The following is a 72,089-nucleotide window of genomic DNA, read 5'->3' as shown; positions in this document are numbered from 1 at the left end:
TTAATTCTTTTTATAAAAAAACCACCTCTCAATGCACTTCCCTGCAAGCCACAATGTAATCCCAACCACTGGCTATTGCAAGAGTCGGTTTGCTGCTCCAGCCATGGTGAGTAAGGCCACAAGGCATGGGCGAGAGGTCTTGTGCTGCAGCTTCTGTGAAGACATCCTTGGGATCACTGGTTGCAACTTCAGGAAAAAAACCTTTCCCACAGCAACCTGGATGGTGCTTGAGGACAGGCACCAGTGCAAAGCCCCCCAAATAGTTTGTTTTTTTACAAAAGTGGCACAGGGTTGGGGAAAGGGAGACAAACAGGAAGCCCCCCCTACTTTTTTAAAATGTTGGCTGCAATACAAGGTGACCCCTTCCAACCACAACCATGGCATGCTTGGGAAAGTGTGGTTGTGTGACCCAGATTTCATCAAACAGGGGCGGATTATTTGTTGAATTGCTTGCGATTTAAGGGCTAACATTTAAAACTTCCCCCATTTCCCCTAGATGACCACATACGATATCATCACTCTCCTGAGGGTAACAGAGGCAATAAGGGAGCAGATGCTGCAAGTGTCTGGGTACAGACCTGATCCTTATGCTGCACTGCTGTGAGCCTCAAGCATGCCAGAAGAGTTAATACTGGAGTGGCGTGGGAAAGTGTCTTATCGTGGTGGATGAAATAAGGCAGCCCTTCCCAGAAACCTTCTGCAAAGGACTGCAGAGTACCTCCAGGAGAGCTTCCTAGAGATCTCCATAGAGGATTCCAGGGGCATCCCCGTGCACATAAACAGTCTTTTTTGGAGAGCACCCTCTGCATAGCCACCCATGACACCTACTTTTTTTCAGATTAAACCTTAAAAATAATAGCATGTAACCCCTACAGTTTGACTGGCAATGTGTACTCACCAGAGGTGCTGCCCCCGGCATCATGCTCCGCCATCAACTGGTTCTGTGAGGGGATGGGCTCCAGGATTAAAAACAGTTCTTGGCTGTCAGGGAGAATGGATCCTCCTCTTGCCTGCCTCGCATTCTCCTCCCCCTCCACTTCAACAATGTCCTCCTCGTTGTTGCTCAAGGTTGCCTGGGGCTCCTGGAAGGTATCCATGGAGCATTTTGGGTTAGTGGTGGGGTCACCGCTGAGAATCGCATGCAGCTTCTCATAAAAGCTGCATGTCTCTGGGGCAGAACCAGAATGACTGTTCGCCTCCCTTGTCTTCTGGTACTCTTACCAAAGCTCCTTTATTTTCCCTGGTGTAGCCCTTCTCCCCCATGCCCTGCGCGATTCTGGCATAGATGTCAGTGTTTCTTCTGCTGGATCAGAGCTCTGCCTGCACACACTCTTCTCCCCACTCAGAAGTAAGATCCAGTACCTCCTGTGTACTCCATGCTGGAGCGGGTTTGTGGCCTTGTCTCCCTACTGATGATCTCTCCATGCTTGTGTACTCCATGCTGACGAGCTCTCCACGCTGATCAAACAGGAAGTGAAAATTCAAACATTCCTGGGGCTTTAACAGTAGAGCGGCTGTTTCCTGTGTACCTGGCTGACTTGCAGTGGAGTTGAAAGTGCTCTCCAGAGTGGTCACAGCAGAACACTGTGGGACATCTACTGAAAGCCAATTCATTCGAATTACACAACGCAGTGTCTACACTATCCCATGTCGACCTGTGGATGTCAAATCAAGCGCTATGCCTCTCACGGAGGTGGAGTACAGAAGGTCTACTTTACAGGCCACTTACGTCGGTGGAAGGGACTTGGTAGTGTAGACACATACATTATTAAATCGACCTAATGCCGCTTATGTTGACCTAACTGTGTAGTGTAAACCAGGCCTAACTAACTTTTCTGGTAACCTTTTATTTGAAAAGCTCTGTTGAAATTTGGCTGTGACGTTGCTTTTGTGTCAAGGATGTGCTGTGCCTTTTGCCATCCTCGTGAAAATCTGCCCAAATTGTAAGCCTTTAAACAAATCAGTTTGCATATGTTCAACAGAGGCGTTTTAGAACATCACAACTATGCTTCCTGAAGATTTCATCTGCACAGGGCATGCTGCCCCCTGATGCCGAGCTTTGGGCTACTGCAGGCTGTGCCAGGTCTGGGCACCTGAACTCAGTGCAGGGAGACTGTTTCCCATGTGTTCTCAGTGAACCTACCGCTGGCACCCAGGCAGCTGTCTGGTTCAAATGCAGAGATAACAAGAGCCAAACTGGCGGGAGGACAGGAGGAGTAAACTGAGACAAGGCGCCTTGGGGGAGTAGGGTGACTATCCGTCCAGTTTTTAAAGGGACAATCCCGTTTTTTGGGACTTTTTCTTCTATAGGCGCCTATTACCCCCCACCCTCCATCCCGTTTTTTCGCAGTTGCTATCTGGTAACCCTATGGGGGAGGAGACTGGGGCGGGAGAGTTTTGCAGGTGACAGGAAAGGGAAGTTAGAACTGGTAACTAGGAGAAACTGGGACTGTCTTGGCAAGGACACTAGAACTTGCTGGAGGATACTAGGACTGGTGACGTTGTGCAGTCTACATGGTTTTGTAAAAACTTGATAAGTCAATATAATGTAACTGGGATAGTTTTAGAGAAAATATGGTAATAAGTGAATGTAACGTAACTGGGATATGCTTCATGCAAAAGGTCTCTTGTAAGGTATCATTACAAAGCTTATAATCTACTGAGTATGATCATCTGATTTGTATAAATGTACCACTCTTGTATCTAAAACTAGAAATATAAAATGTAACTCTGAGGGCCTATTGTAATTATGTAAAGTGTGGGCCATTAATGATGGTTTGGAATCTTGATGACTCCCATTGTCTGCAGATGGCTGTTTACCTGTGAGTCTCCCTGTATATGTGTGTGCTGGCAAGTGAGTAATGAAGTCTTGCAGTGACATGTGATCATGTCACCTGAACTGGAATCCATCTTTAACCTGGTGCTTTTCCAGTAAGGGGGGGGGGGGAGGTGGAAACCCAGAGGGACAAAGGGTTCCCGCCTTATGCAAAAGATATATAAAGGGGTGGAACAGAAGAGAGAGAGAGAGGAGCCATCATGAAGAATCCCGTAGCTATCACCTGAGCTGGAACGAGAGCTGTACCGGGGGAAAGAATTGTGCCCAGGCCTGGAAGGTGTCCAGCCTGAGAAAAAACTTACTGAAGCATCTCTGAGGGTGAGATTATCTGTATTCAGTTTGATTAGACATAGATTTGCGCATTTTATTTTATTTTGCTTGTGACTTACTTTGTTCTATCTGTTACTACTTGGAACCACTTAAATCCTACTGTCTGTATTTAATAAAATCATTTTTTATTTAATAATTTACTCAGAGTATGTATTAATACCTGAGGGAGCAAACAACTGTGCATATCTCTCTATCAGTGTTATAGAGGGCGAACAATTTATGAGTTTGCCCTGCATAAGCTATATGCAGGGTAAAACGGATTTATCTGGGTTTAGACCCCATTGGGAGTTGGGCATCTGAGTGCTAAAGACAAGCACACTACTGTGAGATGTTTTCAGGTAAACTTGCAGCTTTGGGACAAGTGATTCAGACCCTGGGTCTGTGTTGGAGCCAGACAGGAGCGTCTGACTCAGCAAGACAGGGTGCTGGAGTCCTGAGCTGGCAGGGAAAACAGGAGCAGGGGTAGTCTTTGCACATCTGGTGGCAGCTCCCAAGGGGGTTTCTGTGATCCAACCCATCACAACTAGGACTGGAAGTCAGGGAGGGAATAGGGGGGTGGAATTAGACGCCAGTGAGTCAGGGGAGACTGAGATTAAATGAGGAGCTGCAGGAAAATGGATTGGTTGGGCAAGGAGACTGGGAACCAAGGGGGTAGGGGGAAAAAGATGGGAGGAGAGTAGACGGATCAGATTAGGAGCCAGGAAGGGGGAAACTGGGTTTGGAATGGATTTGATTATTGAAATAGAACATTTTTGAATAGCAAATTATACAAAAAATATTTTTGTGGTCCAGCATCACATTTTTATCAGTAGACCTGAAAGACATACCTTGTGGAAGGTACTCTTGGCCATTCTCTCATCTTCACATCCTCTTAGGTTAAGGGATTACCTTTTTAAAACACAGACCACCAGAATTGACAAAGTCTTTATGGTCACAGTTGCTCATCCCTGTACTTACCATAGCTTTCCAAAGTAGGAATTTTCAAAAGATCCACAAGCTAACAATGATCTTCCTAATTGATGGCTTTTGGGGACTAGAATATGGCTTTCTATGGCACTGCAAATGTTTGTTTCTCCTCCACTTCTCCTATCAAATGGGACAAACTTTCTCTTTCAGCGTATAAAGTACACTTTGTGCTTAGCTGAATGTGCACGAGCCTTTCTCCTGTTGTTGCTTTTCAGTATTGCTGGGAAACAGTAATGACTCTATAAACATTATTAAAATATGAGATTGAGTGCTATTTGTTAAAATGACTTTCTCTGAATTATATGGATCTTCCATTTGAGACGCCTGACCAAATTCAGCTCTGGGAATTTCATCATCTCTTCTTTTTTCTAAAGCCCGAGATTTTAAAATTTTCATCTCACAAATGTTCTTGTATGATGACATAACACAGGACTCAGTAACAGAAAAGAGAGGGGTAGGAGATAGTGCTCAGCTTTGCACTGCTTAATTCTATATGTTTGTTTTCACTTGTCACCTATCTTTTCTTCTTTTTAAAATATGCCTTAAAAAATATATATAAAAATAGTGTTGTAGTGCAAATGACAAATACACACATAAAGCTCCCCACAAGGACTTTGTACACTGCAGTGTGGCTCTTCCATACACACTAAGGATTTTATCCTATATGCCTCAGTAATGCAAAAAGGTTGGAAACCACTAGTCTGTAATAAAGAACCTACATTTAATAAGTCACCCATTCATTCTTTCTCTGGCACTTTCATTCATTGTAATTGTGCCTGAATTACCAGTTCTATGCTTATTGTCATGAGGGATTTTCCACAAATAAAGAGTGGATTAGGGTACTAATTCTTTGTGTTTACTTAGTAATCCTCAACCTTTTTCTCCAAATACCTTGCTTAACTGCTTGATAAACAGCAGACAAGGCTGAGTCTAGGCTTGCTAGGATATTTTTATCATGAGTCACTGAATGAATGGAATTCTGAATAATGGAAGCTTTATGCTGCTCCCACTGAAGTCAGTAGGAAAAAACCTCAATGATCTCAATGGGAGCAAGATCAGGTGCTCTTTCCATTAAACTAATTTTAATGATGATCCAGGAACTAAACTGTGTAGGGTATAAAATGATAATATCTCCTAACAAATATTATACCAGATGAAGTTTTGTGTCAGCCCAGCCAATTGTTATAGTACTCTTATTTACGGAGAAAATGTTAAATAACTAAATTAAACAGAAGCAGCTGATCAGAAACTAAAACCTGAAATATAGAACAACAGCTAACATTACCCTACTTAGAATGGAGTTTTTCTATAACGGTTAGCAAGCTTTAAATGGACTGATTTAGGACTGATCTAGGGACAGATATTACTTGTGGGAGCCAGAAGGTGTCCGCCCATGCAACCTTCATTGACCCTCCTTGGATATGCATTATGATACAGTCTTTAATTACATGAACACAAACTATTTTTTCCACAGGACCCCCACCTTATTTAGTGCAAAGGATGGAGCTGTTCTGGGCATAAATCAAGATTGTGTAGTAAAGAAGACTCTTAGCAGTAAGATCCCCTGCTTCATTTGTTGCAGAAGTTAGAAGGTGTATAGTAAATGAGAGAGGGGATGGTCTCTTGGTTAAGGAGGTTAAATGATTCTACCCCTGCCTCTGCCAGAGTCCCTGTGTGATGCTAAACAAATTACTTAAAACAAACTTTTCACGGGTGGTCACTAATTTTTGTTCCTCATTTTCTGGGATCCTGACTTGAGACCCTGGGATCTGATTTGCAGCAGTGCTGAGTGCTCACAGCTGCAACTGAAGTCAATGAGAGCTGTGCTACAAACATATAAAGTGCTACATAATGCTCCTCCTCCTCTAGTATACAGACATCACAGTTCAATGTCCAGGTTCCATAACCAAAGGTAAGCCTCTGTATCAAGGGATGCTAGGCATTGCAAATCGCCCTCCACCATATGAGTTTCTATCAGCAGCACAGCTCCACAGCCACAACGTGGGGAGGAAACCAGGCCAAATTGGTGCACAGTGTTGCTGGACAAGCCAGAGAGCAGGGGTCGGCAACCTTTCAGAAGTGATGTGCCGAGTCTTCATTTATTCACTCTAATTTAAGGTTTCGTGTGCCAGTAATACATTTTAATGTTTGTAGAAGGTCTCTTTCTATAAGTCTATAATATATAACTAAACTATTGTTGTATGTAAAGTAAATAAGGTTTTTAAAATGTTTAAGAAGCTTCATTTAAAATTAAATTAAAATGCAGAGCCCCCCAGACTGGTGGCCAGGACCCGGGCAGTGTGAGTGCCACTGAAAATCAGCTCGCGTGCCATAGGTTGCCTACCCCTGGAGTAGCTTATTGAGTCTTGTCCAGGATCTATGATCACGTGACAAGGAGGCAGGTGCAGTGATGGACTCCTGAATTTCCTTAATGTGTTTGACTCTTTTACTACTGATGTTCCACTCTGTCAGAATAAAGTTGAATGGCTCTTTAACAGTTTCAGTGTTGTGCTAATAGGGCTGGCAGGCTTTTTCACTTTTAAGTTACTAGATCCCCTCTGGAGTAAGAGTCACCAGGCTGCAGCAACCAGCTGCAGGAGCCTGCAGGAAAGGTCAGAACAGAGGTAGGAAGAGCCGGAAGGGTGGACACTGAGACCTAGTTGTGCCCCAAATTTTCAGGTGCCCTATGCAGACGCGTATGCTATGTATGCCTAAGGACAGCCCTGAATGACAGTAACCATCCTTCTACATGGATTGAGTAGCAAGACAATTCTTTAGATGGAAAGTTGCTGCTGTCTTGGTTACACTGAGAATTAGTCTCCATTGGTGGAAGTAAGTGGTCAAAATATCCATATCTTGGTTGAGATTCCCTTCAGTACTGTGGAAATTATTTCCAATGTCCATAATACACAGCACGAGCACAAACATAGAGTAGATTTGCTTATTAGCAACCCCTCAGTGGACAGCCAAAGTTGTCATTAAACAGCAGATGACAACAAGCAAAAGACAGGTTTGCAGGGCTGCGGCCAGGGAAATAAGCACGTATGCAGCATTGCAAACCTGCCTGTGGCTGATGCTCGACATATCCAGCACTTCATTCCTGGGCTGCAGCCCTGCAAACCTGCTATCTGTAATAAATCTGATGTTAATGTTATTGCTAATGATTGTAACTAACTTGTTGCTGATACCAAAAACTGTAAAAATGTACAATGTGCATGGTCTTTTGGAAAAGCCCTTGAACATGTTAAGAGTGGAACATAATAGAAATCCTTATGATTATGCTGTTTGGTTCAACAAGAACACACTTTGTGTTAAAAAGCCTAATAATGTTAAGGTTTCACAGCTAATGCATGGTCACATTTCTAAAACTTTCCACAGCAGAAAAACCACGAGCTTGAACTGCTGTGCAAAAGGGGAAATGGTACACCTCCCAGCCTTCATGGCTGAATGCCAGAGTAAGTGCTCTCTGAAGAACATTAATGGCTATGTTAAGTTAACACATAGACCAAACCCTAGAATCACTAAAGTGTTTCACGAAGTATTAACTTCGGCCAAAGCATGCACCAATAATTTGGCCTCACAAAGAATTCAATGTAAACACAGCTCATAACAATGCTGGAAGGTCCTTAAGATGTAACCAGGAGCTCTAATTTTGCCCTTCCCCCCATCCCATGCCCTGTCCCCACTGCCTCTTCCCCCCCGCCCCTACTTCCCCTGCCCCCTTCTCTTCCCCATCCCCACCGCTCCATCTCCTCCCCATCCCACTCCCTTCCTTCCCCACTGCCTCTTTCCCCCTAGCCCCAGCCTGAACCTGCCCTTCCCCACCATAGGCACTCACTGTTGTACAGAAAACAGGATGGCTCCCAGCACACAGAATGGGAGCTCAACCAGCACTAGGACCCAGAAAGTGGCATCTTCTGAGCAGCACCCTCTTTTTTCAGCCAGGCAGCTCTGCACTTGCAGAAAGGGGGAGGCAGTGGCATGTGACTCTGTGTACCCCCACGCCTCACCTCTGTTTGGGGGCAATGCCCCCCAAACTAAGCCCACGGGCGTTCTCAGCTGCCACCCCCCTCCCTTCGCTTCTTGGTCACTTTTAAAGGGAAGCAAAGAAAACTGCAGGGGATCTGTTTTCATTCCCCCAGGAGTACCCCCCACAGAACCCCCAGTGCCCCCCCACAGACCCACTCCCCCACTCCCTTCCTGCCCCCCAGCCACACTCACCGGCCTGCTGGCAGTGACTATGTCCATGCATGGGCTGAGCCTGCAGCACTTCTGGGGCTGGTCAGGGATCCCTCTGGCCCCTCAGAAGCGGCACAACCAGCCAGGACAAAGCGGGAGCCCGGCCTGCCCCGACCAGGCTCACTCAGAACCCACATGCCTGAAGGGGTCCAGCAGGGCCATCCCTAGACATTGTGGTGCCCTATGCAGCCCCTCCATGGGGGGGAGGCTGCACTCAAGGTATGTGGGCTGCAGGAGCAGGCTTAGGGGGCAGTGGGGAACCGCCCCCTAGCACGAGCCAGCGGAGCGGGTTGGGGTTGGATCGCTCCACTTCCCGCTGCCCGGTGATTGCAGGACAGGCCCGACCCCTCACTCACGGGGCGGTGGGAAGTGGAGTGACCCGGCCCCAGCCCACTCCACTCTACTCTGCTCCCCTGGCTCCCAGCTTTGGGACTTTGGGGCAAGGGTGAACCGCCCCCCAGCACTCACCGGCAGCGCGGCTGGGAGCCGGCGGAGCGGAGCGGGCTGGGGCCAGGTTGCTCCACTTCCCGCCGCCCGGTGAGTGCGAGGTACGCCTGACCCCTGCTGCAGTCCCCCGGGATGTATTTCAGGGGAAGGGGTGGAGTGGGGGCGGGGCTGGGGCGGGAGCAGGGGCTTTGGGGAAGGGGTGGAGTGGGGGCGGCTTTCCTGGACGGCTCAGCCGGCCGGGGGATCAGGCTGGTGGCTGGAGCAGCATGCAGCTGCATAGGGCACCAGGAAATTTGGTGCAATTTGGTGCCCCAAATTTCCTGGTGCCCTATGCACCTGCGTAGTTTGCGTATGGGTAAGAACGGCCCTGCGGCCCAGCTCACCACTCCGCCCTAGGGGTTAGGCCGGAGAGGGGGGGTGAAGAAGAGTGAGCGGTGGGTGGGGCCTTGTCCAGGCAGAACCCAGGCAGAGTGGGTTGGAGAGGTGGGGCCATAGTCCAGACACTGGGGCCCCTTCTGAGTGTGGGCCCAGCACAATGGAGCCACTGGAACCATGGTAAACCCGGTACTGACAACAGGAACTGTATCATCCTGGAAAGCCAGCTCCTCTTAGCAACAAAGATGGGGATAGAATCTCTTCAGTTTATAACAATATTGGTATGTTGTTTGATTCTAAGCAGTTGTCTGTGTGTAACCAAGTTTACTCCAACTCTGCCACTTTTTATGTAAATGCTTTTACTGTGAGCTCAGGTGAAGGTAACCCCATAACTTATACAGAGAATGTGAAAGTCAATAGTAAGAGCTGTTTAGGGCAAATTACAGCTTCTAACATCACTCTTGTTAAAGCAGATCTTGTCAAAGAGGAAGATTATTTACCAAATCAGAGTGTGAATATTGTAATCCTCTGTGAGTTTACTGTAAGTGTGCATTTAGCCAGAATCCATCTTGAATGGAATGATGTTAAACATGAAGTTATAGCTGGTGTATGAAAGTTATTGCCTAAGGATCTTTTGATTGGGGATGATATTAAAGCTTTGTTCAGTCAGGTTAACCAATCACAGGAAAGAAGTAATCCTGAACCCGTGTCTATTAGGGGCAAGGATTTGCCTATGGAGGGTTTCTCCAAATGTTTGTCTGAGGAAGATGGTTGTTTGTCTGTGCAAAGCAGCAGTACATATGTGGAAAAAAGTCCTAAGTGTCTGTCTGGTATCTCAGAAGTGAATCTGGCATCAGATAGGGCTCAGGGAAATGTTTCTCTAAAGCAGATTAAAGTTGGTGATCAGGTTAAAGCCCTAACTGAGGAAACGGTAGTCTTGGCCAGGTTAGTTAATACAGATTGTTGGCCAGGTTACTGGAACATGAGTATCCCTATACCTTACTTGTTACAGTGTGGAGAATTGTGACAGTGAAGGAAATGTTCTGTGTCTGTTAGGGGTAATGACTTGCCCATGAAGGGAGCTACCCCAATCTCCAAGCAATTGTCTGTGAACAACTATGTATGCTGGGATATGCATCCGAAGAAGTGGGTTGTAGCCCACGAAAGCTTATGCTCTAATAAATTTTTTAGTCTCTAAGGTGCCACAAGTACTCCTGTTATTTTTTATGTATGCTGGGACAAGGGAAATGATATCCCAAGCTGTTTGTCTGTTAAAGGGGAGTGTTTCTCCAGCTCTTTTCTGTCTGTAGAGCAGACAGAAGAAGCCTGTCAGCCTATGATGGTTGAAAATTTATCAGTTGACCCAAAGTTGGTTCTGGATACAATTAAAGCCAAGGAAGGAAGTGGTCCTAAATTTGTGTCTGCTAGGGATGATGACATTGCAACTAGGTTGCATCCAGTTGTCATAAATTGCTCCCAGAGACCAAGCGATTCTAGTGCTTCTATTTTGCCTATTGCTAGTGTGTTGCTGGGTAAAGATATGACAACCTTGTCTAATCAGGGTGATATCATAGCCAGGGCACAAGGAAAGCATGGAGGTAATTTGACTATGTTACCTACTGACAGTGGGAAACCTGTAACAAGGAAGAGAATGCTTCTAATCTTTTGACTATGAAGTCTAGCAGTTTACCTGAAAGGGGGTTGTGTGAAAATCCTCCTGATGGGCCAGAGGTGATTCTGGATGTATGTGAAACTCAGAAGGAGTTTGGTGATTTGTTTGTTGTGCCAAAGTCAGTTCTGGACATAAATAAAGCTCAGAAAGAATCTGTTGCAGTGCATAGTATTGCAAATCAAAAGGAATTTCTTGGTGAAGTCTTTGAAGTCTGTGAAAAGGAATTGTTTCCCCATTGACTCTTAATGGGCCATTTTTGATAGTAAACAGTCTCTCTTCTGAGGAAAGTGTGTTGGTGCCTAATGGCCAAAGTCTTTCAAATGTGTATAAATCCACTGGCCTTGCTTCAGAAAGACCCAGTGTGGATAGCTTTGAAAAGATTTCAGATGAAATAAAAATTGTTAGGGGGTTTAAGCGTCCCTATGAGCTTAACCAGCTTGTTGGGGAGACATTGTTGTTGGAACCTGAATATCTCCATGTTGATTCTTTAAGTAAGCAGTCTGTGACTCAGGTACTGAGGAAAGATCGGGTTACTGGTTTTTCAGAGCAGACCAGCCTTATAACTGAACCCACAAGGATGCAGGGGAGAACAGGCAAACTCTCATCTTTAGATATTTTGGATATGACTTGTAGTCTCTTAGTGGACTTGACATCTGATTCCATGTGGAAGCAGAGGTTGGTAACGGAAGGACAAAAGAACCTTGAGTCTAACATGCTAGTGAAAATGGATGGTATCTCTTTAAGACAGAGTCCAGCCTTGGAATTGGTAGAGCTTGAGGATCTGAAAACTAGTAAACAAGCTAGTGTCTGTGCTGAGGCAAATTACATGACTGACTGTGGGGAGAAAGACTTGCCTGCAGCTGTTAGCAAAAAGAACTCACCCAGCCAGCCAATGAATTCTGTTAAGCAAAAGAGCTCAGATTTTGACCCTCTGGAACAGAGAGAAAGGGGAAAAGTTTATCATGCGATGAAAGCCATAGGTTAACCCTAAAATGCTCAAACCCCAATGGTATTGAGCCAAAGGCGTGGCATAACAAAAATGATTGTGAATGTACACTTGTAATAAATATAATGTTGTTATTGCTAATGATTGTAACTAACTTGTTGCTGATACCAAAAACTGTAAAAATGTACAATGTGCATGGTCTTTTGGAAAAGCCCTTGAGCATATTAAGAGTGGAACATAATAGAAATCCTTATGATTATGCTGTTCGGGTTCAACAAGAACACACTTTGTTAAAAAGCCTAATAATGTCAAGGTTTCACAGCTAATGCATAGACACATTTTTAAAACTTTCCACAGCAGAAAAATCACTACGAGCTTGAACTGCTGTGCAAAAGGGGAAATGGTACACCTCCCAGCCTTCATGGCTGAATGCCAGAGTAAGTACTCTCTGAAGAACATTAATGGCTATATTAAGTTAACACATAGACCAAACCCTGGAATCACTGAAGTGTTTCACAAAGTATTAACTAAGTTTTTAACTTCGGCCAAAGCGTGCATCAATAATTTGGCCTCACAAAGAATTCAATGTAAACACAGCTCATAACAATGCTGGAAGGTCCTTAAGGTATATCCAGGAGCTCTAATTTTGCCCTTCCACACCAGCCTCACGTTGGAGGTGTGACGCATGGCTAGAAAGGGTTAAACATCCTGCAAAATAAATAACCCTCATAAGACATGTAGGGAGATAATGTTTGTGGTTTTGTGTATTTACATATGTATGAGTAGGGTCACTGATGTAATCAACAGTCCCTGTCTATGCTGTATTCTGATAATTCAGAGGTCAAAAGAACATCCTAGCATTTAAATGAACTGTAAACACGGGATATCTCGGTATTCATCTCTCTTTGAAATGTACTGTGAATGGTGGAGGAACAAGCAAATGGCCTTATGTTAATTCTATAGCTAAGTAACGGTGATGGACCTCCTTCAAAGTCATGCTAATTACCTTTTGAACTCCAACTTGTCAAAAGACATGAAATTGTACAAAAGATCCTTGGGTCCCGATTCTGTCATCTCAGATCTGCTTAGGCTTCATCAGAGGAAGTTTGAGTCACAAGACTGAGGTCCCAGTTATGCTGGTATGCCTTGAATATGATATTTGGACACTGAACTATAACCTATGAACTATTTCTAAAAGAACTCTTTGCAACTACAAAGCACACCATCTCTGCTATGGATCTGAATTTTAAGAACTGAACTCATGTCTGTATGTATATTGATCTTTTAACCATACTCTCTCTCTTTTTTGTTTTTTTAATAAATTTTAGTTTAGTTAATAAGAATTGGCTGTAGCATGTATTTGGGTAAGCTCTGAAACTTTCAATAGCCTGGGCGGTAATGTGTCCGGTCCTTTGGGATTGGTAGAACCTTTTCCTTTATATGATGAAATAAGATTTTCAGAAATCACCATATTTAACTTAGGTACCTGGATGTAGGCCTGAGGCTGGATCACTTTAAGGGAACTATTGTTGTTTGGACTTCTGAGTAACCAGTAAGGTAATAAAGAAGTTGTTTTATACTGGCTTGGTAAATCTAAGTATTAGAATATGCACCAGCTTTTTGGGGATTGTCTGCTCCATTTTTTGCAGTTCACCCTAATTGAATGACCGCAGATGGCTCCCCACTTAGTCCCCGGTCACAGATGGGTAGGACTCTCTTGTAGATGGTGCCCCCCGTGCGGCATGACCTCACTCACATTATGTATATGAGGTCATGCTAGGGGGGGTGTAAGGTTCTATGGTTATTTGCTGTCATTTTGAAAATTTTTCTGTCATCACCATTTTGAATCTGTATATGTTGTTGTTTGGGAACCATACTGGAGTTCCTTCTTGTTAAACGTTTTGGTGCTCTTTTCAATTGTGTTGGGAAAAGACTGAGCACGTGACCTGGCTAATCTGCCTAGATACCGCTGGGTATATAAACCCTGCGTGCCAGTCACTGAGTGTTGTCCGCCCGAGGCAGCTCTTGTTAGTTGTGTTTGCGCGGTCTTCGAGAGACAAGTCCAGCATCACCAGCGCTTACCTGAGGGCCAACTTACCTGAAAGATCATTCCAGCTGATCCGAGTTCCTCCTGTTTTCATCCATCACACAGCTGAAGGTCCGGATCCACCTCCTCAGCAGCTGTGGCAGACCGGACGGATGCGGCTGCCTTCTTTGTTCCGATTGTCATATCATCTGTAAAGTATTAATCTTGTTGTTAGTCCATAGCCTGTACTGGGGATTAGTGGGGCCTGGGCTTCAAGCCCACTGTTTCTCAAACCACCGAGTTATTATTGTTGCTTTATCCTTGTTTACCTACCAGTGTTATGTTAATAAACCCTCTATTGGAGGGGTGGGCAAACTACGGCCCGCGGGCTGGATCCGGCCCCTCGGGGCTTTGGATCCGGCCCGCAGGACTGCCCCCCATGGCGCCACGGGCCCCACGCCATCTCCAGAAGCGGCCAGCACCACGGCTCTGGGCGGTGCTCTTGCCTCCAGGCACGGCCCCCGGCAGCTCCCATTGGCCGGGAACAGGGAACCGCAGCCAATGGGAGCTTCGGGGGAGGTACCTGGAGGCGCAGCAAGGGCAGCACACACAGAGCCCTCTGCCCCCTCTCCCCCAGGGGCCGCAGCGCTTCCTGGAGCGGCGTGGGGCCGGGGACAGGGCGGGCAGGCAGGCAGGGAGCCTGCCCTGGCCCCAATGCGCACCGCTGCCAGCCCGGAGCCCGAAGCCCTCCTGCACTCCGCCCCCCAACTTCCTGCCCTAAGCCCCCTGCCTGCACCTCTCACCCCTCCCGCACCCCAACTCCCTGCCCTGAGCCCCCTCGTACATCCCGTACCCCTCCTACACGCCAACCCCCACCCTGAGCCCCCTGCTGCACCCTGCACCCCTGCACATCCCAACCCCCTGCTCTGAGCCCCCTCATACACCTCGCAACCCTCCTCTGCCCCAATCCCTTGCCCTGAGCCCCTTCCTGCACACCACACCCCCTCCCACACCCTACAGTTCCTCCCGCACCCCAACCCCCTGCCCTCCATACAATTTCCCCACCCAGATGTGGCCCTTGGCCCAAAAAGTTTGCCCACCCCTGCTCTATTGGCTCACCTTTAATTCTAGTAAAGTGTCATTGTTGCTGCGTCCATAGGTGATAGACCCTAACTCAGGGAACCAGAACACTACCTTTAGCAGGGGTCTTTTATATCCCTCCTATTTCCCCTTTTCCCATAACAGGGGGGTAGGGTTGTGCTGGTGGGGGCGGGCCCACGCTGTACCCAAAAGTACATAGATGTCTGATATTCCGAGAATGTATGAGTGGCCACCCTACTGGATGCAGGAAGGTTTACAGGGCTGAGGCCAAGTCAAAAAGCACTAGGGCTGCAGGGTACCTCTCCCCGAGCTCTCTGGGCTGTGTCCTTCCCTGGCACTGGGCTCCCAAGTTTGGCAGGTCCCACTGCTTCCTTGCTTGCCAGCTGCCCAGAAAACCTGCCTGTGGCCATGGCTTTCCACAGGGAGCAGGGGTGCTGGGATATGCCAAACCTGGGCTCCTGGTGCCAGGGCAGGACACAGCCCGGTGAACGCTGTAGCCAGATTCTTTAATGATTAATAAGTATATTATTATATACTTGCCAAACTTGGGAGCCCAGTCACAGCACCCCTGCTCCCTGTGGAAAGCCATGGCCACAGGCAGGTTTTCTGGGCTGCTGGCAAGCAAGGAAGCAGTGGGACCTGCCGGTGAACACTGTAGCCAGATTCTTTAATGATTAATAAGTATATTGGTTGCCATTTGAGAGGTATGGTGCAGTCCCACAGAACCTCCACCCCATGTGGAAAGCCCTGGCACCTGAACAGCAGCTCCTCTTCCCATTGCTGCCCTGCCACAGCCAACCCTGGGCCCATGGCTCAACATGTCCTGGTGCTTTCATCCCTGGCTGCAGCCCTAGAAACCTCTCCATGGATCAGGCTTTCCACAAAAAAAAGTCAACAGCCAACATGCCTGTTGCCAACATAGGTGCCGACTCCATGGGTGCTCCAGGGCTGGAGCACCCAAGGGGAAAAATTGGTGGGTGCTCTGCACCCACCGGCATCTCCCTGACCCGCCCCAACTCACCTCCGCCCTGCCTCCTCCCCTGAGCGCACCACATCCTGCTTCTCCCCCCTCCCTCCCAGCGCTTGCGCCGCGAAACAGCTGTTTTGTGCGGCAAGCCTGGAAGGGAGGGGGAACGCGGCGCACTTGGGGGAGGAGGCGGGGCTGGGATGGGGATTTGGGGAGAGGTCCAACAGGGGCAGGGAGGGGTGGAGTTAGGGCAGGGACTTTGGGGCAGGGGTGGAGTCGGGGCGGGGGCGGGGCTGAGAGCGCAAGCACCCACCGGTGCAGAAAAAAGTTGGCGCCGGTGGTTGCCAATATCTGGACCAATTAACGTTATACTTAATTGGATGGTATTTCCAGGAAGAATGTTTCCATTAACAGAAAGTTGTTATTAACAGGGTTGCTTCTCAGCTTGCATTTCAGGAAGGTTGTATGTGTATATACTGAGCCAAAACTGACCATTATGGAAGGCCATGGGGAGCGTGTGCACTGCCTCCATGTGCCCCCTTCCCAGCCCCCATCAGTAGCAAAAAGTGATGCTAAAGTAGACTAAACACAAAATTGGATCTCAAGGTCTTGTTTATAATGCTAAGTACCCTGAAAAATAATGTCCTAGGTATCTTATATTGGGCATCCAAAATTAGTGGGTACTTTTGACCTTAATCTCTTTGAGTGTCAGTTCCCCCTCTGTAACATGGGGACCCCCCCATCTCAGATGATTTTGGAAGATAAATGAATTAATATTTGTGAAGCACTCAGATACTATAGCGAAAAGCACCATAGAAAAGCTCATGAGGAAATTACAATTCTGTCTTCAAAGCAGGGTTTGAATAGTTTGCAATAAATAAGATCTAAGACCACACATTTAATAGTGAAGATAAAACAAAATATTGAATAGCTGCTCATTAAGTGAACACTGACCATTCTGTCCACTTAATGAGGCAGGGGACTGGTTGACAAAATTAGTTGATCTTATAATTAAAGACTGTATCATAATGCATACACACAAAGGGGCTAAATTAAGGTTGTATAAGCAACCTTCATTCTGGGATTTCCTAAATTTTGTGTGCTTGAGTTTGCAACCTTAATAATGTTCTTTTAACATACATTTGTGTAATATTATATAGTCCTTTAATTTTATATCCAGGCACTATGTTTTATGTCACTGTTCCCCTCCATTATATTTATCCTTGAATTAGTACTTACAGGAGTGAAATACTTACAACAAGTAGTTGATGGTGCCCATTAGATTAGAGGCTAGCCAATCAGGGAAAATACCTATTTGTTACTGAATTAATAAATCATTTATATAGTGCCATAAATACATACAGTGCTTAACAATCATAGATAAAGACACGTTTCTCAACCCTAAAGCATAACTAAGACCAAAAAAAAAAAAAAAAAACCAAGCACAAGACAAACACAAAGTAACACTTTATGAGTGGAAGCAGGAGCACCTTATGGCTCAAGTGGCTCAGTGAATATGACCACAGAGGGGTCACAGAGGCCCTTTCCTCACTAGTATTACTGTCCCCAGGATTAGTTGGCTTACTGTGGAACCAGGTGACTATATTCAAATGACTGCACTATGTATTTTATTCCAGTGTCCAAATATACAATTACTCAAATAAATCACTGTTTACTTGAGTGTGATCTCACACATTCAAATGCTATTTGAATATACACTTAAACTAATTTTTTCTTATAAAAAACCATGGTAATTAATGTAATTTTTTAAATTAATGTATACTATGGTTGGGATTTTCTGATATTTGTGTATGTAAAATCTCAAATGCAATGCTATACTATAGTGTGTATTATGCATTTAATCTAGCACCATACTAAAGCAGGGCACCAAATCAAAGCAGCATTGCCTAATGACTAAGCATGGGACTGGGATGTATGAACTGCTAGTACGCTCTTGAACAAGTCAACAATGCCAAAATTTTCAAGAGTGGTCACTGATTTTGTTAAGTGTGATGTTTTCCAGGGGTGTGAGGCACCTGTGAGTCTTATCTGAGCCTGCTGTGGATCAGCTCCATGAAACCACCAGCTTCTGGAAACACAAGCAATATCTTCTAGGCCTCTGCAGACTTTGCTCTCTTTGTACAAGTTAGCAATAGGCACACATCAACCCCAGGTCCACCGAGCATCCCTCTGGAACACCCAGGCCTTTGAACCTTCACAGAACACTCAAATTTGCTACTCCCAAAGGAATACTACACACACCAGTTTGTAAGATTCAACTCAGGATCCCCACTCTCCTTAACATACAATGTTTATATAGTGAAAACAAGAATAAGTTTATTAAAAAATGAGAATACTGGAAACAAATGGTTACATATGAAATAAAATTATAACATGCTTTCTAGAGAGCCTAAACTTACTCGCAAGGCATTCCCCATCTACAATCAGATAGCTCACCCCAAGTCATTTTCCCAGTGTTTTCAATCAGTTTGGCTGACATCCTTTCTCCTAAGATCAAGCCTGCTGGCAACTTGTACTCACAGACTGAAGGAATAACGGGGTTTAGCTGCACCCCAGATATAGTTTATGGCCTGGTCTACACTACGAGTTTAGGTCGAATTTAGCAGCATTAAATCGAATTAAGCCTGGACACGTCCACACGACGAAGCCCTTTTTTTCTACTTAAAGGGCCCTTTAAACCGATTTCTTTACTCCACCTCCGACGAGGGGATTAGCGCTGAAATCGGCCTTTGTGGGTCGGATTTGGGGTAGTGTGGACGGAATTTGACGTTATTGGCCTCCAGGAGCTATCCCACAGTGCTTCATTGTGACCGCTCTGGACAGCACTCTCAATTCAGATGCACTGACCAGGTAGACAGGAAAAGCCCCGCGAACTTTTGAATTTCATTTCCTGTTTGCCCAGCGTGGAGAGCACAGGTGACCATGCAGAGCTCATCAGCACAGGTAACGATGATGGAGTCCCAGGATCGCAAAAGAGCTCCAGCATGGACCGAACGGGAGGTACAGGATCTGCTCGCCATATGGGGAGACGAATCAGTGCTAGCTGAACTCTGTTGCAGTAAACGAAATGCCAAAACATTAGAAAAAGTCTCAAAGGGCATGAAGGACAGAGGCCATAACAGGGATGCACAGAAGTGCCGCGTGAAAATTAAGGAGCTAAGGCAAGCCTACCACAAAGCCAGAGAGGCAAACGGAAGGTCGGGGCAGAGCCGCAGACATGCCGCTTCTACGCGGAGCTGCATGCCATGCTAGGGGGTGCAGCCACCACTACCCCAACCCTGTGCTTTGACTCCGTCAATGGAGAATCACGCAACATGGAAGCGGGTTTGGGGGATGAGGAAAATGATGATGAAGACAATGAAGATAGCTCACAGCAAGGAAGCGGAGAAACTGGTTTCCCCAACAGCCAGGATATGTTTATCACCCTGGACCTGGAACCAGTAACCTCTGAACTCACCCAAGGCGTGCTCCCAGACCCTGAGGGCACACAAGGGACCTCTGGTGAGTGTACCTTTGTAAATATTACACATGGTTTAAAAGCAAGCGTGTTTAATGATTAATGATTAATTTGCCCTGGCAATCGTGGCCAGTACAGCTACTGGAAAAGTCTGTTAACGTGTATGGGGATGGAGCGGAAATCCTCCAGGGACATCTCCAGAAAGCTCTCCTTCATGTACTCCCAAAGCCTTTGCAAAAGGTTTCTGGGGAGGGCTGCCTTATCCCGTCCACCATGGTAGGACACTTTACCATGCCAGGCCCGTAGCACGTAGTCTGGAATCATTGCATAACAAAGCATGGCAGCGTATGGTCCCGGTGTTTGCTGGCATGCAGACAACATCCATTCGTTATCTCTCTTTGTTATCCTCAGGAGAGTGATATCATTCACGGTCACCTGGTTGAAATGGGGCAATTTTATTAAGGGGACATTCAGAGGTGCCCGTTCCTGCTCGGCTGAACAGAAATATTCCCCGCTGTTAGCCACGCAGTGGGGGGGAGGGGTGAAGTGATCATTCCAGAGAATTGGGTGTGGGGGGGGAGGGGGGTTAGTTGGGTTTGTGTGTGTTATGAAGGTTAGAAAAGCCAAAAGACTGTGGCTTACCATGGCTGCCTGCAAGCCAAATTCTGTTGCCTGGCACTGCGTGAGTGATCTCTCACACCAAACCAGCAGGCCCTCAATATAAGAGGAAAAATGCGACCTTGTAACGAAAGCACATGTGCTGTGTAATGTGAACAGCAAAATTTAACGTGAAAGAGTGTACCCATTGTTCTCTAAAATGTGTCTTTTTAACCACCTCTCCCTTTTCCTCCACCAGCTGCAAATGTTTCTCCTTCGCAGAGGCTAGTGAAGATTAGGAGAAAACGGCGGACTCGGGATGATATGTTCTCAGAGCTCCAGATGTCCTCCCACGCTGACAGAGCACAGCAGAATGCGTGGAGGCAGACAATGTCAGAGTGCAAAAAAGCATAATATGAACGAGACGAGAGGTGGCGGGCGGAATTGCGGGCTGAAGAGAGCAAGTGGCGGGCTGAAGAGGATAGGTGGCGTCAGATTGCTGACAGAAGGCAAGAGTCGATGCTCCAGCTGCTGGAGCATCAAACTGATATGCTCCAGCGTATGGTTGAGCTGCAGGAAAGGCAGCAGGAGCAGAGACCGCTGCTACAGCCCCTGTGTAATCAACAGCCCTCCTCCCCAAGTTCCGCAGCCTCCTCACCCAGACGCCCAAGAACGCGGTGGGGGGGCCTCTGGTCACCCAGTCACTCCACCCCAGGGGATTGCCCAAGCATTAGAAGGCTGGCCTTCAATAAGTGTTAAAGTTTTAAAGTTTTAAAGTGCAGTGTGTCCTTGTCCTTCCCTCCTCCCCCACCCCACCCGGCGCTTCCCTCCTCTCCCACCCCTCCCGGGCTACCTTGGCAGTTATCCCCCTATTTGTGTGATGAATTAATAAAGAATGCATGAATGTGAAGTAACAATGACTTTATTGCCTCTGCAAGCGGTGCTCGAAGGGGGGAGGGGAGGGTTATTAGCTTACAGGGAAGTAGAGTGAACTGGGGGGGGGGTCATCAAGGAGAAACAAACAGAAGTTTCACACCGTAGCCTGGCCAGTCACAAAACTGGTTTTCAAAGCCTCTCTGATGCGCACCGCACCCTGCTGTACGCTTCTAACTGCCCTGGTGTCTTGCTGCGCGTAATCAGCGGCCAGGCGATTTGCCTCAACCTCCCACCCCGCCATAAATGTCTCCCCCTTACTCTCACAGCTATTGTGGAGCGCACAGCAAGCAGCAATAACAATGGGGATATTGGTTTCGCTGAGGTCTATCCGAGTCAGTAAACTGCGCCAGCGCGCTTTTAAATGTCCAAATGCACATTCTACCACCATTCTGCACTTGCTCAGCCTATAGTTGAACAGGTCCTGACTACTGTTCAGGTTGCCTATGTACGGCTTCATGAGCCATGGCATTAAGGGGTAGGCTGGGTCCCCAAGGATAACTATAGGCATTTCAACATCCCCAACGGTTATTTTCTGGTCTGGGAAGAAAGTCCCTTCTGTGACGTTGTGCAGTCTATATGGTTTTATAAAAACATAATAAGTGAATATAATGTAACTGGAATATGCTTCATGCAAAAGGTCTCTTGTAAGGTATCATTACAAAGCTTATAATCTACTGAGTGTGATCATCCCATTTGTATAAATGTACCACTCTTGTATCTAAAACTAGAAATATGAAATATAACTCTGAGGGCCTATTGTAATTATGTAAAGTGTGGGCCATTAATGATGGTTTGGAATCTTGATGACTCCCATTAACAAGGACCACTGTCTGCAGATGGCTGTGTTTACCGGTTAGTCTTCCTGTATATGTGTGTGCTGGCAAGTGGGCAATGAAGTCTTGCAGTGACATTTGATCATGTCACCTGAACTGGAATCCATCTTTAACCTGGTGCTTTTCCAGTGGGAGGGGGGGTGGAAACCCAGAGGGACAAAGGGTTCCCGCCTTATGCAAAAGATATATAAAGGGGTGGAAGAGAACAGAGGGGGAGAGGAGCCATCATGAAGAATCCCCTAGCTATCACCTGAGCTGGAACAAGAGCTGTACCAGGGGAAAGAATTGTGCCCAGGCCTGGAAGGTGTCCAGTCTGAGAAAAACTTACTGAAGCATCTCTGAGGGTGAGATTATCTGTATTTAGTTTGATTAGACATAGATTTGCGCATTTTATTTTATTTTGTTTGGTGACTTACTTTGTTCTGTCTGTTACTACTTGGAATCACTTAAATCCTACTGTCTGTATTTAATAAAATCACTTTTTATTTAGTAATTTACGGAGAGTATGTATTAATACCTGGGGGAGCAAACAACTGTGCATATCTCTCTATCAGTGTTATAGAGGGCGAACAATTTATGAGTTTACTCAGCATAAGCTTTATGCAGGGTAAAACGGATTTATCTGGGTTTAGACCCAATTGGGAGTGGGGCATCTGAGTGCTAAAGACAAGCACACTTCTGTGAGCTGTTTTCAGGTAAACTTGCAGCTTTGGGACAAGTGATTCAGACCCTGGGTCTGTGTTGGAGCAGAGGGGAGTGTCTGGCTCAGCAAGACAGGGTGCTGGAGTCCTGAGCTGGCAGGGAAAACAGGAGCAGGGGTAGTCTTTGCACATCGGGTGGCAGCTCCCAAGGGGGTTTCTGTGATCCAACCCGTCACACCTTCCTCCAGCTTTTGAAACAGACCAGAGTTCCTGAAGACGCGAGCATCATGTACCTTTCCCGGCCATAACAGGGATGCACAGAAGTGCCAATATTAACGTTGATGTTAGTGAAACGTCCCTTGTGATCCACCAGGGCTTGCAGCAGCATTGAAAAGTACCCTTTTTGGTTTATGTACTCGCTGGCTTGGTGCTCCGGTGACAAGATAGGGATATGGGTTCCATCTATCACCCCACCACAGTTAGGGAATCCAATTTCAGCAAAGCCATCCACTATGACCTGCACGTTTCCCAGAGTCACTACCCGTGATATCACCAGGTCTCTCATTGCCCTGGCAACTTGGATCACAGCAGTCCCCACAGTAGATTTGCCCACTCCAAATTGATTCCCGACTGACCGGTAGCTGTCTGGCGTTGCAAGCTTCCACAGGGCTATCGCCACTCGCTTCTCAACTGTGAGGGCTGCTCCCATCCTGGTATTCTGGCGCTTCAGGGCAGGGGAAAGCAAGTCACAAAGTTCCATGAAAGTGCCCTTACGCATGCGAAAGTTTCGCAGCCACTGGGAATCGTCCCACACCTGCAACATGATGCGGTCCCACCAGTCTGTGCTTGTTTCCCGGGCCCAGAATCGGCATTCCACGGCATGAACCTGCCCCATTAACACCATGATTTGCACATTGCTGGGGCCCGTACTTTGTGAGAGATTTATGTCCATGTCTATTTCTTCATCACTCTCGTCGCCGCGCTGCAGTCGCCTCCTCACCTGGTTTTGCCTTGGCAGGTTCTGGCTCTGCATATACTCCAGGATAATCCGCGTGGTGTTCATAGTGCTCATAATTGCCGCGGTGATCTGAGCAGGCTCCATGATCCCAGTGCTATAGCATCTAGGCTCAAAAAAGCCGTGAATCTATTGTCTGACGGAGGGGCGACTGACGACATGGCTTACAGGGAATTAAAATCAACAAAGGTAGCTGTGCATCAGTGAGAAACACAAACAACTGTCATACAGAATGGCCCCCCCAAAGATTGAACTCAAAACCCTGGGTTTAGCAGGCCGTTGATTTCACGGAGGGAGGGGGAAGCAAATGAATACAGAACAAATCTGGTCCAGCTATCTTTTACATCTTAGGCTGGCAGCAGACGGTGCAGCATGACTGATAGCCATCGGCATCTTCTGGGTGCTTGGCAGAAGATGCTGCATTACGACTGCTAGCCATCATCGTCAAGACGGTGCAATAGGACTGCCGGCAGGACTGAGTCTCCAGGAGACAAAACATGTCTGCCCAGGCGCCTCTGACCGAACTCACTGAGGAGTACGACGACGACGGATACCAGTCATAATACACCATCTACTGCCAAAAGGCAAGGAGTTGCTGCTGTATAGCAATGCAGTACCACGTCTGCCAGCACCCAGATAGCCGATGACGGCTACTAGTCATACTGCATCGCTTCTCGGCTCTTTGAGCTCTGGTCAAGTGTAGGTAGTCTCTTGGTCTATCCAAGGCCGTGATCAAGTGTCTTGATGTTTTGGTCTTTTGGCCTCGAGATGAAAACCTTGCCTTTGTTTCTGGGACCTTGAAGTGAAAAAATTCTCTAAGTTATATCTACTGCCAAAAGGCAATTAGCTGCTGCTGTGTAGCAATGCAGTACCACGTTTGCCGGCACCCAGATGACATATGGTGACGGTGAGCTGAGCTGAGCGGGCTCCATGCTTGCCGTGGTATGTCGTCTGCACAGGTAAGCCAGGAAAAAAGGCGTGAAATGATTGTCTGCCGTTGCTCTCACGGAGGGTGGGGGCCTGACGACATGTACCCAGAATCCCCCGCGACACTGTTTTTGCCTCATCAGGCACTGGGATCTCAACCCAGAATTCCAATGGGCGGCGGAGACTGCGGGAACTGTGGGATAGCTACCCACAGTGCATCGCTCCGGAAGTCGACACTAGCCTCGGTACTGTGGACGCAGTCTGCCGACTTAATGCACTTAGAGCATTTTATGTGGGGACACACACAATCGACTGTATAAAACGATTTCTAAACAACCGATTTCTATAAATTCGACCTAATTTCGTAGTGTAGACATACCCTCAGAATCCTTAAGGTCTTAATCCTAAACAGGATAATCCCTGCTGTTTTTATTTTTTCCTGCAACCGCTGCAATCTATTGATTAGCATTTTGCTCAGATTGTGAATGAGTGTCGACTGTGAACCCTACAATACTTAATTTGCACATGACCACCCAGAGTGAGATATGCATCTTTTCACCGCTGCATGAGGGTATGCAGATCACCTTTCGGTGACTTGCCTTAACGCACAGACCTAGAGTAGTGGTCTCCAAACTTTTTTGATCACGCATCCCTATCAGTAAAAAAATTTTGAGCACGTACCCCCTGCCGCACTGGCTCTACCATTTTTGCCAAAGCAAAAAAAAAAAAAAAAAAAAGAAAGCCGCTCGGACTCCCGCCTGAACTGACGAGGCGCAAAAAAAAAAAAAAAAGGGCTCCTCCTGCCACGCACCCCCAAGGATCCTCTTGCGCACCCCACTTTGGAGACCACTGACCGAGAGAATATAATTTGTATTATATCTTCATAACTCCTCAGGTATTACCCGTACATATATCTCACAATGATTATGACCAGCCGGACAGGGTTTCATGGGAGACCTCACATAACATTCTTTGGTGGACTAGTAGATGCCAGACCAAGGGGACCTCTGTAACCCAGGGCCCCCTGCCAGCTGGCACCAAGAGGTCCTTGGGTCACACTAGGCAAGGGCGGCTTTCGCCCCACTGAGGCTTCTGTACTGGGACAAGGGTATTACCCTGGTGCTGACTCCCGCCCACTGACTGGCCGTGACTCACCCTGTTATTGGAGCGGCATGTGTTGCCTGGGCGCGCAGCCAGCACCTGTTTACACCACACTGCTTTTCCGGGGTGGGTGGGGGGTTAGTAACTGGCGTTAGCCAACACACAGCGGGGCACCTCGTGTAGACGTGATACCTAGCAACGGTGCCAGCCGCGCCGAAACACCAGCTACTGCTCCGCGTGGCGGCGGCTGGGACTGACGCAGCTCCAGCGCCGCAAAAACTAGCCGCCGCCCTAGCTCCGGGGACTCGGCGGGGCCCTGCGCACCACGCCAGGGACCTGCCCTGGGAAGCGGGACACAGACCAGCCCCCCCACGCCCCTTGGCCCGTAGATAACCAGCCTGAGCCGCCCCGACCCAGTTCCACGCTGCCAGTGACTCACGCACGTAACGTGCCCCCGCGGCGTTCGAAACCCAACGTCCGCCCTCGAGGGGGCGGAGTCGAGGCACCTGCCTGACGGCAGCTCGGCCCCACCCCCTCGCAGGTATCAGCGAAACTGGCGGCCGGAGGAGCGCGAGCCCATAGCAGCAGGCAGGTCCTTGCCGTGAGGAGTGTCCGTGCCGCAGCCCGTCCCGGCCGGAGATGGGGGGGCGCCGCTGCCTGCAGCTGCTGCTCCTGTGCGCGGCGCTTGTGGCCGCGTCCGCCTCAGGTAAGAAGAGAGCGGCCGGGAGACTCGTCCCCGCCAGCGTGGCGCGGGGCCGCGCCGCCATAGGGGTGGGGGAGGTGGCTGGGGCGCAGCGCAGCGCAGGGACCGGGCTGCTGGTGTCTGGCACCGCCACCCCCGCGCAGGGTGGGAGGAGCCGGAATTCGGCTCGATCGGTTCAGATTCACCCCCCTCCCCGGAGCTGGGGTGACTCAGCCGGGACACGGAGCCGAGACCCCCGGGAGCAGCGGGCGTGGGGAATCTGAGGCGCTCACAGGGACCCTCCCCCCAAATAGGCGCCACCAGGCGTTAGCACCACCCGGGTGCGGTTCCTAGCCACGGCTCGCCCCACTGCGGCCAGGGGCCACGCCCCTTGCCCGGAGGTCGGCGGCCCCGACAGTCAAACGTACGGCGTGATTCGCTTGAGCTGGCCTGCCGATCTGTTACTGGGAGGAGGGAGGGAGGCAGGGAAGATGGCCCTCAGGGGGCGGGGGGGGGGGGCTATTTCCTCTGTTAGGTGCTTTCCGGGCAGAGAAGGGACGATCTCTGCCCCAGGTTGCTCACAATCTAAAGCCAAGTCCCAGACACTTGAAGATCAATATTAACGCCTTAAATTGCACTTAGCAGCAAATGGGAAGCCAATGCGGTTTTTGAAACTCGGACATAATGCGCTATGCAAGCGAGCTGCCACATTCTGCCCCAGCTGTAGCTTGAGTGGCCTTTGTGGATAGGGTGACCAGACAGCAAGTGTGAAAAATCGGGACAGGGGCTGGGGGGTAATAGGAGCCCATATTAAAAAAAAAAAGCCCTAACTATCTGGACTGTCCCTATAAAATCGGGACATCTGGTCACCACACACCAGAGTGCACTGCAGTTATCTAATCTGCAGGTAACGCACTTGGACCCCTGTGGCAATTTAACGTGAGAGAAAGTATTGCAAAACAGAATTGTGTTTTGATTTGGAGGAAAGGGGATGGAAGCCAAGCACTTCTGGTCACTGATGCCACAGCATTTGGGGATCTAGGAGGAGCTATGAATCAACAGCACTGGCAAGGGATGGGCCAGCTCCATTAGTCATGGATAATGCACAATTGTTATCAACTATTTTCTCTAAATGTTCCTTCCCCATTCACACATCATTTCTGAAATGAACTTTAGCCAATTTAAACTTGGTATGGACTCACTGTGCCTTTTGAAAGTTAAATGGTTTATCATAAATTGGATCAGATTCACTTTTAACTTAATTAGATTCTAGGTACAAATCAATGGAACAGACAAAAAACCCTTGAGGTTGAGTCTCTGACATGACTGACATCAGAAAGTTATGTCTCTTGTAAGCAGAGCCCTTCATTTTGCTACTTTTTATTTTAATAACAACCAGAATTTAACTGTTTTAAAAACAGTTTGTTTCACTATTTTCATTTGCGTGCTTCAATACTTTACACAGCGAAAATCTGGTGTGTCTTTTGGAGGAGGGATAGTCTCAATTTTTATGAAAAGTTAAGATACAAAAGGCATAGTGCAATATGTAGAAAATACAATTAGCATCCTATCCCAGTGTGACAACTACTTTGTTAAGCAAATGCACTGTTTCTCTCTGGATGCTGAATGGCCTCAGAAGTAATGTACAACTACTGAGCTATTCTGAGCCTACTGATGACTATTCCCCTGACCTTTTACTATTACTTTTAATTGTCTTTGATAGTTAACATTTGGGTTCTGTGTTTCTGCATAAAATGAATGTTGAATATAAAATGCGGAATATTTGATTATTAACTTGTATGAGTAAAAAAGTAACAAATTACTAAAACATTAGCTTTTTTTTATAGAGGATCTTTTTAAATGCTGTATCTCCTCTAATATAAATCTGTACCTCATCCATTCACTATTGAATGTTTACCACATACATGGATAGCACTGATGTATACTGTTAGCACTGATGTATACTAGTGTTGGGTGCACACTTCTAAAATAGATATTCAATGGTTGGATTGGAAAACATGGGGGAGTTTAAAAGTAATGTAGAAAACTAACCTGAGAAACATGAACACTTTTCTAATTTCTGTTATATGGTAGCAGTTTTTAAAGCTCTGGACATGTACAACATAATAGGAATTTTATAATGCATCCAACTGGTTACTGATTGACAGACTTGACAACTATGCACCTTGCACTGTTGTTTGAAAACTGCTGAACTATGGTATGATTAATTGACTTTTAATGTACACTATCAAGTAACTTGGGACTTGTCTAATGGTAAAAAAAAAAAAAAAAAAAAAATACTGCTTAAGTATATCTATAGTGTAATCAGAACAACCTCATTTCTGTGAATGCAGTTAGTTATCAGTACCATATGGGAATAAGCAACAAACATACCAGTGTAACTTATCAGTGTAACTACTTCGGTTAACGAATGACTTTTTTAACCAAAATAATTGCACCAGTAAAACTTGCTGTAACTAGTGTCAGTTGACATTAATGGGTATGATTCTCTTTACACCCTTAGCTGACATAGCTATGCTAGCAAATGCCTTTGTGTAGATTCAGTTATTCAGTTAGCTTATTTTGTTCAGGGAAATGGCATACGCTATACCAGCAAAGGAGCGGTAACCAATATGAGCTTTACCAGCAAACTCTTCCCTAGTGTAGACAATGCCTCAGTATAAATGAAGAAAGCATACTGGTAGAGTTGCACTGTTGACATGCTGCAGGGCTTTCAGCAATGCAGTTTACTTTCATATGGATGGTTCAGTGGTGTTAGGTAAGCTGCACTTGTGTAAACTGAGATTTGCAATGGTATATTCACATTTGTGTTTCTAACTTAAGTAGTTGTATAGTCCCCCTTCATTGGAGTTCTCCTCACAACACTCTCGGGAAGTATTTACAGATTGGGAACTGAAGCATAGAGAGAGGAAGTAACTCACACAAGAAGTTTGTGATGGAGTAGGGAATTGAACCCAGGTTTCCCCTGTCTCAGGCTAGCAGCACCCTTACTGCTTGACCATCTTCAAGCAGTATTACAAATACTAACACTCATGTTTTCTTTCCTGTCTTGCTCTGAAGACTGAGTGCAATTAGGGGCTTGTCTACATGGGGGAAAACTGTTGATATAGCTATGTTTTTAATTTTCCTCACGTAGACACGCCTCTGTTAACACCTCTGTTCCAGTACAATTGGCTCAAGCTTTGTTTACTTTGATTCAGCTACTTACTCAAGTAGGCTTGAAAGGGTTAGGTATTAGTAATATATATCTAACCCTCTACCAAAAAAACCAAGAGAATTTGTGCATGGACATTGAATAATTGAACATTTAAACATGGTGTAATAAAGGAATTACATCGTTGTAGGGTAATAAGCTAAAAGGAGAGGGAGATAAAACTAAGGACAATATGACTGGATTCAAGCATTGTTGCTAACTTTATTTTCTGTTAATGCCCTTCATAGCTTAGACTAGATTGGACTATCTATTTAATGACATTGTACTAATCTGTCTCTTTCTTCCTCTTTAGTGGGAAGTCAGTCCAACCGTACAAAAGGAAGAAGTTTTATTGGCCAAAAGGTTGAAACTAAAAATGCCTCTGTAAAATCATATACTGTGGATGACTTTGCTGCAAAAATCCTTACTGGAAAACTGACTACAGTTTTCCTTCCTGTAGTCTACATCACTGTGTTTCTTACTGGTTTACCAAGCAATGCCATGGCTTTATGGGTCTTTTTCTTCAGAACAAAAAAGAAACATCCAGCTGTGATTTATATGGCTAACCTGGCACTAGCAGATCTTCTGTTTGTCTTCTGGTTCCCTCTGAAGATTGCATACCATATAAATGGCAACAACTGGATCTATGGTGAAGGACTTTGCAAAGTACTCGTTGGATTTTTTTATGGAAATATGTACTGCTCCATTCTTTTTATGACATGTCTCAGTGTGCAAAGGTACTGGGTCATAGTGAACCCCATACTACACTCAAGAAAGAAGTCTGAACTGGCACTAAGAGTTTCAATTGCCATATGGATACTGATTTTCTTGAGCACCATTCCATTGTACCTTGTTGATCAAACTGCATATATTTCAAATCTTAATATCACTACTTGTCACGATGTGTTGCCCCAGGGTGTATTGGCTCGTGACATGTTTAATTATTTCCTTTCTCTAGCAATTGGAGTCTTCTTATTCCCAGCTGTTCTCACGGCTGTTGCCTACATACTAATGATTAAGACTTTGAATGCCTCCATTACAGATGTAAACATTGGAAAGAAACGTAAAAGAGCAATCAAGCTCATTATTGCAGTACTATCCATATATCTTATCTGTTTTATACCTAGTAATATTCTACTTGTAGTGCACTATTCTCTGATCAGGGACTATGGCCAAAGTCACGTGTATGCCTCATATATAACAGCATTGTGTCTTTCCACTCTGAACAGTGGCATTGATCCATTCATCTATTATTTTGTTTCAAAAGACTTCCGAGACAACCTTAAAAATGCTTTCCTTTGCCGAAGTGTGCGAACTGCGAAGAGGATGCAAGTCTCTCTTTCATCAAGTAGATACACTAAGAAATCCAACTCTTATTCTTCCAGTTCAAACACAACTAAGACAACTTACTAAATCTTCACTTGTCGTGAAAAATGAACATTTATTAATATAGCAGTGAGTCTATTGTGCATAACGTGAATCTCTTATTTTTACAAGTGCATATGAAGCAAGCATCTGAATTAAACCACACTGAGACTTTAATTTCAAAACTGGCAACTGTTTACCTCTGTGAATTCCACATGGGAATATTGAATGGCGTGGAAAAAGCAGCACCATCCCGAGTTTCAGATACTGTTTAAAAAAACAGTATTTATTCTCTAAATGGCAGAGAACTTCTGTAATGCTTTAATACCTATGGAATGTTGGATGGTGCCTTTATTTTAATCACTTCTGCATTTAACTCTTGATAATTTAGTGAAGGATGCTTTATTTTTATGACTTGGTTATTGTACTTTTGTCTTATATACTATTTTTGTATACTAGAAACAAACAATTTAAGTATCTTGTTTCTTTAGGGCCCTGTCCCTTTGGACATAACTCCATTAAGATCAATTAAAGTAATGCGGGTAAATAAGAGCACCCTCTTAAACCAGAGGAAGTCAATTTCTTATACTTAGTAGAATTTATATTGTCTATTGGACTTTCCTGCTATTGCAAATACTGAGGAAGCCTGATAAACTGACTAGGTTATAATCTTATCTCACTGCTAACTGATACCAGTGAGATAGCAATCTTGTTATTTGATAGGAATATATACTGAGGCAAACTGTTTTCTATGATTTTGGCCAATATGTGATCTTAATGGGGCATAATACGCTGTATTTGTAGAATTATGTCATGTAGCTTTTTCACTTTTACATACTACTTCATTTGTACTAAGATATATAATGTAAATTAAGTCACTTTTTATAAATTACTGTGTTTCGGAAGTCATCATTTGTGTTCCTGTTTAACACTTTCATATGTCAGTGATCTGATTTCCATTACCAGATTTTAGGTTAAAAAAGGTTGTTGTTTTTTCCTAAGTAAAATGTAGTTTGTCAATACTGCAGCCGGATGTAAAAATTAAGTAAATTTGCCTAATGCTACAATTCATTAGTGCAAACTTTATTGATGGGAGGCATGTGTGTAGGTGAACAGAGTTGTTGTTTTTTTTTTTTTAATTTGACATTCATTAGACTTAATCCATTATGGATACTACATAGCATCACCCACCAGCTTTTCAGAGTAAAAGTGAGCTTATGTTCAGTTGATGCCTTGGCGTTAGGATTAAATTTAAAATCATAACTTCTCCTTGAGTGCCTGAAAAGATCTATGTAGTACTGCCTGTTTAGGGCTCTTAAGTGCTACTGCAATATAATGGTGGACCCAGGATCCCATGCTGCTAACCTCTGTACAAACAGAACAAAAGATGCCTGAAGGAGTTTACAGTCTCTATATGGGACAACCACTGGATATGGACAAAAGGGGAGCAGAAAGAAACCGCTCTGTTCAGCATGATAGGAAGTGGTCTTAGCAAACCAGCTGCCTAGCCATACGGGGGTGGGGGGAGGGTCAGTGGAGAAACCCTGAATCAAAAACAAAACAAATTCCGTTTTTGTTTTGTTTTTGAGTGTTTGGGGGGGGGGGGGGGAGGGATAGCTCAGTGGTTCTACAACAGTAGTGCCCAAACTTCTCAGGTTCATTGCACCCCTACCACTCTTACCCTTGTTCATGTCCCCCTGCCCCCTTGGGGCTAGGAGCGGGGCCCTGGCTCTGGAGGGGCGGGGGAGAGGAAGGGACGTGGACAGGGGCCCTGGGAACAGGGATGTGGGCAGGGATGGGTGCGGAGCAGTGGCGGGGCCACAGCTGGGGCTTGGGCTGTGGGAGCACACCCTTCCTGACCCCTGTGGGGGCTGGCCCAGCCCTGCTGTGCCCCTCCCACCCCAACATTCCTCTGCATCTCCCTAGAGAGGTGTTCCCCACAATTCGGGGACTTCTACAATCTATGCTCACTTCATTTTTTTTAAAGTCAACTATGGTCTGCAATCCCAGTTGCTTACAGTGTTTCAAATGAAGTGTTAATTTAAAGCAGTAGCAGGATATTTTTTATGCCACTATTAAGTGTGAGCTCTAAAGCTGCATCTACACTAGGAAATGTGACAGGAAAGGAGCATTTCCAGTAAGTTAGCTTTCATTACAAGCTCCATGCAAAAAATGGAATAATCTCAAATATGGAGTGGACACTAAAGTCAATATTGTAAGCTATGGCACTGAACAGTTAACTTGTGTAGGCTGAGTTCACTGCACACAGCAGAACTTCCTTGCACAGGGGTTCTCAAACGGGGTCAGGACCCCTCAGGGTTGCAAGCTGTCAACCTCCCCCCGCCCAAACCCCGCTTTGCCTCCAGCATTTATAATGGTGTTAAATATATAAAAAGGTGTTTTTAATTTATAAGGGGGGTCACACTCAGAGGCTTGCTATGAGAAAGGGGTCACCAGTAAAAAAAAGTTTGAGAGCCACTGACCTTGCCTCTCTCCATTTTGTACCACCACCACCACCTCCCCATTCCCTTCTTTCAGGGCATCCCTGCAACCCCACCCCGACTCTTCATGCCAGAGGCTCTATGACCCTTTCCCCAAGTCTATTTCCTACTTCACTTCATTCCTCATACCCACCCCCATTTCAGAGGCTCTGGATATTGCCTTTTTCCCACCTATGCTAGATGTGTATCTCCCTCCCCTCTCATTGTTAGGCTTCTGAGTGCGTCTTCCCTACAGCGTTAGCCTTGGCTAATCTAGCCTGGGGGGAGAGCATCCCCTGTGCGAACCCCTACCTTGTGTCAGATGCCTGAACTGCATCCATAATGGTGCTGTTTGCTGGGATGAATTTCAGATACAATTTCCCATGGTTCTTAGTGGTGCATTAAATTGGGCCACTCTAATGAATTCAGTGCTTCTTAACGCTTCCTGGGGGTACCCAGGGTTGTGAGGCACCTCACTACCCCCTGAGCTTAGTGTGAGGAAGCCTTGTCTGTGCCTGCTGGGGGTCATCTCCCCAATTCCACTGGCCATAGGCAATATAAGCACTGCCCTCTAGGCCTCGCAGTCCCCACGGTCACTTTATAGGTGAGTGATAGGCACACTCCACCTCTCAGACCCTCTGTGCATTTCCCTTGAGTGCCTAACCCCTAGTGCACTGGACACACAGCTTTCACCAATCTGCTGCTTCCAAAGAAGTATGCCCTAGCACAGGGGTTCTCATGACAAATATTTTGGTGGCCTCAAAGAGCGGGGGTGACAAATTAAGCCCTGAATGAGGGGAGACAGAGGGGGGCTAGGGGAAATGGGGGTGAGGGGATGGCTGTGGGAGTCTGGGGGGCCAAAGCCTGAGCCCCACCACCTCTGCAAAGGTGGAGAACGCACCGGTTGCCTGCTCCTGCAGCCTTGTGCCCCAGGTGTCTAGAGGGAGGCAGGGTCCAACCCCTGCTGGCAGCCCCAGCAACCAACACCAAGGCAGGGCATCCAGGAGCAAAAGGCAGGGGGAGGGGCAGTGGCTTTGCCCTCCCACACAATCACAACCCAGGAGGCTGTGGCTGCAAGAAAAGCCCCTGGTGGCCGCATGCGCCCACAGTGGACAGCATTTGAGAAACACTGCCCTAGCATACCAGTTTAACGACCACCGCTCTGCTTAACTCACAGCACGTAGACATAATTTTATTCTAAACAAGTCTTATTTAGCAAAGCAAATTCAGGTAGAAGTATTGGGAACAAATGGTTACATATCAAATCATAACATGCATACTAGACTTAATTACCAAGTATCTTCATGTCTTGCAGAGTACAGCTCATCCTAAAATCTCTGCAGTGCTGTACAGCCTGTGACCCTTCTTTCATGAGACCTGCATGTTATCAGTTTGCCTCTAAGGTGAAGGATCCAGTGTCTCTTCACACTCCTAAGATATACCAGACCAATCCTTTGTGTTTATTCAGAAATAGACTTTCTCCCTGCTGTTTGTTTCTTCCTGTAGATTTTGAAATCTCTCAATTTGCACCTGGCTCAGTGTGCTAATAGGCATACAACACACAAATGGCCAGACAGAGATGGAATTCAGTTACCTCCTGCCTAACAGGAACATTTCTGAGGTATGTCACTGCCTGGTGACCTGTCTTAACTCCAAGACCCTAAGAGCATTATCTCAGTATAGATACATAGCTCCTTAAATATTATCAATACATACATTTCACAATGATTATGATGAGCAGTGGGCTAGTGGTTCTTGATAGAGATCCTTCATGTCACCCTTTGGTGAACTATTATGCAGATAGCCAACCCAGGGAATCCCTGTACAACCCTATGCAGTCTCTGTGCCCTCTGTGTATTCGCATCAAGGAGTCCCTGAGTCAAAGTGCTCTCTTGTGTAGCATAGAGTTGCTGTCTGGAAATGTCACGAGAACAATATTTTATGTAAATAACTTCCAAGTGCAATTACTCATTTCTAATGTAGATTGAGCTAAAGATGAAAGCAGCAGCCTTTGGTAGCAATAATTTTCAATGAGAATGTCCTCGAAGGAACTCAGTCTGTAAACCAGAGAATAATTCATCCTGTCCACTAAACATAAAAATGTTTTGAGGAGTCCAGTGGCACCTTAAAGACTAACAGATTTATTTGGGCATAACCAAAGGCTCTTAAGCAAAGTAAGCTGTTATGGGATAAGACGGCCGGTCCTCTCATGGATCGGTAACTGGTTAAAAGAAAGGAAACAAAGGGTAGGAATAAATGGTCAGTTTTCAGAATAAAGAGAGGTAAATAGTGGTGTCCCCCAGGGGTCTGTACTGGGACCTGTACTATTCAATATATTCATAAATGCTATGGAAAAAGGGGTAAACGGTGAGGTGGGAAAATTTGCAGATGATACAAAACTACTCAAGATAGTTAAGTCCAAAGCAGACTGCGAAGAGCTACAAAAGGATCTCACAAAACTGGGTGACTGGGCAACAAAATAGTTGATGAAATTCAATATTGATAAATGCAAAGTAATGCACATTGGAAAACATAATCCCAACTATACATATAAAATGATGGAGTCTAAATTAGCTGTTATAACTCAAGAAAGAGATCTGGGAGTCATTGTGAATAGTTCTTTGAAAACATCCCCTCAATGTGCAGCGACAGTCAAAAAAGCACACAGAATGTTGGGAATCATTAAGAAAGGGATAGATAATAAGACAGAAAATGTCATATTGCCTCTATATAAATCCATGGTCGACCCACATCTTGAATACTGCGTGCAGATGTGGTCACCCCATGTCAAAAAAGATATATTGGACTGGGAAAAGGTTCAGAAAAGGGCAACAAAAATGATTAAGGGGTATGGAACGGCTGCCATATGAGGAGAGATTAATAAGACTGGGATGTTTGAGCTTGGAAAAGAGACGACTAAGGGGGGATATGATTGAGGTCTATAAAATCATGACTGCTGTGGAGAAAGTAAATAAGGAAGTGTTATTTACTCCTTCTCATAACACAAGAACTAGGAGCCACCAAATGAAATTAATAGGCAGCAGGTTTAAAACAAACAAAAGGAAGTATTTCATCACACAACGCACAGTCAATCTGTGGAACTCTGCCAGAGGATGTTGTGAAGGCCAAGACTGTGACAGGGTTAAAAAAAGAACTAGATAAATTCATGGAGGATAAGTCCATCAATGGCTATTAGCCAGGAATGGCAGGGATGGATGGTATCCCTAGCCTCTGTTTGCCAGAAGCTGGGGCTGGGTGACAAGGAATGGATCACTTGTTCATTACCTTTTCTGTTCATTCCCTCTGGGGCACCTGGCATTGGCCACTGTCAGAAGATAGGATACTGGGCTAGATGGACCTTTGGTCTGACCCAGTATGGCCGTTCTTATGTTCTTATGCTGTGATAAAAGACCCATGGCATGGCAGCAGCTGGCCTGGGTCAGCTGACTCAGGCTTACAGGGCTCGAGCTGCAGGATTATAAAATTGCAGTGTAGACACTGGGGCTCAGGCAGGAGCACGGGCTCTGAGACTCTGTGAGGGGGATGGGCCCCGGAGCCCGGGCTCCAGCCTGAGCCCCAATGTCTACACTGCAGTTTTTAGCCCTGCATCTGGAGACTGAGTCAGCTGACCTGGATTCTGAGACTTGGTGCTGCAGGTTTTTAAGCACAGTGTAGACATACCCCTAGACACCTTTCTGATAAAAATTTCATTGAAACTTGACACATTTTTGTGAAAAGTTTCTGCTTTGACAAATCAACATTTTCCAACAAAAGTTTTGTTAAATTCCTGACCAGCTCTAATCACAAGTCCATGGAAAAGCTGAAATAATCTCCTGCTCTGTAGGTCATGGTGCCAGTTTAATTAATCTCTTATTCAATTATAGTTAAAATTTTCCTTATGCAAAAACCTTCTGTGGTAGAAGGCCATATAGTTGTGGCCAAGTGAGGGGAGAGCAGGAAAGGAAATGGGAGTCAAAACTGGCGTTATGAAGAGATGAGCCATAATATTCCCAGGCAAATGAGAGCTGTGAAGTTGCTTTCTCTACCTTGCAGCAGTCAGCATATATCGTGGCAATAGTTAAATCCAGTCTTTATGCCAGGTTCCATCAGCAGTAAATTTGCTGGTGGGAGGTTGCCTTTGGGACCTGGCTTGAATGTGGAAAATGACAGGGTTGTTGGGGGGCAGGAAAGTCTCTTCTGGCATACCTGTTTGATTGGTATTGCTGTACAAATTTACCACACAAATATAATTCGCACCAATTCTCCCCTACCATTGTTCTTATTGTTGTTTTTATTGTTCTTTAATTATAATCGCCAATCATTGCTTCAATTGTAGCTGTAAATCATCAAAAAGGTTGCCTAGGCCCTTGAGTGGCTTTATCTGGGGATGTGGAGACTAAGAAACTAAACCTGGAAAAGCTAAAGTTGGGTGAGACTGCTTGAGAGGAAACTGGCAGTTTAGCAAAATAAACAGTATGATGCATAAACTTCTTCATGTCTGAAAATGATTTTAACATGAGGCATTTATATTAAGGTTACTCTATGCTACAATGTTTTTGTAAGCATAGCTATACCAATATAGTAGTGGTTCCCAAACTGGGGTTCACGAAATGTTACAGGGGGTTCTTGGGAAAAAATTCCCTAATGGCGGACAGAGCTGTCCCTAGGGACCCCGGCCCCTGGACTTCCAAGCGCTAAGCAGATCAAAGCAAGCATATCTATCACACTGAGGAGATTTAAACTTCAAGACTCCTTATAAGAAATGGAAAGGGAGGTGGATATTTTTTGCTGTTTTTAAAATTAAATAGGCAACTAGTATTGTTTTTAAAATTATTATGAAGAACAAGTTTAAGCTTTGTTGTAATGTGCGTTGTTTGCCTGGACTCCTCAAGACCTGAATGCTTGTGTAGGAGGAACTCTTTGAGTTGGCTTCATAAATACCTTCATGCTGTTTCACATCTGATACTCCTTGATGAAACATAAGAGCCTTGTCTTATAACAGGCTTATTCAAAGTGATTCAAGTTACGAAAGAGAGATCTTGGAAGAGTGTTGCCGTTTTCATAATGTAATACAAATACTGTAATGATAAATAATAATTATTAATAAATAGTGTGTAATAAGCATGTCATAAAAACAAATTTTATATTTCCAAGATCACTGCTTTTATAATTTATGCTCAGGTAAAGGAGAAAATCCCTGGAAATATTCATTTTTAGGAGGGGGTTTGCGAGACTTGACATTTTAGTGAAAGGGGTTCACAGGTTGTTAAAGATTGGGAACCACCACAATATAGCTATACTGGCAGAACCTTCTACTGGAGATGCTGCATAAATGGACTAATGCAGCCGCCATAACTATACCACTTCCCCAAATGAAATTAGCTATGCTGACAGATGCACTTTTTTCCACATTGGGTTCTGCTCAAGTAACTATGTTGGCTAGGTAAAGTGATTTTTTTCACACTCTTAGCTGGCAGAGCTAAGCTAGCAAAATTTTGTACTGGAGACAAAGCCTGTGTACAGACAGGGCCGGATTAACTCTCCCGTTGGACCGGGGCTATTAGATTTTGTGGGGCCCCTGTATACAAGTCTTTTTCCTAATTTAAAACAAAATGATCACAATTATGGCATCGAGACTATTAACAGTATACTAAACTTGTCTTTTAATTAACATAAAGCCGTTCTGTGTGTGACGGGTTGGATCACAGAAACCCCCTTGGGAGCTGCCACCCAATGTGCAAAGACTACCTCTGCTCCTGTTTTCCCTGCCAGCTCAGGACTCCAGCACCCTGTCTTGCTGAACCAGACACTCCCGTCTGGCTCCAGACACAAACCCAGGATCTGAATCACCTGTCCCAAAGCTGCAAGTTTACCTGAAAACAGCTCTCAGTAGTGTGCTTGTCTTTAGCACTCAGATGCCCAACTCCCAATGGGGTCTAAACCCAGATAAATCCGTTTTACCCTGCATAAAGTTTATGCAGGGCAAACTCATAAATTGTTCGCCCTCTATAACACTGATAGAGAGATATGCACAGTTGTTTGCTCCCCCAGGTATTAATACATACTCTGAGTAAATTACTAAATACAAAGTGATTTTATTAAATACAGACAGTAGGATTTAAGTGGTTCAAAGTAGTAACAGACAGAACAAAGTAAGTCACAAGCAAAATAAAATAAAATGCGCAAATCTATGCCTAATCAAACTGAATACAGATAATCTCACCCTCAGAGATGCTTCAGTAAGCTTTTTCTCAGACTGGACACCTTCCAGGCCTGGGCACAATTCTTTCCCCTGGTACAGCTCTTGTTCCAGCTCAGGTGATAGCTAGGGGATTCTTCATGATGGCTTCTCTCCCTCTCTGTTCTCTTCCACCCCTTTATATATCTTTTGCATAAGGCGGAAACCCTTTGTCCCTCTGGGTTTCCACCCCCCCTCACTGGAAAAGCACCAGGTTAAAGATGGATTCCAGTTCAGGTGACATGATCACATGTCACTGCAAGACTTCATTACTCACTTGCCAGCACACACATATACAGGGAGACTCACAGGTAAACAGCCATCTGCAGACAATGGGCGTCATCAAGATTCCAAACCATCATTAATGGCCCACACTTTACATAATTACAATAGGCCCTCAGAGTTACATTTTATATTTCTAGTTTTAGATACAAGAGTGGTACATTTCTACAAATAGGATGATCACACTCAGTAGATTATGAGTTTTGTAATGATACCTTACAAGAGACCTTTTGCACAAAGCATATCCCATTTGCATTATAGTCACTTATTATCAAATTTTTTATAAAACTATCCCAGTTACATTATATTCACTTATTATCATGTTTTTATAAAACCATGTAGACTGCACAACGTCACACTGTGGTTACATTTCAGTCTTAAAACATGTAGAATATAGTTAAGTTAATTGGAAATAGCCTACTTCTTACCTTAGAACAGCTATTATATTAGTGTCTTTCTGGGAGGGAGTTTGGGTGCAAGAGGGGGCTCCAGGCTGGGGCAGAGTGTTGGGGTGCAGGAGAGGGTGAGGGGTGTGGGGTCTGGGAGGGAGTATGGTGCAGAAGGGGATTCTGACCTGGGGCAGGGGGTTGGGGTACAGGAGGGGGTGCGAGGTGCAGGCTCCGGCTGAGAGGCACTTACCACAGGCGGCTCCCAGCCGGCTGCTGGCACGTGTCTGCGCACCCCTGGGGGGAGGGGGACAGCGTGTCTCCATGCACTGCCCACTCCTGCAAGCGCCGCCTCTGCAGCTCCCATTAGCTGGTTCCTGGCCAATGGGAGCTGCGGGGATGGTGCTGGGGGCGGGGGCAGCGCACGGCACTGCTTCCCCTCTCCCGGCAGTGACCCCAGAGATGTGCCAGCAGCCGGCCGCTTCCGGGAACAGCATGGGGCCATGGCACCCAGGCAGCCTGCCTGAGCCCTGCTGCGCTGTTGGACTTTTAGTGGTCCGGAGATCTCGATCGACTGGCAAAGGCTCCAGGATTGACCAGTCGATCACGATCGATGTGTTGGTGACCACTGAATTGTATATAATTATGGATTTATTTTTGCAGGGCCTTCCTTAGCCCGAGGCCCTGGGCTGCAGCCCCTAAAGCCCCTGCATTAATCCGGCCCTGTTACAGGAACCAGTGGATAGTTGATGCATCATCTTCTTTTAAACACCTGCAGGCTTTGGAACTACAAAGCAACTATTTTTTTTCCTTTTTAGTCCTTAATATGTCATGAAACAGTAATAAACGCTGCCTCGGAGTTTGATTTAAGGAACCCTTTAAGTCTCTTTCATAGAAAAGTTGGGGGAGATTTCCTTGATTCTTAATAACTGAAAAACTGTGGGTTTGTTTTTTCTCTCTCTTTTTATTGGTGTGAGAGGAGCCATAATATATGCAGAAACTGATTTACAGTGATGTCACCAAGCTGTAACATGAGCAGCAGCTCTCATTCCCTTAACTGATAGGCAGGCAATACACAACTGGAGAGGGGGAAACTGCAGCCCCTTGGATGTTAAGGAATGTGAGCACTTCTTAAAGCATTTGATAGTGTTCTAACACTTTCAGACAATACAAGTTGCCTGAAAGGAAATGGTAGGGGTGAGCTCTTGTTTATTACTGAAGTCTGGTGTACTTGCAACATTGTAGTTTTACTGAAAAACAGCTATTTGTAAACGGTGGCTTAAAAGGGAACTGAAGGCTTTTGAAAAAATTGTAAATTTGTAATTTTTCAAAAATAGGGAAAGGGAATATAGTCTAAAGTGTGATTAGCAAAATGTGAGACAGCCATTATCTCCCTGAAACACTCAACTACTCATTTCCTGTTTCCTCTGCTAGAATGAGCAACATACATAAGAGAGACAAGATGGGTGAGGTAATCTTTAATTGCAGGGGTTCTCAACCTTTTTCTTTCTGAGCCCTGCCCCTCCAACATGCTATAAAGACACTAGGGCCCAGGGGGGTGGATGGGCCAAGCTCCTGGCTTCAGCCACTGGGAGGGAGCAGGGAGGCTCAGGGCTATATCCCTGTAGGGCTCGGTGTTTCTGCCCTGTGGGATGCTGGGGTTGGGGTGGGAGAGGGGGGCTCAGGGCTTCTGCCCCTTGGGGCGTGCGGCTCTCAGTGGAGGAGGGGGTCTTGGGGCTTCAGCCCCACTGGGGGCACCAGGCTTTAGACTCGTGGCTCCAAGCTTCAGCCCTGCAGAAGGCGCCAGAGCTCAGGGCTTTAGACCCGTGGAGTTTGGGCTTCAGCTCTGCGGGGGCACTGGGGCTTGGGGCTTTAGTCCTGCAGGGAGTGTCAGGGCGCTGGGCTTCAGCCCTGTGGCTCCACTCCCACTTTCAGCCCCGTGGGGATGCTGGGGCTGAGGTTGCTGTGGCTTGGGATGCCAGGCTTCAGCGGAACCCCGCGGTCCTGAACTGCTGTTTTATTGGACCAACTTCTGTTGGTGAAAGAGACAAGCTTTTAAGCTCAAAGGCTTGTCTCTTTCATCAGCAGAAGTTGGTTCAATACAATTACCTCACCCACCTGGTATCTAATATCCTGAGACCAACAGGGCTACAAGGACAGTGCAAACAATACAAATAGACCAGGAAAGGCCTCTCACTGTGTGACACAAAGAGCTGCATTGGCATTTTGCCAGGATTCCAAAGGTCACATTACATTTTCATGTAATTTACACATCATTTTATGTAATGCACACAGTGGTAATACCTATCTTCCTTGGATAGTAAATTTTTTGTTTTGTCTTTTTAAGTAATTGAATTCTGCACCTTAGCAGCTTTGTCCTCTCCCTAAACTAAAGTTACAGGAAGAAGACAGCTGAGCCTGGCATCTGCATTTTACGAGGGCCAATGCAGCTGATTGCATCAATACACACATTGCTCATTCTCAGTAGTGTCCAGGAAATGGACCGCTTGTGTGGATTGATCTAGGCTGAGGTTGCTTAGCTCTCGTCCCCTAATGCTTCCTTAGCTCTCGTCCCCTAACGCCCCTACTCTACTTGCGCTACATTGATGACATCTTCATCATCTGGACCCGTGGAAAAGAAGCCCTTGAGGAATTCCACCATGATTTCAATAATTTCCATCCCACCATCAACCTCAGCCTAGATCAATCCACACAAGCGGTCCATTTCCTGGACACTACTGTGCTAATAAGCGATGGTCAACAGACTCCAACGAGAGACTGCTGAGCTGGAATTGATATGCAAACTAGACACAATCAACTCAGGATTAAATAAGGACTGGGAATGGCTGAGCCATTACAAACATTGAATCTATCTCCCCTTGTAAGTATTTTCACACTTGCTTCTTATCAAACTGTCTGTACTGAGCTATCTTGATTATCACTTCAAAAGTTTTTTTTCTCTTACTTAATTGGCCCCTCAGAGTTGGTAAGACAACTCCCACCTGTTCATGCTCTCTGTATGTGTGTATATATATCTCCTCAATATATGTTTTACTCTATATGCATCCGAAGAAGTGGGTTGTAGCCCACGAAAGCTTATGCTCTAATAAATTTGTTAGTCTCTAAGGTGCCACAAGTACTCCTGTTCTTTTTGCGGATACAGACTAACACGGCTGCTACTCTGAAAATTGCTCATTCTTGTAACACCCATAAGTACAGGTTGAAAAAGTTATTCTTTTCATTCCTTTGTAAGTTTCTCAAAACATCCTTGGAGGCGGAAATTTCTTATGCTTCATTTCACCCTAGAGGTGAATTTTATTTTTGAAAATTTTTAATTTATTGTAGCATGAAATATATATTCCCCCAAAATATTATACTTTTCAAAACCATTGCTACCTCAAAAGTTATTTAGTGTTTCAGCTTCAAACATGTCAACGGTAGTTCCTCTCACTTTGTCATGGTAACTTGAAAGAAATTTTATTCATAGAAGTTAAGTGATTGAAAGTGACCCAGATAAAGTTCTGTTGCTCAGGAAACCAGAGGTTGATAAATGCTGAGTATCCATACTCCTTTTTTCCCTATACTCACTCAAGTTAGTGGTGTTCCAAACCCTTTGTTAAGAAAAGGTCCTGGGATCAGACCAGAGACCCCAGATCCAAGCAATTCCCAAGTTCAGGCTTTGCAGTCCATACAAAGGAGAGCGGGGGTCTTTGGATCTAATCTTGGCACTTTTCACCTTTAGCCCTCCCAATTTCTGGACCTGGTGACAGTGGAGTCAAGGAGAAGATGAATGGTGAAAGCTCCTGCTGCCAATACTTCTACTAATTTTAATAGCAGCATCAGGAGTGGGGAGAGGTCTGCTAATGACATGTACTACAGTATATAACTATAATTGCTCACAGTACAATAGTAAGATTCCTGAGAGGTACTAGAGAAAAATTAGAATATTGACCTGTTTTGAATTTATTAAAAAAAAAAAAAGTGCTCAGAGAGTAGAGTTATGGATATGGTGTAAAAATCTGCAGTAGACAGAAACAAGATTATCCAGACAATCATTACCACACAACGATCTACCCGCTGAGTGAAGCTTATGATGTACAATCCTTTCCCTCAAACCTACAGACCACAAACTGGTTAGAGATGAAGAGCTGAAAAATTGAGTTTTTTTTGTCAAATGTGGACAATTTCTTGTGTCCTTTTTATGCCTCTCTTCCTTTATAGATAACCCTTTTTCTTTCTTCCCTTTTCTTCCCAGTTTTGAGGGGGGGTTCCCCCTGTCTCTTTTGTGTGCTTTTCCCCCCTGGCAAATCTTGTTTGCACTTTTCCAACTCCTAGGGTGACCATATTTCCCACAGGGAAAACAGGACACCACGTGGGGCTAGCTAGAGCTCCCTCCCCGCATGGGGCTGGCCCAAGCCGCTCGCCTGAGTCCTGCCTGCCCCCAGTGCGGGCGGGGCTGGGGCTGGCAGTTGCTGCTTGCCCAAACCCTGCCTGACCTCTGCCCAAGCCCTGCCTCTCTCCCTATTCCCAGCCTGGGGCTGGCATTGCCGCTCACCCCCTCACACGTTCCTCAGCACCCCACTTTTTTTTGCCAAAAAGTTGGGATGCCGGGACAGGGCTTAAAAAAGGGATTGTCCTGGCCAAAATGGGAAGTATGGTCACCCTACCAACTCCCCCTTTTATGCTTATCCCTGCTTATTTGTGTGTGTGTGTGTGTGGCGGGGGGGTTTTCCTGCTTTTCCATCTCTGCAGAACTTTTGCGCTTTGCACATGGAGGGGCTGTGATTTCCTTCTGCATTAAATTCCTGAGGAGCAGCGCTGCAATGGGAAATTGGCTGAGGTTCTAGATAAATGGTAAAAGCTGTCTTGTACATGGACCTGTTTACCACACAGTAGTCCCTTGCCACACGTTGTTCAATCTTGATATGCAGATGAGACCAAGCCATGCTACAATCTCAGCCTTTGCAGTCAGAAATAGTTCTCTTCCAGCATAAATATGTCAAATTTTAGGGATTTGCTGAGATTTTCATGAATACCTTGGATGGTGATCAGAATGTTTGTGACTAGTATGATCCTCCACACAGGAGCAAGTTGAACTGGAGCTGTTTATTCATTAATATATTTATGAATCTTTTTCATTATTCAGCCAGCCCTAGTAATTACAATAGCTTCCCTATCACAGAAATTTTTACAGCGTAGGTAGGACCTAGGGAGGTATGATTCTAATTAGCTTCTCTGCAGAAAACCCTTTACACACAGAGCATACCACAAAGGGCACAGGCTGCTGTCAGTGTAGAGCATTATGGCCTTGTTTACGCTGGGAATTTCAACCACTGATGTTGAGCTACCTCTAGTGTAGAGAAGAAAAACTGCTGTAAGCCGGGATGGTCACTGGTGCAGTTTATTCTTGCTTGAAACAGGGATAAAATGCATCAGTGCAAATTGTAGTTTATAATGACTTTGCTTGTCTACATTAGGAGTTTTTGCTGGTGCAGCTATGCTAGGGGCTGTCCACTGATAGATGCAAATCAACTGTTGCTGGCTTTCAGGAGTTGTCCCACAATGCCCCACACTGACAATACAATCAATACAAGCGCGCCTGGTGAGGACATGCACCATCAACAGAAGGAGCCAAGTGTGCGTGCACACAAGTGATTTAATAACTGCAGTGGCTGTATGCTGACGTAAGGTAGGTTGACACAATTGTAGTGTAGACATGGCCTTAGTATTTACGAGCTACAGACAAAAATGTTGTAAGCAAGTTTGCGCTTGTTTACTGAGGGCTTGTCCACTATTACAGTGTAGCTTCTCCCGTCACTGTAGGTACTCCACTTCCTCAAGTGATGGGAGCCATACTGATGGGAGAAGCCCTCCTGTCGACATAGCGCTGTCTACACTGGGGGTGAGGTTGATATAACTACGTTGATAGGGGTGTGGATTTTCCACATCCCTGAGTGACATAGTTATACCATTATAAGTTGGTAGTGTGGACCAGGGCTGAAAGAGGCCTCACAGGTTTTGAAATGCCACATACTGTATTCAGCATGACCAGTCGGGGGGGGAGGGGGAGGGCTATGCTTAAAATATAGAATATTCAAATAATAAGGTACTTAGAAGAACTTCATTAAGTAAATACCAGTTGTTTCACACAGAAAGACTAGGACATAGCTTTAATGTGCACTGTGATTGCACTGCAAGGGAAGTGCTATGAGTTCTCAACAGGCCAAGTTATTTAGGGCCAGCCAGCTGCAGAACTTGGTTGAAAGTAGCTTACCTGCTATGCGCTATGCTATGCTGCTGTTGCTTCTCTTTCCCTCATCCCTTTCTTGCTCCCCCTTTGTTTGTTTGTTTTGGAGATGTTAATTTATGCACTAATCAGTGTTAATGAGCAAAGAGTGGGAGGATAAGAATAATGTGTGTGGGAGGCAGGAGGGTTTGTCTGTAATTATAAGAAAAAACACCCCAGTGGTGCTACCACCAGTTCAGTTGCATTGGTGAGAACCCCAGGGGTAAATAAGTCTCTGGCAGCTTTTGGGGTTTTTATTCATGTGCCAGTTAAAACTGATGGAGTTTGAGACCAGGGTAAATGGAATTGGTTCAAGCCCCATTTTACAGTGCAGCCAGTCTACAGTCATGCAAAAATTCTGAAGGTAGACGAGCTCTCAGCTGTCAAACCATCTTGAACCCTTCCAGTGACAAGTGCCCCCACCCAGAACCAGCCACACATGAGTATGCCTATGATTGGATATCCATATATGGAAATTAAGAGCCACTTTTATTTCAGTGATCACACATTTACCTACTTAACTTGGGCCCTATCCTTTAACAGGCTGAGCCCCTGGGAGTTGAGGGTAGTTGACACCTTACAGGACTGGACCCTTAGGGCATTGTTTGAATGTTTTTTCCAGGGATTTCCACAGGAATTGAGATTAGAGGGGATGGTTGAATTTACAGGGGGGTTGGAAAACAACGAAATTGGTGACACTAGTTGTCCACTGGGGGTGATGGGGGTGTTCAGGGCGGGCGGTGTACACCCTCTCTCCCGCACCTGGAGGTGTAGGGAAATCCTTGTTTCCTATTTGAATGTTCAATCAGTCAGAGCCTGTGTATGTACTGAGGAGAGCACCCACATCCCAATGTACTTCTGCAGTGGGACAGCATATTTAATGGCTGTTCATGCAATGTAATTGCCATGAGTTTATATATGCTACAAATACAATGTGAAGGCAGAAATCCAGGGTGATGAAATAGAGACAAAAGGAGGTAGGAGCACACAGAAGACAGTTAGCATTATTTGATACAAGAAAAGAGGCAACAAGCCCTTTGCACAATAGATCTTCTACTGAAAGAGAGAAAACAACAAGCAACATAAAACAAACCCAAACAGCCCAATGAATAAAAGGTGTTTCTACAATGACTTCAGTGGGAGGAAGATTTTAGGCCCAGAGTGGGAAAAAGTCATGTGCTAATAAGAAGCGCAGGGATATAATGCTACAGTAGGCAAGGAATGAGTTAAATGGTATTGTATTAAGTGGGATGGGAATGCTAGATTCTGGTGGAGGTCCGAATTTGAATGATGAATTGTTCATACTGGTCTGTCTCTGCTTTAAGTTTGAAATGCCAAGAATCTGTGGCACTGCAGCTTCACATCCCAGCAGGGACAACTCATTTCATCCTCCCATAGCAGATCTATTAAGTAATACACAGTTCATTGTGTGGAAATATTTGGGACGAGAGCTGACTTGTGCTGTGCGAATATTAAAGGTGCCATTTTGTTTTCAGACAGGAAAGGGTTGCTCTTGGCCAAAATCCCTAACTCCCCGCCCTCCTCTTCGGCTGCATGCTGTGTGCTGGCTGGTTACCATTATCCATTCTATAGATGGCTGCATTCACTGATGCCATACATAGATTACTGTAAAGTACTTTTAGATCCTTTGTGATGAAATATGCTATAGAGATGGACAGTGATATAATTATAAATTGTGACTCCAATGATATCATCAGTTAGATGGCAGATGGATCAATACTATTATGAGGGCAATATTTTTCACTGGCAGCTTGAGTGGATAGAATGTTAACTATAGATTCATATTTTGTTTAATGTTTCGGAAAACAATTCAAAAGGGCTGATAGTGAGATTAGAAGCTATACGAACAACAAGGAGTCCGGTGGCACTTTAAAGACTAACAGATTTATTTGGGCATAAGCTTTCATGGGTAAAAAACCTCACTTCTTCAGAAGCTATAAGGGCTCCCTCGTCTGTTTATAGATGGTATTGCATGTCCTTTTAAGCAACAGAAGCTTATTATGGCTGAGGCCTGGTCTACACTACAAGTTTAGGTCGACTTTAGCCGCGTTAAATCGAATTAAGCCTGGACACGTTCACACGACGAAGCCCTTTCTTTCGACTTAAAGGGCCCTTTAAACCGGTTTCTTTACTCCACCTCCGACGAGGGGATTAGCGATAAAATTGGCCTTAGGGAGTCGGAATTGGGGTAGTGTGGACGGAATTCGACGTTATTGGCCTCCGGGAGCTATCCCACAGTGCTTCATTGTGACCGCTCTGGACAGCACTCTCAACTCAGATGCACTGGCCAGGTAGACAGGAAAAGCCACGCGAACGTTTGAATTTCATTTCCTGTTTGCTCAGCGTGGAGAGCACAGGTGACCACGCAGAGCTCATCAGCACAGGTAACCATGATGGAGTCCCAGGATCGCAAAAGAGCTCCAGCATGGACAGAACGGGAGTACAGGATCTGCTCGCCATATGGGGAGACGAATCAGTGCTAGCTGAACTCCGAAGCAGTAAACAAAATAGCAAAATATTAGAAAAGGTCTCCAAGGCCATGAAGGACAGAGGCCATAACAGGGACGCACAGCAGTGCCACGTGAAAATTAAGGAGCTAAGGCAAGCCTACCACAAAGCCAGAGAAGCAAACGGAAGGTCCGGGGCAGAGCCGCAAACATGCCGCTTCTACGCGGAGCTGCATGCCATTCTAGGGGGTGCAGCCACCACTACCCCAACCGTGTGCTATGACTCCTTCACTGGAGAAACACACAGGGAAGCGGGTTCGGGGTACGAGGAAGATGAGGATGGAGAAAATGTAGATAGCTCACAGCCGCAAGGAAGCGGAGAAACTGGTTTCCCCAACAGCCAGGATATGTTTATCACCCTGGACCTGGAACCAGTAACCCCCGAACTCACCCAAGGCGTGCTCCCAGACCCTGAGGGCACACAGGGGACCTCTGGTGAGTGTACCTTTGTAAATATTACACATGGTTTAAAAGCAAGCGTGTTTAATGATTAATGATTAATTTGCCCTGGCAATCGTGGCCAGTACAGCTACTGGAAAAGTCTGTTAACGTGTATGGGGATGGAGCGGAAATCCTCCAGGGACATCTCCAGAAAACTCTCCTGGATGTACTCCCAAAGCCTTTGCAAAAGGTTTCTGGGGAGGGCTGCCTTATCCCGTCCGCCATGGTAGGACACTTTACCACGCCAGGCCAGTAGCACGTAGTCTGGAATCATTGCATAACAAAGCATGGCAGCGTATTGTCTCGGTGTTTGCTGGCATGCAGACAACATCCATTCCTTATCGCTCTTTGTTATCCTCAGGAGAGTGATATAATTCACGGTCACCTGGTTGAAATGGGGCAATTTTATTAAGGGGACATTCAGAGGTGCCCGTTCCTGCTCTGCTGAACAGAAATATTCCCCGCTGTTAGCCACGCGGTGGGGGGGAGGGGTGAAGTAATCATCCCAGAGAATTGGGTGTGTGGGGGAGGGGAGTTAGTTGGGTTTGTGCTGCATGTTAACCCTGAAACCGCAGCCCCTCCTTTTACATTGCAAACCCATTTTAAATGGCCAACCCAACGGGTGCTTGGTATGGGAAATGAGAGCACTACTGTTTGAAACCATTCCCACATGTTAAGAAGGTTAAAAAAGCCAAAAGACTGTGTCTTACCATGGCTGCCTGCAAGCTGAAATCTGTGGCCTGGCACTGCGTGAGTGATCTCTCACACCAAACCGGCAGGCCCTCAGTATAAGAGGAAAAATGCGACCTTGTAACGAAAGCACATGTGCTGTGTAATGTGAACAGCAAAATGTAACGTGAAAGAGTGTACCCATTGTTCTCTAAAATGTGTCTTTTTTAACCACCTCTCCCTTCTCCTCCACCAGCTGCAAATGTTTCTCCTTCACAGAGGCTAGTGAAGATTAGAAAGAGAAAACGTAGGACGCGTGATGACATGTTCACAGAGCTACAGATGTCCTCCCACGCTGACAGAGCACAACAGAATGCGTGGAGGCAGTCAATGACTGATTACAGAAAAGCACAATATGAACGAGAGGAGAGGTGGCGTGCTGAATCGCGGGCTGAAAATGATAGGTGGCGTCAGCTTGCAGACAGAAGGCAAGAGTCGATGCTCCGGCTGCTGGAGCATCAAACTGATATGCTCCAGCGTATGGTTGAGCTGCAGGAAAGGCAGCAGGAGCAGAGACCGCCGCTACAGCCCCTGTGTTACCAACAGCCCTCCTCCCCAAGTTCCATAGCCTCCTCACCCAGACGCCCAAGAACACGGTGGGGGGGCCTCCGGCCACCCAGTCACTCCACCACAGATGATTGCCCAAGCATCAGAAGGCTGGCCTTCAATAAGAGTTAAAGTTTTAAACTGCAGTGTGTCCTTTTCCTTCCCTCCTCCCCCACCCATCCCGGGCTACCTTGGCAATTATCCCCCTAGTTGTGTGATGAATTAATAAAGAATGCATGAATGTGAAGTAACAATGACTTTATTGCCTCTGCAAGCGGTGCTCGAAGGGGGAAGGGGAGGGTGGGGTGGTTGGCTTACAGGGAAGTAGAGTGAACCGGGTGGGGGGGGGCAGAGGGTTCATCAAGGAGAAACAAACAGAAGTTTCACACCGTAGCCTGGGCAGTCACAAAACTCGTTTTCAAAGCTTCTCTGATGCGCACCACACCATGCTGTGCTCCTCTAACCGCCCTGGTGTCTGGCTGCGCGTAATCAGCGGCCAGGCGATTTGCCTCAACCTCCCACCCCGCCATAAATGTCTCCCCCTTACTCTCACAGATATTGTGGAGCGCACAGCAAGCAGCAATAACAATGGGGATATTCTTTTCGCTAAGGTCTGAGCGAGTCAGTAAGCTGCGCCAGCGCGCTTTTAAACGTCCAAATGCACATTCCACCACCATTCAGCACTTGCTCAGCCTGTAGTTGAACAGGTCCTGACTCCTGTCCAGGCTGCCTGTGTACGGCTTCATGAGCCATGGCATTAAGGGGTAGGCTGGGTCCCCAAGGATCACGATAGGCATTTCAACATCCCCAATGGTTATTTTCTGGTCCGGGAAGAAAGTCCCTTCCTCCAGCTTTCGAAACAGACCAGAGTGCCTGAAGACGCGAGCATCATGTACCTTTCCCGGCCATCCCACGTTGATGTTGGTGAAACATCCCTTGTGATCCACCAGGGCTTGAAGCAGCATTGAAAAGTACCCCTTGCGGTTTATGTACTCGCTGGCTTGGTGCTCCGGTGACAAGATAGGGATATGGGTTCCGTCTATCGCCCCACCACAGTTTGGGAATCCCATTGCAGCAAAGCCATCCACTATGGCCTGCACGTTTCCCAGAGTCACTACCCTTGATATCACCAGGTCTTTCATTGCCCTGGCAACTTGGATCACAGCAGCCCCCACAGTAGATTTGCCCACTCCAAATTGATTCCCGACTGACCGGTAGCTGTCTGGCGTTGCAAGCTTCCACAGGGCTATCGCCACTCGCTTCTCAACTGTGAGGGCTGCTCTCATCCTGGTATTCTGGCGCTTCAGGGCAGGGGAAAGCAAGTCACAAAGTTCCATGAAAGTGCCCTTACGCATGCGAAAGTTTCGCAGCCACTGGGAATCGTCCCACATCTGCAGCACGATGCGGTCCCACCAGTCTGTGCTTGTTTCCCGGGCCCAGAATCGGCGTTCCACGGCATGAACCTGCCCCAGTAACACCATGATTTCCACATTGCTGGGGCCTGTGCCTTGTGAGAGGTCTATGTCCATGTCAATGTCCTCATCACTCTCGTTGCCGCGCTGCAGTCGCCTTCTCGGCTGGTCCTGGTTTTGCTTTGGCATGTTCTGGCTCTGCATATACTCCAGGACAATGCGCGTGCTGTTCATAGTGCTCATAATTGCCGCGGTGATCTGAGCGGGCTCCATGATCCCAGTGCTAGCTATGGCATCTGGTCTGAAAAAAGGCGCAAAACTAGTATCTGACGGACCAGGGGAGGGAGGGAGGGAGGGGCGAGTGACGACATGGCGTACAGGTACAGGGAATTAAAATCAACAAAGGTGGCTGTGCATCAGGGAGAAACACAAACAACTGTCACACAGAATGGCCCCCCCTCAAAAGCCTGGGTTTAGCAGGCCGTTGATTTGACGGAGGGAGGGGGAAGCAAATGAATACAGAACAAATCTATTTTTTACATCTTAAGACGACGGTGCAGCATGACTGATAGCCCTCGGCATCTTCTGGGTGCTTGGCAGCAAATACTGGGCGCTTGGCAGTTAGTGTACTAAGACTGATAGCCACATTTTTCCTGTATGATGACGATGGCCTTCAGGCCTATTGCACGATCTACTGCTCAGGGAAGACTCTGCTAATGCGCGATGATCCAACTTGTAACAGGAAAAGACTACGGTTACCAGTCGTAATACACCATCTACTGCCAAAAGGCAAAAGGCTGGTGCAATGCAGCCCTACGGCTGCCAGCCCCATGGCTGCCAGCACCCAGATCGCCGATGAAGGCTACCAGTCATGCTGCACCGTCTACCGCCAAAAGGCAGTTAGCTGCTGCTGCTGTGTAGCAATGCAGTCCCACGTCTGCCGGCACCCAGATGACATATGGTGACGGTGAGCTGAGCTGAGCGGGCTCCATGCTTGCCGTGGTATGTTGTCAGCACAGGTAACCCAGGTAAAAAGGCGCGAATCTATTGTCTGCCGTTGCTCTGACGGAGGGGGAGGGGCCTGACGACATGTACCCAGAACCCCCCGCGACACTGTTTTGCATCATTCGGGCATTGGGATCTCAACCCAGAATTCCAATGGGCGGCGGAGACTGCGGGAACTGTGGGATAGCTACCCATACTGCAATGCTCCGGAAGTCGACGCTAGCCTCGGTACTGTGGACGCGGTCCGCCGACTAGAGCACTTAGAGCATTTTATGTGGGGACACACACAATCGGCTGTATACAACCGATTTCTATAAAACCGGCTTCTATTAATTCGACCTAATTTCGTAGTGTAGACATACCCTAAGATTGTTAGGAATGTTTTGTTGATAAGTAGTTTATTGAAGTTAGGAGAAGTCATTCCAGTAGGGGTTACTATGAGCTATGTGTTTTTAAAAAATTATTTATAAAAGGACTAGCTAACAGAGTGTACTTTGGAGCTATCCTGTGAAACTTTCCCCCCGTCATCCTACTCCTTGGCAGGGAAGTACTGGCCATCGCTGACCTGCTTCTAGATACCATCTCAGATTTTAGGTAATTATTTGGGATATTCTAAACCTATTGCTTATGTCTGTGTGTGCTTAAATCTAATAAATACTAGTTTTAGATAATAGCATACTTATTTGTATCAATCTTTCATCGGCTGGAAGCTCTGGGTTCCCATTGATTTATCTCTGACACTGCCTGGAGTGAAACAGTTAAGTTACCGCTACTTTGGGTTTTAAGACTCCAGTGACAACCCCACCGCCACTGAGGAGCGATGGGGGCAGGAAGTGGGGCAGGGGAGGGTTTGGAGCTTCCTGTGGCTGGGGGAGGTTTCTGGGGGTGGGTATGATCCAGTCCCTGTTGCTCCTTGCAGGGGAAGAGGAGCTGAGCCTGTCACAGGTTAGGAGCCACCAGCCATGGTGTCCCCAGCCCTGTGGTGATTTACCTGTCCACTGGCTGCTCTGGGCAACCAAAATCATGTGCCTGCACTGCTGGGGAGGGGCACATGACCACTCTTGTGGCTTCCCTTTGTTTCCCCTTCAGAAGTCATTTTTCTGCTGGGAAGCAAAGAAATCTGCAGGGGAAATGATTTCTGTGCATGCGCAGTGGTACAGAATTCCCCCAGGAGTAAGGTACTGGCATTTTAAGCATCATGTTGTCTAGATCTGCTCTGAGCGGACTTTAAAAGATGCACATTGCCACTTGAGGTGATTCCACAGCACAATTAAGAGATAATATATATAATTACTAATAATTTCTTCTTATTGCTATCTTTTGACCTCTCTCCGTGTCATGGTTCCCCACACGCTATGGTGCTGCTGTGAAATGCTTTTGCTCTCTGATTTCATCATCCGGGGTAAGTTTGGGGTAAGTTCTTCAGAACCACTGTGTTTTTACAGCCTAGGGATATGTGTGTGACTTTCACTAATGGAATGCATGGCCTATATTCAGCAAAACATGTGTTTAAAGCCCATTAATTTTAAAGTATCTTCAATGAGATTTAAGCATGTTCTTAAATGCTTTGCTGAATCAGGTTTTAGTAATCTGTGGGCAATAGATATTTCCTCTCTCACTCATTTTTATTCATAATATTTGTTGTTCTGCTTGATATGGCCAATACAAACCTCTTAGATTAGTGAAGCTCATTGACAATACAAAACAAAGCACCATCTGTGTTACCTCAAGCAAATCTGACAGAAGCTTTAAACACTTTCAGCCCCCTGAGCAGAGTTAATTCTGGTGGCTGTAACTTGTGTTCAATCTGGAGGTAAGCAGTAGCAGTTTTTCAGCAGGACACTAAGGGGCAGCTGCGTACCAAAGAAAGTGATTCCCAACAGTTATATATGCACCAACTAAATGAAAGCTGATTTTCACACTGTTTTATATAGCAATATAATGTTGGCCTTATATGGAAATATGGAATGAATCCAGTTTCAACACCCTCACTACCATTGCCTTTGGGTAGTATTTATTGCTTCTCCCAGGTAGAGATTGGGTCCATCTGTGTGTTACCGCTAGACTGGACCTTTTCAACTCATGGAACCAGAGACTGAAGGCAAACGCTCCCAAAATGGCCACCTTGCCTCTTCCGTCAATTAGCATACACTAATTGTTCTTTATGATTTACACTGGCTCCCCATTCAATGGTGAAGAGGCCATCTCTGCACAGGGCCCTACCCTGTGGAGCTCATCTCTCTCAATATTATTATTAATTGTATTACAGTAGCACCTAGAGGCCCCAACAGGGAACCTGACCCCCTTCATACACATAGCTAGAGACAGTTCCTGCCCCGGAGAGCTTACAGTCTAAATAAACAAGAGAAATACAGGTGGGAGAAAGGAAGGATTATTATCACCATTTTACACACGGAGAACTGAGGCACAGACAGATTAAATAACTTGATCAAGGTCACAGAAGAAATCTGTGGAAGAACCAGGGATTGAACCCAGCTCTCCTGAGTCCCAATCAACTGACTTAACCAGAAGTACCTTTGTCTTGGGCAAAAACTTAATCAGGGGCTTGCAAAGAGACTACTTCTAGTACAGTACACGGCAATGAAATACCACCGAAGGGATCATTTAGGGGCCTAATCCTGCAAGGTGCTGAGTGCCACCTGCAAGGTGATGAGCATCCATGGCTCCTCGTGGAGTCAGTGGGGGTCGGGAGATGCTCAGCACTTTGCAGTGTTGGGCTGTAGAGCGCTTCATTATTTATTTATTAAGGGCTAATGACAATGAGCCAGACCGTGCCATGCTGAGGTGTGGATGTGCAAGGTGGGGTGGGCACACGTAGGCTTCCCCCCTCCTTGCCCGCGTCAGGCACAGTTGCAATCTCTGTGGTCACCAGAGCACAGGAATTGTTCCATGCTAGCTGACATAGCCATGTTGGAAAGGCCCTGGGGTAGACGCAACTATGCTGACACAGAAAAGTGCTTCTATGTCATTCGGGGACATGGTCCAGCTGTGCCGGTAGAATTCCTCCTGTCAGTTTATGCTGCATCTACATCAGGGGGCTCTGCTAGCGTAGTTATATCAGTCTAGCTGTACCCCCAAAGCATTTGTAGCATAGGTAAGCCCCCCACTCACCCCTCTGCACCTGCTAGTACAGCTGGCCAGCCATGGCAAGGAATGCATACTCCATCACCTTCAGGGGTGGAATAGTGGGCATGCTCCCTGGGTACATGGGAGGCGGGGGTCTGGAGTATATGGTGCCTTCCAGAGTTCACAAACACCCTCAAAGCTGGGTTGTGCCTTAATGGCATATTCTGACCCTATGTGTGAGAGCCTTGCATGAGATGAAGAGAGGGGGCATTAATAATGTGGATTAGAAGAAATGTTTACCTCCCCACCCCTGACACACACCCACACTTGTTTAAAATTCATGTGAGTTTGAAGTAGGATGAAACATGAGTCAGTCAGAATTAGTATTACGAAAGGAAGGTTTTGTCTTATTAATGAGTGGATTTCCCACAAAGGAAATTACCATCTTGGCCTGGTCTGGAAGCTGATGTAATGCCAAGTGCTAATTGCATCTTGAACTGCCAAAGCCTAGTGGCATTGGCTGCACAGTCTCCAGTTACAGAATGAAAGAGAGATACTCTGGGGCTATGTAACTAGATTCCGCCTGACAAGAAGGAAAGCCAGCTGTATGCCAAGGTCTTGCCTACACTGGGTATTTTGCACCAGTTGGTAGACCTGCTGTGCTGATGTAAAAAGTGACTTGGACAAGTGTGGTTACCTAAAGGCCAGAAAGAGCAAAAGGATGTTGTCACTTAAACTTAAGGCCAGTCTAGTGATGCTTTCTGTAATATTTGTCACTCAGCGGTATTTCTACTTATCTTTTTTTTTTTTTTTTTAAATCTCTGTCTTTCTTTAAAATCACCAGGAAAATAGTCTGTTGCTTATGGCAACTTGACCTCACTGCTGCGAACTGGTAGCTGAGGCAGTTACTGATGGGGGCCTTGGAGAGAGAAACTGAACTCTGACTTCTGGGGAAGCAAAGCAAGGAGTAGGTAGTGGCTCAGCTAGAAGATCTCTGGCACAGAGGTTGCTCTTGTTTCTCTCCCATAACAGTGCCACTGGAGGACTGGCAAGGAACATTCTGGCCAGAGGGAGACCTAGCTGACCTGAAAGTTACTAGGAAGTGCAGAGAATACACCATATTGTCCAAATGGAAATCTAAACAGCATGAGATGAAGGTATTAGCACAACAATACTCTTCAGTTTGGGTGACTGTCAAAAAGCAACCCATTTAAAGGAGGTATTTAGGACCAGAACTCTTTGATTTAGGGGCTATAGGCCCCATAATCCCAATTCTGTCCCCTGTGATGCATTACAGTAAAAATGGGATGGAAAACTGAAAGCAGAACAAACAGAGAAGGGAGAATGGCTGAATATAGTGAGAGAACTGAAAAACAGATACTGAAGTGGAGAGGAGAATACAGATACATGAGGGAGGACACGGAAAACTCCGCTGAGGAAAGAAGGGAAAGAGATGCAAGAAGGGCACACAGACCTGGGAAAATTCACGGTAAGAGGAGGAGGAAATTAGAAAGGAGAAATTTGACTAGAAAAGCTATCCCCAGCAGCAGACAGGTGGACAAGGTAAGTAGCACATAACTACAAAGTGCTGCCTAGATAACAGCTCTTTGGCTGAAAATATAAGATTTTATTGTGCAAGAAATGATAGTTTTGCACTTAACGTGTGATCTGAACCCCACAATGACACAGGATGGGATTTTTATCTGGATGTTAAAACCTAGAAAGCATTAGATATATGTCAGGCTTCTGGTTTAAACTGATTTTTCCTAGTAAGAGCGAAGCTAAAATGCTGATTAGAACTCACCAGTAAATATTTGTTCAAAATGAAACCCTCTTTATTTTATACTACATCCATTCCCCAGAGCCTCTGAGTTCCCCACATTCCTTCCAGTCAAGCCTTGCGCCACCTGGGCTACAGAACTGATTAGCCAGGCATGCAGCCCGGAGTTGGATGAGGCTGGTCACTGAGAGCAGAAAAAGCAAATATGTGCAGGGTGGAGGTAAAGGGGGTGTGTGCGGAGGAAGGGCTGAATTGCCTTCTCCAGCTCAGCAATTATTTGCCAGAAGATATTGCCAGCATAGTTTGGGGCAAATGTTGAAAACCAGATGCTAAGCAAAGGCCAGTTCTGCCACTCTTACTCACATAGATGGAGCAATACTTAATTGTGGCCTATACTGCCAGTTTGCCATCTGCTCTGGGAAGAGGCAGCATGTGGCTGTGCTGCCTCAGGAGCAGACCTGGCAAGGAACTGAGATTCTGAGTGTCACGACAACTCCCTTTGTCTCCCCTGTAGGCCTAATTTGACCTGAGTAACTTAACAGAAGTAAGACCTCATGTCTCAACTGGCATGACTGGGAAGGTGAATGGAAGAATCAGTTGTAAATAAGGGCATAACAAGCATTAGGCAGGAGTCAGTCTAGCTAAGATAAGCAGGTGATGGAGACAATGGACAAGACAAGTCTGGAATGTAGAGCTCAGGTTATACATGAACTGTACATGGACAGATCATGGTGTACAGGGACTGGCTCCTGAAAAGTAACCAAGCCAATCATGAAGTGCGTGTTGCAATGTATAGTCAGGCAGTAGAGATGTATATAAGGCAAAGTTTTGCTGTGTAACTTTGGATTTGTGGTGTGCCCTGCGTCCACCCCTGGCTCTGAACATGGCCAGCTATGGCATCGTGTTGCTGTCACCTGACTGACAAATTCCAGAGTTGAACTGAGTTTTTGGGAAGTGAGTGGAAGAGGGGCTCAGTGGATCCTAACATCCCCTTATCCCAGGGGAAGGAGGCCACTTCCGGACTATACCAAGAGCACAATGCTCCTCCCGCCGCCACAGCTCCATTGTGCTAGCCAGCATGTTGTGGGGAAGCACGTGGAGCCTAGACTCCACCCATTATATGCCCATTTGCGTGGAAGGGGGAGGAGTGGCCCCCCACAGAGGCTGGTCTTCCCCCATTCTGGGGCCCACCATGTCATAGCCCACACAGAAGAATAAAGGAGTGCCTTATGCCTCCAACACCTCTGCACAAGTGTGGGCAAGGGCCAATCTTACCCTACGTGCGTAGCCCCACAGACGTCGGATGGGCTATTTGTGCAGTAAGATACTATCCAGCATGGGTAAGGGGGACAGAATCTGGCCCTATATGGTCGACCAACATACACTAGTCACACCATCCAATATGAAAACACTTCTAAACTACATCTTGGACAGCAATGGATTTTACAGAGCATATTTCCATATTTAAGAGCAGGATCAAGCTCCTCTTAGTTATCAGCTGGTGGGAGGAGGGCAGTGCTGGGACTGTCTGAAAGGAGCACACAGAACATGAAGGGGAAACATCTTAAATGCTGGAGCTATATTAGCTAAGCCAGGAGATCAGGCTGTGTTTCATTTTGTTTCTGATTTATAGGTCAGGAAGTTGAGATAAAGTTTGGTCATCAGCTATGAAGGGAATTTATATAGGGCCTGATCCCATTGGGAGCCTTTCCATTGACTTCAGTGGGCTGTCATTAGCTAGCAAGATACAGTACAGCCTGTATTAAAACAGAGCAGGTAATGCAGCTTGAAAGGAAGGTGAAAGTAATCCATTGATTTATATTAATTTTGGGTAACCACCTAATTTTCTAGGGCAGTGGTTCTCAACCAGGGGTACACGTACCCCTGGGGGTACACAGAGGTCTTCCAGAGGGCACATCAACTCATCTAGATACTTGCCTAGTTTTACAACAGGCTACATAAAAAGCACTAGCAAAGTCAGTACAAAGTAAAATTTCATACGGACAATGACTTGTTTATACTGCTCTATATACTATACGCTGAAATGTAAGTACAATATTTATATTCCAGTTGGTTTATTCTATAAGTATATGGTAACAATGAGAAAGTAAGCAATATTTCAGTAACAGCGTGCTGTGATACTTTTATATTTTTATGTCTGATTTTTGTAAGCAAGTAGTTTTTAAGTGAGGTGAAACTTGGGGGTATGCAAGACAAATCACACTCCTGAAAGGGGTACAGTAGTCTGGAAAGGTTGAGAGCCACTGCTGATCCTGAATAGCGCTGAGCATCCTCCACTTTCATTGAAGCCCCCTGGAAGAGGAGAGTATTCAGCATCTTACAGGATTCCTCTAACAGAAGAGCCAAGCGAATTCATGACAGTTTCTTGGGAAACAAATGAAAAGAATCTCTTGACAAGAGAGCTTTGGCACAGCTGATCATGCTATTAAATATAAACCAGCCCCATGGAATAAAGAGCTTCTTAAACAATTAGCTAAAGTGAAGTAGTAAGAGTATTGGAAGGGGCTATGCAGATTATATCATTGTATAAATTACTGAGCTGATGTGGGGGAAAAGACAGATATAACTTTCTCTCTCATGTCCTGAGGGTGGGGGCACTGAAAGTTTATACCTCTCATCTGAAAGTTATACCCATTGCTTTCTCTGCTTAGCTAATTGAATTTACAATATTCAGTAGCTAGATGGTGAATGTGGTTTAGAGAGATACATGCTGAATTATATATTCGACTGTGAATGTTCCATAGTTTTCAGTACCCTTCATTTGTGGATGCAGCAGCTCTTAACTTTTGCTGTTTATTTAATAGTCTTATTCAGGTGTTTTTATTTGTCTTGATTAATAAACATTTCTGAGCAATGATGTAGGTATTAGTGATCACAGGAAGATACAAGCCTGAATGGCCCTGGCTGCTTGAGAAACAACCTCTATCCTTCTGCACCATCTCAACAGCGGTGAGTAAATGGAATGATCCCCCTCACAGTACCCACATTTATGACTAAGGGCTATATAACCATGGGTAACGACATCACCAGGCTGCCTCCCAGTAGAACCCTGTGGGTGTTAGCCACCCCAAAAGGGAGAGCAAGTGGATAGTGCCATGGAGTGGAGCACATGCTGCATTCCATGCATAGGTATAGTACACGGTGAGAGCCCTCTACATAGTAGGTGCCTCCTAGAATCCCTGCTGGGATGGGGTACCTCTGTGAGACACCCCTCCCCCATTGTGGGTCTTTGTATAATAGGCACAACTGAGCCCCATATGTTTACATTGATTTTTCAGGTAGGTACAATCAAAAAGGATGGGGAGCACCTTGCCCTGATGGCAAAGGAGACATGCAGATGAGAAATGACGTCTATAAAGATGCTTATGTGGCTCCAATCATTGTAGTATATGAGTGCCTCACACCGATTTAAAATAGAATTGGCAATAACAATCTCTCTCTGTTTCTTCCTAGGCTGTAGGAGAAATAGTTGGATTTATACATAGCATTTCTGTTTGCTTGCTTGTTTACATTTGTGTGCCAGAGAAAGAGAAAGAGAAATGAAGTGAATGAAATGAGTTTTGTACTTAGTTCCGAAGGTGGTGGGGGCCTGTGGTGAATTTTCTCCCGGGGGCGGGGGGTGAGCTGAATAATGCAGGTCTTACTCCTGTACAAGCTCTGTCTTCCACACTCACAAGCCTTTCCCTTCCCCTCGGTAGGCAGCAGTGTCATGGGTCCACTGGAACGTTGCTGTCATGGGAGGTCCTGGTCAAAGAGGGAGAGGTAATTCTTAGGTAGCTAGAGCCAATCCTATGGAGGGCTTTGATTATCAGGACAGAGGCTCTGAACTGGGCTCTGTACTCATTGGGGAGCCAGACCAGAGAGAGATGCTCAGTGATGATGCATAATCTGTGTTGCCAAGTAGATAAACTGCTGCATTTGGTATCATTTGAAGCTTTTCAGTGTGTTTGGCTTCATTGATCAGTATGGTGAGAGAGACAGGAAAAGAATGTAGCACAGGGAGAGAATACCCACTGGGTATTGGGGTGAATGGGAATAGAATTAGGGTTACCATTCGTCCGGATTCCCGCGGACATGTCCGGCTTTTCTCAGTTAAAAATAGCGTCCAGGGGGAATTTGTAAATGTCCGGACATCCCCCCCATGCAGAGTGCGCGTGGCTGACAGGGCAGCCGGCCGGATGGTGCCACTTGCATGGGGCTTCGGCAGCCAGAGAGAGCCCCTCCTCCACTTCCCCCTCCCCTCCCCTGCAGCTGAGATCACTCCCCTCCTCTCTCTCCCTCCCTCCCCCTCCCTGCATTCGCAGCCAGCCGGCCGTTCGCAACGGGCCTCTGGAGCTCCTCCCCGTGCCCAGTGCGCCGCTCCGCAGCACTTTGCGAGGGCGGGAACCAGGCTATGCGCTCCGTGGGGGAGCGTGGCAGCGTGTCGGGCTGCACATGGAGCCCGACACGCTGTTCTGAGCGGCACGGTAAGGGGGCCAGGGGGTCGGAGTAGGGGCAGGGAGGTTCTGGAGGGGGCAGTCAAGAGACAGGGAGCAGGGGGAGGATTGGATGGGTCGGTAGTTCGGGGGGGGCTGTCTGGGGGTGTAAGGTTTTAGGCAGTCAGGGTACAGGTAGGGGGTAGTGTCCTAGGGGGGCAGTTAGGGTGGGGGGGGTCTCAGGAGGGGGCAGTTAGGGGACAAGGAACAGGGAGGCTTAGGTACGGGGTGGGGTTCTGGAGGGCAGTTAGGAGAGGGGTCCCAGGAGGGGGCAGTCAAGGGACAGGGAGCAGAGGGGTTTAGATGGGTCAGGAGTTCTGGGGGGGGGGGCTGTCAGAGGGTGGGGAGTGGTTGGATGGGGCGTGGGAGTCCCTGGTGTCTGTCTGGGGGTGGGGGTGGGGGTGTGGATAAGGGTTGGGGCAGTCAGGGGACAGGTAGGGGGTAGGGTCCTAGGGGGCCAGTTAGGATGGGGGGAGGGTCTCAGGAGGGGGCAGTCAGGGGACAGGTAGGGGATAGGGTCCTAGGGGGCCAGTTAGGATGGGGGGAAGGTCTCAGGAGGGGGCAGTCAGGGGACAAGGAGCAGGAAGGCTTAGGTAGGGGGTGGAGTCCTGGGGGGCAGTTCGATAGGGTTACCATACATCCGGTTTTTCCCGGACATGTCCGGCTTTTTGGTCCTCAAATCCCCATCCAGGGGGAATTGCCAAAAAGCCGAACATGTCCGGGAAAATAGCTTTGCCGGCATCCCTGCCCCAGTCCCCTGCTTACCTTGCGGCTCCCGCAGGCTGCGAGCTGCAGGCGGATTCCCCCGCGGCGGCTGCTGCTGCTCACCCCAGACACCTCAGCTCTGTGTAGCTGAAGAGCCGAGCTGCCCGAGCACTACCGGCTTCATGGTTTGCCGGGCAGCCCCCAGACCTCCAGACCCTGCGCCCCTGGCCGGGCGCTTCCCCTTCCGGGCTCCGGCTGTGCTGGGGAAGCGCCCGGCCAGGGGCAGGGTCTGGAGGTCTGGGGGCTGCCCAGAAAACCGTGAAGCTGGTAGTGCTCGGGCAGCTGTTTCGCGGCTGGGAGGGAGGAAGGAGAATGCGGGGCGCTCAGGGGAGGGGGCGGGGTTGGGGCGGGGAAGGGACGGAGTTGGGGCGGGGCCAGGGGCGGGGCCAGGGTCCCGTGGAGTGTCCTCTTTTTTTAATGAGGAAATATGGTAACCCTAAATAGAGTTATAGAATCATAAAATATTAGGGTTGGAAGAGACCTAAGGAGGTCATCTAGTCCAATCCCCTGTTCAAAGCAGGACCAACACCAACTAAATCATCCCAGCCAGGGCTTTGTCAAGACGGGCCTTAAAAACCTCTAAGGATGGAGATTCCACCACCTCCCTAGGTAACCCATTCCAGTGCTTCACCACCCTCCTAGTGAAATAGTGTTTCCTAATATCCAACCTAGACCTCCTCCACTGCAACTTGAGACCATTGCTTCTTGTTCTGCCATCTGCCACCACTGAGAAAAGCCTAACTCCATCCTCTTTGGAACCCCCCTTCAGATAGTTAAAGGCTGCTATCAAATCCCCCCTCACTCTTCTCTTCTGCAGACTAAATAACCCCAGTTCCCTCAGCCTCTCCTCGTAAATTGGAGATAAAACATGTTCCCAAACTCTGAGAGCTGATAGCAGGAGATTCTCACTGGAGGGCCCTTGACTCTTAATTTCACTTCCCTCTTTGGTTTGACAAAGACCAAGCACAAGTCTGTTGACCTGGGAAGCGGATGCAGGACTCTTCTATTAATTTCCTTGGGGGGCCTTTGTGTAAGAGCGGTGATCTGGTTTTCTCCTGAGTGCATACATACCATGATGAGGACCTTATCAAGCAAGGGCCTGATTCACAAAGGAATTTAGACTCCTAAAGATTCAGATGTGTGCCTAAAGGGATTTCAGTGGAAGTGAGGCACTTAAATACATTTGAGTATCTGGGTCCTAGGCACTTTTGGAAATCTCACTAGGTATCTATTTGCATCTTGATGTGCCTAAATATTTTTGCAAATCTGGCCCCAAGTGCCTAGACATTAAGGTTTGCTGCTTTAGAAATGCACACAGACTAGATTAGGTTAGATTGTGGTTTTGTTTGGAGGGAGTTACTTTGAGTTGATTTTTGTCATTGTCACTTCTAATTTTGCTCTCCAGGCCCCCACATGGGCCCATTTTTAAAAGGTCAAACAATAAAAGAATAAATATTTTGCATGCACCATTTATAGCACTTCTGTTGCTTTCAGTGAATTTTTTTGTGACAAGTTCATAGTGAAAAAATTATTAAACAGAGTAAACAAATACCCATGGAATCAGAAACAAACCTTTTCTTTGTGACCATTCCAGGAAAGTATGCTTTTATCTGTGTGTCTAGATATCAATAAAGCACTTAATCACTATAGTAGACAGGTGTGTGTCCATGTGTTTTAGAAATTAGGTGGACTTTAGCTACAGTGTTCCCTGTGTGTATTTTCTTGTATAGTCTGTAGAATTGATAAGGCTCAGTTTTCGCTGTATGATATTGCCAGTGACTTTCCTGTTATCTTTATCTTTGTAAGAGCTCTCCCTTGGTTTACACAAAGCAATGTTTCCCCTTCACCTGATCTCTATTTTTAGTTATTTTCCCAATCCTCAGCTTCCTAGCAACTAATTGTATTTCCACCCTCTTCTGGTTTAATGATATAATCGCTCTTCTCTTTACAGAATGCTCAGTGAAGCCAGCCCCCGGAAGGCCACTTGGGGACAGAAGCTCACACCTGTTCATTCCAGGTGACTTAAAAAAACAAAACAGTAGGACCCAATAAAGTGAAAGCTGATGCTCCAGCATTTGAATCTGCTATCATTGGTGATTTTCCTCTGAGCATCAGGGAAATCGGTATGCTAGGCAGGAGCTGTCAGTATAAATGTGCGTACGATTTAGCTATCATTACCTGTTGACAATACTCTTTTGGTTGAACAGGTAGGAGATTATGTACTGGTATAATATGCTTTCTTTATGCCTGTGATTTCAACTTGCTGTACAAATGTTTTCCTGTTGATCATACTGGATGCACAGTAGAGCTTTCGTTTAACCCTTCACATTTATTTTCCAGAGCTAATCTATGATGTCTGCAGTACAATGTTTTGTTTTAATATCAGAGTCTAGTGGTGTAAGTCACCATTTGATTGTATGGATCAAATGAATACATGTTTTTCAGTATTTATGACAGCTTCTATTTTACAGCTGCACCAGACAGCTCTCCATCTCCTCACATGCTTGAGTTCTATATAATTCATGTACAGTACCAATGATTTTTGTTCTCTGTCCTAGAGCTGTTCCACTCCACAATATGCCTACACAGCTGGAGAATGCTATGGACACCTTGATCAAGATTTTTCACCATTATTCAGGCAAAGAAGGGGACAAATACAAACTGAATAAAGGAGAACTCAAACAGCTCCTTACCAGTGAACTCACTGACTTCCTTTCAGTAAGAGGCAGTTTCCACATCTCTTTAAATTAAGGTTTAGTGGGTGAGGGAAATAGCTACTGAAGGATTCTGGAAGAGCATTTCCTTATACAATCAAGTCCATGCTGTGACAGCATCTAAACTATACAATCAAATGACAACTGTGTTTGTGGAGCCAAAGAGAAAACGCTAATATCAAATGTCTTGTTTGATGAGTATATTAAAATGCGCACCTTTGCTTTGAACCACTAGTCACAAATGATGAAATCCACGTAAGTCACTGATTATTCAGCTGTGTGTTTGAACATCAGTGCCAAATACAATCTAGAAATAGTAGAAAAAATGATTTAGTTCAATCAGTTTTAATCAATTTAGTTAGAACTGAGTGTAGACCAGCCCTCAACAAAATTGGAATACAATACAGGTATATAGTTCTCAGGAGGAGAGAGAAAGTTTTAAGTGTAGTGAATGGAAATGACTGTGCAGTCCCAAACATATGCAGACTGATTGCGATCAGCATCGGGAAAGTTTCATGCTCTTTTAGGGCTTCTTCAGGCTTACAGTTGTATGGTACACATTTCTTCACAGGTTTATTGGCAATCCTGTAAGTTCCAAATATAGCTCCCTATCTGTACTGAACAGAGATATTGCTGAGAAGAGCTCTCACAGTCATTGCTGATTTGAATTAATTTATGCACATCTGTTGTGTTCTTAAATTATTCAAACTGAAATTCTTATGGAATCTAGTACATAATTGATTCACTGTATTTTAGTAACCCTAACAATTCTGTGGTCTTTAATAATAACAGCAGGATTATTTTGAATCCATTTATGAAATTTTTTGGACTGGATTTTCTTTTTAATCCTGGCTATTGATTTATTACTATGGGAAGATTCTGCTGCCCTTACTCATATTGAGTAGGACCCGTACTTGCTAAATAAGGTTCTACCAATTTTGACAAAAGAAGGCATTATCTGGTCCTATATAAATAACCTCTTGAAATTATAAATAGCATAAAAAAAACCCCCCAAACAACATTGATATAGTTGCTATTTTAAAATAAATATGAGCCAGATTTTCACTCGATAGCTCCCCAAATCTGGTTGCTTCATTTAAGTGCCTATTTGTTGCTGAGCTCTTTTGAAAACCTGGCCCTGTGCTTTTAACCCTGTTAATATTGATATACTGACATTTTAAATGAAAATTTCACACAGCACCTTCATTTTTAATTTTTAGAACAGATTGAAAGAATTGATGCTACTTAAATTTTTAGCACATTACTGAATTGTACTATGATATATCAGAACTATACATTCAAGATGTGCACCACAGTTAAGTCATTTTCTTGTTAACCTGAGTACAGATTTGAGACATTGAAATAGTTAAAGATACAGTACATGTAAAAAGAATTCCTGGAAGGCTTGTGGGTTTAGTGTGTGTATGTTCAAGAAAATGAAACACACTTTATACCTATTATACAAATAATATCCAGGCAGATTATATTTAGGCTTGGAAGGATTAGATTTTCATCAGTACATGTTGGTAATCATCAATTTCACCATACACACACAAACCAAAGAAAAAATATTTTTCCATTGATAATAATCAAGTTACAGCTAGGCAAAGTAAGAAAAATGCTCTTTGAGAACTTATAAGAATTTGATTTAAGGATGCTTCCTTGGTATATTTTGATGTGCGAGGTTGACAATTTGTGTTTTAACTGTTGTAAAGCTTTAACTCTTTGAATATTAACATCTACTGTCATTCAATAATTTTTGTCTGACCCTCTCCATAATATCCCATACCTGTGAACATTTAAATTGATAAACATAGAACAAAATGCTTAAAAACATAATTGTGCACAATGAGAAAATGTAAATAGATACAAATGGAAAAATGTTTAAAAATAAACTGAAATCAGTCAAATTATAAAAAAATAAAAATGGAGTTCTGCCAAGTTTAACTACATTTAAGAAACATCAAACTGAAGGTCCACAAATCTGTTGGTTTTTTTAAATTTAATTTTCTTTTTTTCTTTCTAGTGCCAAAAGGATCCCCAGCTGGTTGATAAGATCATGAAAGATCTGGATACCAATAAAGACAATGAAGTGGATTTTAATGAATTTGTCATTCTGGTTGCTGCTTTGACTGTAGCATGCAATGACTTCTTTGAGGAACAGCTAAAGCAAAAGGAAATTGGAAATGATAAGTAAATGAACCACTCAGACACAAATGTAACTGAATCATGCTTAGTTAGCACTCATCAGCATTTTGTGACTACAAACTATGTCGTGTTAATGTTATTAAATCGTAAGGACCAAGTCGTCAGTTGGTGTAAAGCAGCAGGTCTCTGCTGACTTCAGTGGGCCCATATTGATTTTCACCACCTGAGAATTTGGCCCTAAGTATCTTCCAAGATTTATTTTCTGCTTTTACATCATGCATTTGTCACTTCCCTGAGGCAAGAGCTCCAGAAGATAGTTCACTTGACTGAGTTTCTGAGTTTTCACCCTCCTACTTGTATTCACCCCTTTTTCATCTACCCTGTCCCACATCTAGCATGCTGCCCCCTCCACTGGCATGCATTTCTCTGGAAACTACAGTTTGCTGTCTGACTTTTAGAGCTGGTTCAAATTTTTCAAACACAAAATTTTCCTGATTAAAAATGGGTTATTTTTTAAAAAATTAAAAAAAAAATTTTTTAGGCGGTGGTGGGAATTTCATTTGACACAATTTTTGAATGGGAAAATTTGAAATGAAATGTAATGAAAACTTTCATTGAGTTTTGAACTGAATTTTTAATTTAATTTTGAAGTGTTCTGTTGAAAACTCTAATTTTTTGGCAGGCAAAAAAGGATGATTTTTTTGGACCAGTTCTGCTCAGTTTGGGCCACCTTCTTCTCTGTTTTCATTTCTCAAGCCCTCCTTTCACTTGCACTGATAGGCTGCAATCATGCCTTCCTCCCATCCATTTGGACAGAATGCATGGCTTCCTTCAGCTTCCCAACCTTGCCCAGCTTCACTTCTATTGTGTTCTGCCGCTCTGTTCAACCCCTTCTCTCAGCATAAAAGAGTTCAAGCAGAGGATAAATTATTTAAATAAATGAGTAGAGGACTTTGTCAGCTGATTTCTTATAGGAGGCCAGGGGAGATGTAAATGAGGCCATGTGATTCTGTTTTCTTTGTGTTGCATCATTAAATGGGAGGAGTCTTTGGAGGCCTGCTGCAGGAGTTGTGGTGGGCGGATCTTGCCAGGGGGTGGAGACTCTCTGTTTTTCCCCTCACAGTGACTTTATATTTGCTTTTTCTTCCTTCATTGTTTTCCTTAGTCTACAATAAAAGACATCTGGCTTACGACTGCATGATTTGCTCTTTGTGTATGAGGAAAAAAAGTCACTTCAGATACTGTTTGGCTGGACATGACCTAATAATGGTGTAACTGACTTATCTCTACCTCCCCAAACCTCAAACACCTTTCGATGGTGAATCTAATATTCAAATGATTTTTGTTACATAATATAGCATTACAATTACCTAAGCCCTTATCAAAGTAGCATTCTGTAATTTAGGAGAGCATCATCAGCCATGTCTGGGGCAGTTGTCATCCCCTGAAGAAGAAATCTGTCACCGCCAGATGTCTTGTCATGTAATGCTGGAGGCTGTTCAGTGGTAGCAGAAGCTGAATGTGCTGCCCCTCTTTGCAATGTGTTTAGTGATTCTATGACTGACATTTATATAGCATTCACATGGGATTCGCTGTGGGTGAATGGCAAAAAAAAAAGTGACTATTCATTTTTTGTCTCTGGTGATTTCTTGCCCCCTCGCTTACATGTCAGTCTCACTTTCAGTGAGACCACAATGAGAGCAGGGAAGCATTATTTGGAAAATCAAGGTGTGACAGTGCTTGGGGTACTGAGGGTCAGCTTGTTACCCCCTTGCCTCCAGTGAAAGGGAGATTTACACATGCTTAACTAGGTGTCAGCTCCCTGACACTACCAGCCTGTTAGCTACTCAAGCACTCTCCTTTGGGCTATGCCAGCCCTTACTTTGCCTTGCAGGTTAGCAACAGGTGCACCCCAGGCCTCAAGCCCCTTTAAAGCATTCTACTGTATTGTCCAGCCCTTTATCCACTGAAATTTACTCTCAGAAATACTAGGTCTGCTACTCCCATGGGAACAGTGTACATGCCAACTTGTATGATTCAACTCAGCATCACCTCCTTGTATCATACCACAGCACTGGTAGATATAATAGTGAATAGTAAACAGTGATAAGTGTATTATCAAAGATTCAAGGGATAGCAAGTAAGGGTTATGGAAACGAGGGGTTATGTATAAAACAAAATCATAATACGCTTTCTATTAACCTTAACCAAGTAGGCTAACCTTCTCTCTAAAGAAGTTTCTCTCCCTGCAAATGTCCTTTGCAGTGTTTCCACCACCGTTGGTTGTGATCCTGTTTTCATGAATGTAATTGTATTGCCCGACTACTTGCAAGGTGCAGGATAAGGAGGTGTCTTCTTTGCTTTCTCCTTATACTCCCCAAAGTTCACTGTCAATACCCAGAGTCAAGACAACCCCCTATAACTTATTCTGCAGTGTGTTGCCTTCCTGGTGATTTCACATGCGCCCGTTATCGTCGTATGTAAATGAGCTTTCCATTGTGTTGGCTTACAATGCTTAATTTACATGCCAACAGAGTGATAGGTGAATAAACATCTTTTATCTGGCAGAAAAACCTATTTTCCAACTCTGCCTTGATACAAACTTTAGGAACCCATTTTCAGCATTCATACATAATTCCTTGCATGTATCTTCACATCCATTTCATAGTGCTGTTAATGATTGGTGTGATCCTGGCTTTCATTTAAGACCTCACACAATATTCTTTAATCATCTGGAATGTACATACATACATCAGTATATTCTTGTAACTCCCTTGCCAGTTGACATTGAGGGGTTCTTAGGCTCACACAAAGTACCTCTGCTATGGTCACCTCTGGGTTCTCCAGAACATTACTGGTCCCCCTCGTCCTTCCCCTTCCTCCAGTGAGGAGCTCAGTGTAAATCTTTAGACCAGGTCACACTGAACTTAATTATTTCCTGGGTCAAGTAATATTAGCCAGAAGCTAGTTTACCCACTACTAGTTTTAACTAGGAGGCCTTTGGAAGAAAACCTCAAAGCTGGGAAAGCTCACAAACCCAGTGCCATTCTCTAATTAGATACTGAAAAAGGAGCAAACTGGACTCTGAAGAGAATTATGCCACGTCACACTTAGCCATGATCTGAACCTACTGCTAATGGGAGATGGCAGTCATGATGGAGCCATTCAGTGAAATAATCTAATGATTAGAATTTACAAGGGGATCAGTGTAGCATGAACTTCTTGTGAATGGGGCTGTCTTGCACATGAACTTCGTGTGATTCAGAGAATGACTCAAATCATATTTATTCCAGCTTAGAGACAACAAATGCTGGATAAACCCCGTAAATCACTAGAGGGTTCTTATTGCAAAGACAACTATCAAGTTCTATCAACTTTTAAAAGAGCCCTTTTCTGAGCTCAGTCTTAAGACCAAACAGACAGGGGAGAAAATAGCCCGAAGCATGTTCAATACCAGAAAACAAAATGGCATAGCACACCTCAGGAGGGATTTAAGCCACTTTTGCCACCCCTAACCCTGGGCTAACTGTGTTCTGGTCCAGTCCCCAGGTGTGTATTTATATCAGCTATCAATCCCCACCAAGGGACCATTAGGGCAGCTGGGGATTGCCAGAAAGCAGGGAAGCCTCAGCCATGCTCCCTGTCTTTGGCCACAACTCCTATGCAAGCTGCAGGGAGAGGAGTGGCATGGTAGCCATTATGCCGGCCATAATGTTGGATGAGAGATCCTTCCATGGCCAGTTATGTCAGCCTTAGTGTCACTCTGGGCTGGTGACGCCGCCACAGTGACCTATACACAAGGTGGGGGTAGGGGTGGGGGAGGGGGACTCTGGGTTGATAGTGGCTCACATTCACAGTCTCTCTCTCAAAAAGGAAGGTTAAAATCATTACTACTTTGCTTTGGACATGACAGCACTATGCTTTCTATTAGTGAGACCAGTCAGAGAGAGTGCGCTTAAGACTGAAGATTTATCTGTTGAAGTTAATTAAATTTGCCCTAAATTCAAGAATTGAGAGATCTTTTTTTTAAATTGAAAAGTGAACATGCTACATGTGTTTTTCCAAACTCTCT

At 45.6% G+C, this 72,089-nt stretch overlaps 2 protein-coding genes across 2 annotated transcripts; both read left to right on the top strand.

Annotated features, from left to right (window-relative positions):
- Window positions 1-26,072: 26,072 nt before the first annotated feature.
- Window positions 26,073-31,587, top strand: F2RL1 (F2R like trypsin receptor 1). Its single transcript, XM_065406693.1, has 2 exons — window positions 26,073-26,139; window positions 29,643-31,587. Exons 1-2 carry the CDS (start codon window positions 26,073-26,075, stop codon window positions 30,740-30,742), a joined length of 1,167 nt encoding a protein of 388 aa, XP_065262765.1. The 3' UTR covers window positions 30,743-31,587.
- Window positions 31,588-65,107: 33,520 nt separating this feature from the next.
- Window positions 65,108-68,066, top strand: S100Z (S100 calcium binding protein Z). Its single transcript, XM_065406718.1, has 3 exons — window positions 65,108-65,172; window positions 65,714-65,873; window positions 67,896-68,066. Exons 1-3 carry the CDS (start codon window positions 65,108-65,110, stop codon window positions 68,064-68,066), a joined length of 396 nt encoding a protein of 131 aa, XP_065262790.1.
- Window positions 68,067-72,089: the final 4,023 nt, after the last annotated feature.

The sequence above is a fragment of the Emys orbicularis genome, chromosome 6, assembly GCF_028017835.1.
Source record: "Emys orbicularis isolate rEmyOrb1 chromosome 6, rEmyOrb1.hap1, whole genome shotgun sequence".
NCBI classification, from domain to species: Eukaryota; Metazoa; Chordata; order Testudines; family Emydidae; genus Emys; species Emys orbicularis.
Note: the sequence above shows the minus strand (reverse complement) of the source record. Positions and strands in the feature narration are given on the sequence as shown.

Bases quoted from the DNA above. Each gene is read 5' to 3' on its own strand.
- F2RL1 (XM_065406693.1), top strand. From the start codon at position 26,073: ATGGGGGGGCGCCGCTGCCTGCAGCTGCTGCTCCTGTGCGCGGCGCTT. The intron at 26,140-29,642 runs GTAAGAAGAGAG...CTTCCTCTTTAG, and splicing joins TGTGGCCGCGTCCGCCTCAG to TGGGAAGTCAGTCCAACCGT.
- S100Z (XM_065406718.1), top strand. From the start codon at position 65,108: ATGCTCAGTGAAGCCAGCCCCCGGAAGGCCACTTGGGGACAGAAGCTC. The intron at 65,173-65,713 runs GTGACTTAAAAA...TCTCTGTCCTAG, and splicing joins CTCACACCTGTTCATTCCAG to AGCTGTTCCACTCCACAATA. The intron at 65,874-67,895 runs GTAAGAGGCAGT...TTTTCTTTCTAG, and splicing joins AACTCACTGACTTCCTTTCA to TGCCAAAAGGATCCCCAGCT.